Genomic DNA, 72,089 nt, shown 5'->3' with positions numbered 1-72,089 from the left:
TGTAGCCTTTGGATGTTTAACAATGTGGAATTATCTCATTTTTGGCATCTAGCATAGCACTGCTATATGAAATTATTTGCGTAGCTCAGAAACGTAGCATGATATTGCTAGGCTGACCTTGAATCCTGGGTTGCTGTTGCCTGCTTGAGAACAGTTTTTCTCTCTAGTATATACTAATGTTTGCTTTGTAAAATCATTTCATTTGAAGTTGTGGACACTCTTTCTGAACAATGTCACTTTCAGTGATATTGAAGTCAGAAGTGGGGGATTAGTTCTAGTCTTCCCCACCTACTGAGTGGCATAATTGTCCTCTTGTTTCATCATTGAAGAAGAAGTAACAGAATCCTTCCCGTTTCTACTTGGGGAATCTCTATTTTTGCAGATTCTTGTTGTTAGTAATGTTAGGAACTAGATATTTTTATATCTTTGTTAGAAATATTAGCTTATATTTGTGTAACACCATAGTTTATGTTTATTTTACTAACATGGAGAGAAAATCCCTGGTTCTTTCCAGTACCGCACTTTCTTTAGAGAAGTCTAAGTAGTCCTACAATCATAACAGGAACTAATGCCCACTAACTCTGAACTAACTTCAGGACTTATAGGATCCCTTGACTTATCTATCAAGGGCCCATTCTTCTTAATAAACTATACAGGATAGCCTTAGAGATTATTCTAGATAAGAGGAGGATATGACCCAATGCTGACTTTCTGACTTTGTAGAGACTCTTCCTCTAAATTACTGAAGATTGTAGTGTTGTCAACCATTTTCTGCAAGATGGGAGAGATGACTCATTCCCTCAAGTCAGAGGTCTTCAAACTTGGCAGCTTTAAGACTTGTGGACTTCGACTCCCAGAATTCTCCAGCCAGCATAGCTGTGCTAGCTGGAGAATTATGCGAGTCGAAGTCCACAAGTCTTAAAGCTGCCAGGTTTGAAGACCTCTGCCTCAAGTCCTTGGAGATGAGAAGCTTTTAATTGAAGAGCTTTACTCCTTTTCATATCAGTCATTACTAAAGACAGCCAGCCACAGCGAAGAGTAAATATTTGCATTCAAAGTTAGAAACAGGTTCCAGAGTGCTGCTAGTCCAAAAAACAATTCCTAAATTTTTCTGGGTTATGGGAGAAACGATCAGAAGGAATACCATTTTGCATGGACAAAAGAATTGAAAACATCTCTGTTCTCTGCATGATTTAGAGAATCTGAGGAGTGGAGCGGAGGTCGTGCTTGCAGGTGTCCCAAAGTAAATTTTCCTCATATTTTATTATAATGTCAAAATGTTTGGATTAAAGCTCTTCAATTAAAGCTGTATCTTCTTCACATGTTTATTATTCTAAAGGCCTTTGAACTATCAACATCATTTGTTAATTATAGCTGAAAGATATTAAGCTATATTTCTCAATTAAGTTCATAGGTCTGAATAGGATCTCAATAGGAAGAATACTATATCATGGTTGAGCAATACTAGAATCAGCTTGAAAGAATTGAAATCTCTCCTGACAATCACATGCATTTGATTTGTCTTATAGCACACAGACAATAGTCACTTCTGGTACAGACATTGGAAGAGAAGCTCAAATATATATTTCATTCAGTGATATGACAATAACATAAATGTGTATAGAGTAATTCTTTGCCTTAGCTACTTGCTTTTTTCTCTTTTTTAAAATAGTCTTTTGGATATCTATTCAATGCTATACCTTTAATTTCCATTAACAAATTAATCAAACTATATATTTTATTCTTACAGTTCATTATCTCTTTTGCCTTGGTAGACAATATAAATTTGGAGAGGAATGGGGAATAAAAATAGTTCTCCCTACCACTCCGAAACTGTCCCATCACTCTGCTAAACAAATAATTCCCTCAACACTGTCAAACTATTCACTAAGTCTGCATTACTATTACTATTAATCTTCTCATCATTCCCATCACCCATCTCCTCCCACTTATGACTGCATGACTGTAACCTTGTTGCTTGTATCCTTACGATTTATATTGATTGTTTCCTAGTATGATTTGATTGCTTATTTGTACCCTATGACTATCATTAAGTGTTGTACCTTATGATTCTTGATGAATGTATCTTGTCTTTTTATGTACACTGAGAGCATATGCACCAAAGACAAATTCCTTGTGTGTCCAATCACACTTGGCCAATAAAGAATTATTCTATTCTATTCTATTCTATTCTATTCTATTCTATTCTATTCTATTCTATTCTATTCTGAAAACTGTATGAATTTTATATGCCTAGATTCTATTTAGCCATGATCTTGAATGTATGAAAGAGGGGTGTGTGTGTCAGTTCCCTTAGTTCAAATTCCCCAAGCCTATCCTCAGTCAGCAAATACATGTGATGCTTTTCTCCTGCCCATAAAATTATGTGGAAATAATTATTTGCCTTTGTAGTCTGCACAAAGTATTTGAAGATAACTAGATGGTATCAAGGGCCGCTTTGAATAAACAAGTAGTTTAGGTAAATGATATTTCCTCCTTCCAAACCAAATTGAAATGCTCATGTTGTAAAAATCTTACCTTATAAGTACAAATAATGTACTAATCTTAAATACACAATGCTTTTAGCTCTATGTTAACATGGTAAATAATGAGGATCTAACATCTTCATTCTGAAGACTCTTATGAAAATTATCTCTTCTGTTGAAAGATTACATCTGCATTCAGAGATTATTTCTAGTGGGTTTCTCTTTTGTCATAGAATGCTGCTTCCGTTCATTTGTTAACTGCAATTAATATCAAAAGGGAGATCTAGCTTCATATAATTGGCACACCACATTAAAACACTTAACAGTATGGCTATATGTATCTCATTCACAGTTCCCTGTTGGCACTGAAATTGAAGGAATGAATATTCTGGGGCTTGTGCTTTTTGCTCTGGTTTTGGGAGTAGCTTTGAAAAAACTTGGACCCGAAGGAGAAGAACTCATTCGTTTCTTTAATTCTTTCAACGAGGCAACCATGGTCTTAGTATCTTGGATTATGTGGTGAGTATTCATAATAATATTGCAATCTGAAAAACTTCCCAGTGCTGGGACAGTTTAAAATACAATTTACTACACACACTATCTTCTCTTCAACTCTAAGGTCTATAGTAAAGGGTCTTCCTAGTCTGTAGCATCTAATTTGAGAGGGACAATTACCAGCTGATTGACTGTCTAGCAGAATCTAAGATAGAACAGAAGATGGTATATGCAATAAGTTAAGGAGAATATTCACCATGTTTATTATGTACCTCCCTTTATCAGGCATGGAGTATGAATTATTCAGTTTGGTAATATGGTACTTGAGAGTAGTAGTGTAGTAAAAACTACCGTATGTAATCAAATATCAGGTAGTGGGGGAAGTCTATAGTTCAGATATACTTCTCTAGCTCATCTGGAAATTAAATTCGTTGAAAAAAATGCTCAGAAATGCAGTAGAGATCCCTGCTGATTGCGTCATACGGGGCATAAATATTCAGTTATTAAAATCTCGGTTGGTATATTAAACAGTTGGATTTCATTTGCATCCCCATTGGTTGTGTGGCTATATTAATAACCTGTTTCCATATCTATTGGGTTTTAATTGTGCAAGTCTAAACATACTTATTCAACACTCTTACTGTATTCAGTAGCATTAATAACAAAGGCATTTAGAATTACCCATTTATTGCTTATGTAATATGTACAACAGTATTGTCATGGAATTTTACAGAATTACCAGTTGGGCATCAAAACTGTTGTTTCTAGGAAGGACATAGACCCTGTTCTGCTGAATTAGCTAATTCTAACTTCCTTCTGCCAGTGTGAGATGGAAAGTTGATATAGAAAAATGAGCAGCTAAAATCGATCATCTGCCCCCCCTTCCCTTGATATATATTGACTCAAGAGGGTTGTAGATAGGCTATTGACCGGTCAAGGCCTGAATTTCTCTCATGTCCCTTGTGCAACTGACCTGAATATTTAGCACTGAATATTTTCTTTTCTGATTCAATATTGGAATTGAAAAGGCCAGCTAATAGGCAGGACTTGCAGTTTGTCCTACGAAATCTCTATAGAATGAAAGAGTCATGGAAGCTGAAATTGTTCAAGAAGGTACCCTTGGGACTCTGGCAAATTTACTCCACTTCATACCGTACCACTGCCATTTTCAGAGTGACTTTCAGGTGTGGCTTTATAAAAAGAAGTTTTCTGCTTTCCTGAGTAGGATAGGAAAGTGGTAGCCTGACTCGATGAAATATTTTAGTTGGGTCTTCTATGTCTATTACCATATGGATGCCTATTTTTTCTTTAAAATTGGTTGGGCCTTTTGGAAATTTTTAAATTAGCCACCTTTTTTAATTTTTTTATTCTAACCACATTAGATTTGTGACATTGGCTTGACATTGGGAGCATTTGCACAATTCTTGAAATTGCTGAATGCTGATTAAAAGGTCTGCTTTAGTAAAAACTTAGGAAGACTTTGGAAAACTGCAAGCAATGGCTTTCAATGCAATCAGCCATAGTATCTTACTGGCTGGCCTACAAGAATTTATTTATTAATTAAAATTTGTCAAACAAAAATGAGACAAGAATAAAAGAATAAAAATACAATGACAGGGACAATAGGCACCTTAGTGCACTTATGCACACCCCCTCTACTGACCACTTGTATGATGTAAGGTCCACAGAAGTCAATTTGTGACTGACACTGTGAAAATTTGTAGCAGAAACAACTGAATCAGTTAGAGCATTCCAGACTTTGATAACTCTATTACAGAAATCATATTTTTTACAGTCAAGTTTAGAACGATTTGAGTTTAAAGCGGTTGTTCGGACGTGTATTATTGCGATTAAAACAAAAAAAGGAATTTACAGGTAAAACATTACTACGTATAATTTTGTATGCAATACCTAGGTCTGACCATAAGCAACGCAGTTCTAAGTTATCCAAACCGAGAATTTCGAGCCTCGTAGGATAGGGAATTTAGAAGAGTGCAAGACTTTTCTCGTGAAATAGTTTTGAACCCGCTCAATTGTACTGATGTCAGATATATGGTAGGGATTCCAAACAGTTGAACAATACTCTAAGATTGGTCTAGCATAAATTTTATAAGCTCTAATTAGAAATACAATGTTTCCAGAAAAAAAACCTCTGCAAAATTAAATTTACAACTCGTAATGCTTTTTTAGCAATGCTGTTAACAGTGAACTTTGGAGCATAGATCGTCAGAGATAAATATACCTAGGTCCTTGACAAAGTGAGAGTCATCAGCTAGTTCAATGCCACCTAGCTTATTGACATTCTGATTATTATTAGAATCTGAGACTGCAGGCTCTGTTTTGCAGTGGTTCTGCTCGTTCAGTCAATTGTGGGGTGTGCCAGATTGACCCAATGGCATGTCATATGTGGAGTGCCACAAAAGTAAATTTTTTGCCATTTGGAGTATGGTATAATCAATGTATTGATAATATACCAACTTTACATTGTCACTTCTGGGGCATAGGAAGATGGTCTTGATATCCTATCTGTAAATTTGGAGGTTGTAAGAATCTGGATGAGAGAGAACAGACTAAGCTGAACTCAAATGAGTTGCTGTTTGGACATTAGGGCTATCTGTCAGTACCAGTGTTGTATCTGAATGGCCAGGTTCATTATTTGTGGGTCCTTCTACACTCATAGCCACCATGGTTAGAACTCTGCTTTTCATTGCCACCTAATTGGTTTGTCATTCAAGCCATCACTTCACTGCACAAATTTCTCAGACCAAGAACTAGAAGTTAGGCAACTGGGAAATCTCCACAATAAAGGTGTTAAATTTCCATTTCTCGCATGCTTCTGTCCTTCCATATTCAAAAGCAAACTCAGTCCACTGAACAAAATCTAGTTTTGGACCAAATTAATCTACTGTTTCTTCAACTTACATATGTTCAACCCAAAAGCTGTAAAACTGACTCTTCTGATTTGATCACTTTTTATACCATTCACTTCTCTGCTCATCCTAAAATATTACTTAAACTATTATTTATGAAAATAGCCCTCATTCACACCATTATCCTTTGAATATGAAATACGTATTGCTGTGTTCACTGGAGATTCTTTAATTCATTCAGTTTAATTGGTTCTCTCAAGGGTAGTAGCAAATGTGCAGATGAATGTCCCACAACAGAAAAAAAGATAAAAGATTCAATTTACCAAGGGAAATTTTATATAACAATCCAATGCTTATTCTTTATTGAGGCCCATAGTGTGGGTTTCAGAAATCACCAATTTTTTCATTTTCATTCTATCAAAAATTAGAATGTTATTTAGCATTCAGTGTAACACTCAGTGCTTCCTTTTCAGGTATGTACCACTTGGCATTACATTTCTAGTTGGAAGCAAGATTGTGGAAATGGATAATATTATGCTGCTGGTGACAAGCCTTGGAAAATACATCTTTGCATCAATTCTTGGCCATATTATTCATGGAGGGATTATTTTACCACTTATTTATTTTGCAGTTACACGCAAAAACCCTTTCACTTTTCTGTTAGGACTTATAACTCCTTTTACCACAGCATTTGCTACTTGTTCCAGGTTGGTAGAGTTTTGCTTCTATTTCTGAAATGAGGATGACATTGTTTGAATTTAGAGTAATATTGTAAGGCGGCTTTTCTTGTAAAGCAAGGGACTCTACATTTATTGAAATGTAAGGCAGACTTTTAGAATGGAGTGTATATAGTCTGCGTTGCTATATGATAAAATATGGCTTGATGGCAAAGGTTTTAGTGGCTATATTATTGTATCTTACAGGGTGGGGAGATAGACAATTTGAGAATATTCAGATGGTTGACTGTAAAAATGTTTCTTTAAACCAGATATAATAGAACTTGAAATGGACATAATAATAAAAATGTCTAATAAAACTCCCATTTTATTTTTTCTCATAAGATTCAGGCATTTGCTTTGGAAATGAATAAAGCAGAATCTTTTGTCCTAATTTTCAGGAACAGCACGTATCTGGAATGTTACATTATCTATTTAGGCTGACAGACAAATGCTTATATTTTGGGCTGCAAGAACATTGCTGGACTTGACGTTCTTGTGCTTCTTCCTTGATCACATCTAGCTCTGCAACTCTTCCATCAATGATCAAGTGCATTGAAGATAACAACAAAGTAGACAAAAGGATTAGTAGATTTATTCTGCCTATTGGGGCTACTGTGAATATGGATGGAGCTGCTATCTTCCAGTGTATAGCTGCTGTCTTTATTGCTCAACTGAACAACGTCGACCTCAATATTGGACAGATCTTTACCATTCTGTAAGTGATAATGTCAGCTGCTCAGGTGCATCAGAAAAATCAGAGAAACAATTTGATTTTTTCTAGCCTGCCACATTGTACTTTGGTTGAAGCATCATTTACAAATTATGTCCTTCTGCTGAAAGAAGTCGCCCTTTTCTCCTTCTAAGAAGATTATAGTTTATTGTGATGTAGAGAATAAGAGCCTAAAGGGATACTTGGCTTGACAGTGCTGTGGGTGGCAATGCAAAAGGAAGCAGCAAGTAGATATGTCATTAAGTCACTTCTGAATCATTTTAGTAATTTCGATTAGTTGTACGCCCAAACTTAGTGCAACTACAATTAAGCTGATTTGCAGGATGTACAATGGCAAGTTGTACAGTCTATCACCAATGCGTGGCATCAGTGTATACCATGTTTTTCCGAAAATAAGACCCTGTCTTATATTTTTTGAACCCCGAAATAAGCATTTGGCCTTATTTTTGGGGGGATCTTATTGTTTTAGGGTGCGTGGAGCAAGATGGGGCTCCTCTTGCTGTCTTACCTGATTTCCAGCTCTGTCTCCCTAACCCTAACCAGAGGAAATGGTGGGGACTGGCTGCACATGCATTTAAATATTTTGGGGGACGGCTTATTTATTTTTATTTTTTTTGGGGTGGTGGTGGTTATTTTAGTGCTTGCGCTCAAAAGCCCAATTGGGATTATTATCAGGGGATGTTTTTTTGGGGGGGAAACACGGTAGAATGAAAGAAAGATTCCCGAGTACAGAAAATAAACTTTGCATATGATTCTGTGTTATTTTAATATGTAAATAAAATTTCAGCATAGCCAAAAATAATTTTATTGACAGGGTTACTGCCACTGCTTCCAGTGTGGGAGCTGCTGGAATTCCAGCTGGAGGAGTTCTAACCATAGCTATTATCTTGGAGGCTATTGGACTTCCCACAAATGACATCTCTCTTATATTGGCTGTGGACTGGATTGTGTAAGTATGTAAATGTGTACATGTTGGCTCTTCGGATATGATGGTTGTCAAAATATCAAGGATCTTAATAACCCCTCGTAGGGGCAACCTTTAAAAAGTACTTTCATCAAGAAGAAAGCAGTTACAAACCACACAGCAGAATTTGTTGATTGCTGCTGAAGGGAGTGAGAAACTCATTGCTCTAAATTTTATATTTGCATCTTTTTCCATTCCAATTATCACAAACGTTCTTCTAAGTTGAAAGGGGAATAAGCAGAGGACATTAGCTGTTAAAACCATGATCCCATGACATAAAAATTACTTCCTTCTTCTTGGGGGGAAAATATTTTGCAGTGGGGTTTTTGTTTTGTAGCATGAGGTGAAGGAGAGGCTGCATTTTGAGGCACAAGTATTTATATTTGGGCTCAGCCATAACTGCTGTAAAAGCTACATTCCAATTTAATGTAAGGAATGTTAATGTTCCTCATATGTAGGAAAAGGATGGACAGAATTATGGTAAACAAGAAACAGAGTTTTGCTCCAAGAAAACTTTTGAAATATCAAAACTTTCCAAGGAGGATGTAGTATTGTTTAGCTTTTTATTCCTCAGAAAGATGGTAAAAAAACCTCGGTGGGGTATGTTTAAAATTGGAGGTAGGGGCAAAAAAGGGTTGCCTTGGGTTCAGTCCCCAATTTTACAATCATGTACTCCAGCAAAAAAGGAAACACCCAACTGGCGGGGCAGGAAAAATGACTGACTGATGGATACAGGATGGTATTACAGTCTCCTTCAGCAAACTGTTCAGATTGAGCTTCTGATCTTAATTTTGCTTACAGAGAATAGGGCAGAGCTGTCTGCTTTTTAAAAAGCATCTTTGCTTGCTGTGCTTTTTGATGTCTTTAGTCTTGAACACAGATCCCTGTTCATATAGGGAATGATAAATGACACTTTTAAAGGTAGGCTGAGCCTCTGCAAATGATTACAGATGCGTTTCATTAACACCAGTGAAAACATTTCCATGTTTTCCCTATTGATCAGGGACCGGACCACAACAGTTGTCAACGTCGAAGGTGATGCCTTTGGAGCAGGTATTCTTGATTATCTGAATCCAAAAGAAACTAAGGAGAAAGACACAGAACTTAGTGATGTCCATGTGGAAGCCATTCCAAACATCAAGGCTGATGAGGAAACATCACCTCTGGTAACACACAAGGTTCAAGCCGTCACCCCTCCACCATCTAGCTCTCAAGATCCAACATCTAATGAATCAGTCCTATGAATATAAAAGAGTGGAGGGCACTTTGTGGGCACTGTAATTTAGAAAGTACTTGTTGAATAGAGTCTGTATGGCCCCTGAGTTTAAGCAGGTATGTCCTCTTCCAGTCTGATGGCACAGAACACAGTGGTAACAGCCACAGACTACAAAATATGTGCAAGCTTCTGTATGTGTGTTTGTGTGTGAGAGAAACAAGAATGAAAACTTTAGTTGGTACAAAAAATGCTGCTGCATACTTATGTGTATATGAGAAACATATGCAAGACAAATGTAGTGAGTGAATGATAGCCATCCTAGAAAATTTCTTTTTGCTATGAAATAAAATTTAAAGGCCACTTTATAAGATAGACTAAGAAATTTCAGAGATTTTGGGAATGTCTTGATAACTGAAGTTATACAGGAATGAAATGGAGTTTCTTGTAATTTTACTGCATCGAGCCTGCATGACTTTATTTGAAAGGTATTCTTAAGGGATCAGTTTATTTTGATTGATAGCCATAGTTTGTGGGACCTAACTGAACTATTGCTCTTTGTTCTAGTTCGATAAATCAGAGAAGTAGGAGAATAGAATTGAACTAATACGTTATCAGATATATACAGCTAATGGCCACCAGTCCAGATTAGCCTAAAAAGGACCATTGTAATTCATTGCTCTCTTCCTGAACCAAGCTAAGCACCTGGAGGTCAAACCTTACTGGACCAAAAAAGAAAGCAAGAAGTTGAACCATTGCCTTTCTGTTCAAAAGTTGGGTTGCAGTCTTCATAATTGTTTCTTACACAGGAAGCTGAAATTGCTTTCGAGACACTCTCAGCAATGTTTGATGTCAATGTTCAAATTAATGTTTGATTGTTGTACCTGAAAAGAAATACTAATGAGTGGCCAGGATGAATATGTACTAGCAGAAATTGATTTAGGTTTCTTAGTTTGATGTCATGTCTGCAGGTGGTGCTGCGAGAAATTATCTTTGTTCTGGATCAGCATATTGTATTGCTTTTAATGTTTTCTGCTTAGAACTGTCCCAAATTGGGACTCTCCATTAGCAATGGAAAGCTGGCTAGAATTTTCAGATTTATAGGCCCAATACACCTAGTGGACATTGTATCTATAATGATGCTTCTGAGCATCCATAACTGGAGCTAAAAACAAATTGTTTATCAAAAGAACAGGCTACATTTGATACAGTAGTATCCTGCTTATTTCCCCAAGACCAATAAGTATATGAAGTGTGTTTCTATCAATTCCTGAACAGATTAACTCCATGCTTATTTAGTGCCTGGTGTCATAATGACCAATAATTCTTTTCTTTATGCATAACAAATAAAATCATATTGCAAATATGGGTTGAAAACATATATGGAACATCCAGTTTTAAGCTTCAAAAAGTTTACATAAAAGTACATTTAACTGGGTGCTTAAATGTGACCTGGTAATAATCATGAAGCTTCATTTGTCACTTTTTCCCTCACTCCACCATTGTTTTCAAGAGGATATGTGTTGAAAAGTAATCACACAATTCTGGCCTTTAACTCTCCTTGCGTAAGAGATACTATTCAGACATTTTTCTGGCTGTCAGAAATTCAGTTCCATTATTTAAAATTGTTTGGAATATTACCTGTTGTCCAAGTATGAAACACTTTTTCAAAAGAATATAATATGTTATAATTTCCCCCCCTGCAAAATTAATCTTAAAGCCCTTGAGCAGGAAAAGACAACTCGCCTGGTGCCTCCCAGATGGGCCACAACTCCAGTTCCCAGAATTCTTAGCATGTTATGCCATTTGTCCTAATTTGCCATTTTCAATCTGGTGAACTCCAAATTCAGAATATACAGTAAAGTAAATGGAATTAATCCGAATCTAAAAAAAGAGGAGTCAGATTTTAATCACAAACACCCTTGGTTGAAAGGCAAGGTATTGTTTTGATAAATATTTACCTTTCCAGAAACAACTTTTGTCTTTATAAATTATAAAGCAACTTTATGTAACTATAAAGGAAGCCTTTAGAATGGGTTATATGTTTATCCCACTCTACCTATTCTTCTTTCAGTGTGGGCACCTAATAAATATGGTAGTATGTTTTCTCTTCCTGTATTAACCAAACACATTATGAAGTATTCTTACTAATTGATGTAGCAAATGCTGACACAGGAATCTCTATCCTTCAGGCAGGCCAGTCAGTTAAACCTGACCTGTTTGTATTGCTGCCAGTCAGAGTGCCAGGTCGTCTTGCAACAGTCATAATCTAGATAATCCTATTACTTTTCAGTTAGATAATCATTAAGTCATAAGATTGCATCAATCCTTTCTTTCAGTTGCTGAGCGTACATTTTCAGGAAAGAGGCATTCTTACAAAAGAGAAGCTTTGAGCCGGCTGACTAGATTGACTTTTAGTGGTAGAAAAGCACTTAGGTTCCTTTACAGCAGTGTTTTTCACATTTGGGAATGTTAAGATGTATGGACTCCAACTCCTAGAATTCCCCAGCCAGCTAGCTAGGGAATTCTGGGAATTGAAGTCCACACACCTTAACGTTCCCAAATGTGAAAAACACTGTTTTAGAGGATTTGCTCATAGAAAAAGAAAATATTTCTCTTTATTCTGGCTTCATTTTGCATCTTGCTTTGGAATTTGTGAATTATATTCTATCTTGCCCACTTGCATATGTGTGCAGGAAATAATTAATCAGCACATAGAATACCGATTTGCTTCCTGCAACTGATTTAGCACACTTTGAGCAGTAGTAACAATGTTTGCGCAGGATTTCAAAATCAGTAAAGTCAGCGGTGGATCTTGAACCTCCCAACTTTTACTTTCGCTGGATGAAAGTAAGTGAAATTTCTCCCTGTTCACTTATTCCACCGTGGAATAGCTTTGCAATGTTTTCATGCCTTTCCCCCTTAATCATTTTTTCCTAAGCTGTAAAACTTCAGACATAGTGATTTTCTTTCTGTATAGAGAAAGCAATTCTTGCTCAGCTTTTTCAGAGGCATGGCTATAAACTGAACATAATATTTTAGGTTTAGGCACTGGAAAGCAGAAATTGAGTAGGAAGTGCAAAAAGGAGTTGCAAGTGCAGATATGTAATTTGTCGTTCTCACTAAACATACCCAAAGAATGCCTCTTAAGATTCCAGTTGAGCACTTCTTTTTCTTTAAAAAAAAATCTACTATGTAAAAAATATGCCTTGGAGAGGACTAATCATATCTTCTCTAGCAGATTAGTAGTATTTTATTTAAGGGGTTTTTAATAATGTAATCCCAGTGGTTATTGAGTCAACCAGACCATTGTTCCAGCAAGAGTAGGGATATTGGAAAGAAAAATATCCATGAGCCTTGATTGATAGTACAACCTGCCTGCCTCTCAAAATACAACTTGCCATTAATGACCACAAAGATTAGGAAGCTCTAATCAAAGGTGCTCTTGGGTGCTACTACCAGAATTGTGACCTACGTAACACACATGGTATTAAGCATGAATATATTGTACACTACCAGTGTGAGGGGTTTAAGTAGCAAATTCTTCTACCAAGAATTGGTTGAGAGCTTTGATTAAAAAGCCAGATTGGTTGAGAGCTTTGATTACTGCTCATAGTATAAATGCCATTGGGGATCTCTTAGGTATAGTAAACTTATTTTTTTCATATTTTTATAGTGGCTGAACTGAAGACAGGTTTGACAGCAACTTATAGACAATAGTAGCCAGAAAAAGAAAAAAGAGAGAGAGAGAAAAAAAGAGAGAGAGAGAAAGCAAGAGTTTCTCAATAGCCTCCTCAGTTCAGATCTTGGGTCAGTACCACCACAATTAAAGAAAATGAACAAATGTTCTATACCTGCTTTGTTTTATAAAATAATATTGCCTTTTCTTTTATCAGATTCTTTACTAATGGTACAAAAAGGGTATTTTGGTTTTGGGTTTTTTTGGTCTGGAGGAAAATCAAGATGGCAAAGAGCAGGCAACTGAGTAGAACTGGTATTTTTCATTACTGATTATTTTTTCTTTAGCTTTTGGACAATCCCTGGACCAAATCCAAGGTTAGCATATCCTTCCTGTCCCTGTCCTTTTCCCATTGAGAAATATGTTCTTTTGTACTCTGCTAACGAGTAAACGTAACTGGGGTTTTTTGCATATGGATGATATGTCTATCTTCAGGTTGAAGTGTCATATTGCTTGAAACTCAGTAATACCTAAAAAATAATACCTATAAAGGAAAATAACATAGACTATGTAAGAGTCTATATTGTATAAGATACATTATTATTATTACTTTAAATTAAGAGACATCAGGAATTTACCCCTAGGACTTTGTGTGGGTAAAACATATGCTATACTATTGAGTTTTAATTCCCCCCTTATTGATTTCAGTGGCATAAAGGTTACTTCAAAGGATGCCAGCAATCTTGACTATTTATACTGTTTCTTCCTAATGTATTGTATCAGCACTTGCAGTGTACAAATTCTAGTTTTTCAGGTGTCCATTGCAGCATGTGATATTTCACATTTTTCTCATTTCAATCAGATGGGTTTAAATCACTAGAATGAAATGTTCATTAATTTATCTAGGTGGGGAATGTGGAAGGAAATCAAAATTTAAAAATAAAGCAGAGGATTGATTAAAATTTTAAAAAATCTGTTGTGCAGCATTTTAGGAACTCTGAAATTGGGCTGCTGAAAATTGTAGGAGAATCATGCTGATCATAAACAGGAATGAGAGGAAGATTGATAGGTTTATATTCTGCGTGATAACGTGTTTCAAGTTACTATGAACAGGTGGAACAAAGCTGGAAAATAATTATATATTTTTGAACTGGGTGATCAGCTTTTTTAAAAATCCTGACATTCTAGGTGCAGATACTGCACAGCAGATTTTGTTGTGGTAATGTTGAGGTCCTAATTTGAAAGTTTGCATCGTCTTCTCAAATTCCATCTTAACACTGTAATTAAAAATAGGCTATCAGCTTGTGTTTCTCCTCTTGCTATGCCATTTTTTTAGGTTGGCTAAAAAAGGATATTGCTCTAATTGGACTTTGTGTTGAATTGTGTTTATTCTCATGCAACCATTCCCAGAATTTACACTGAACCATCAGTGCTTTCCCTTGCTGATTATTGAGCATGCCCCCCCTCCAACAAAATCCGTCTAAAAAAACCCCAGCTGCTACTCCAATATCAGATTCCCACTGTCGTTTTTGCCTTTTCCTGTAGTTGCTTAAGAGCAAGGAGAGAGGAAAGCTTTGGGTGGTGGGCCTAAGCTACCTACCATCTGGGTTCCATGGTAATTAAGTTGGTGATTTGAGATTTTGGAGAGCTTAGTAAAATAACACTGGCTGAATTGTCGAAGAAAAATGTCACTGTGAAAACAAGGAGGACAGTATTGCTGTGGCAATGGTGCCAAAACTAGGTGCAGAAGTGCTCTGATTACTCGATATAATGCTAGGGGACATTACCTCACACAAGGAATCATCAAACAGGATTTTTTTTTTACAACGTTGAGAAGCTTTCTTATTTTTCTCACTGGCACAGCTGAATGTCAGCTTCTACTGAGACCTGAATAAAATTCTTATGACCGGATAGAACGGTTATCACATTAAATTGGCTAATATGCTTCTAGCTTACCTTAATATTCAACAACAGCCCTTCCCCCAATTAATGGAATCATTTAGACCAGGGGTCTCCACCCTTGGTCCCTTTAAGACTTGTGAACTTCAACTCCCAGAGTTCCTCAGCCAGCAAAGCTGGCTGAGGAACTCTGGGATTTGAAGTCCACAAGTCTTAAAGGGACCAAGGTTGGAGACCCCTGAACTAAGCTGTCTGTTAATGAGGAGAAATATGGTTCTGTATTTACACTTACAGTGAGCTCTTCTGATTAGCTTTCATTAATACGTATCTTTAAACTGTGTCTCTTACAATACTCTTCAATTCAAATACTAGCGATAGATTATATTACCCTACAGTGCCATTTGTGTCTTTCTGTACTGACGTTTCTAATCAAAGTCAAGCAGAATGTGGACGTGCTTTGCTGTAATGAAAATGAATGGCTTCATAATACAAAGGTGGAGACTGAACAATCTGGAATCTGTGTAGGATAAGGAAATCTACACTTTATGATTTTAGACATGAGCAATGATGACACCACCTGCCTTATTGTGTTGTACCTAAAGTGCTGCTTTACCTGTGTTTTATTCACAGTGCTGTTCATCTCATGTATTTCTTCTCAAGATTCTTAGTCAGATGCTTAGTTTAGCCTTGGGTCTGAATTCCTGAGAAAACACATTGTCTGTTCTATTTTACAGGAATATAAATGTTAGATATCAAATCTGAAATCAGATAAAGCATTGTAGAACAGTGCTTTATCAGGGTTGTAGAATAATGTATGTCAGCAACAGCTAACCACTCCATTTTCTAAGTATTGTTTTCTGTCTCTGTAATCTTCTCAACATGTATTTTGTTTGTGGGCATGCAGAATATTTCAAATTCAAATCATTTTGACTTTGGAGCATCCAACTTCAAATGTGAAAGATTCAAAATGTTTCAAATGCAAAATGAGATTGTTCAGTTGTTTTGGAAATATTCTATTTCCAATTTCCAAAAATTGTAAAATTTGTATTGAAAATAATAAAAACATCTCATTTCACTATTGAGACGGGAATTTTGACTGGAAGTAGTTCAGATTTGAAACATTTTGCATGCTCCTAACATTGATCATGCAGCTCTGTAACACTCTCCTCACAATCAAGGATCAAATGTGTATATGTATATAAAAAAAATGAAAATAAATGTGACTAGAGTTGATACTGTTTTTCCACTTTTGGGAATTCCCAACCGTTCCTAGCTGTTTTGGTGGAAAACAGTGCAGAGAATTACATTTAATTATTTTGTAACTCGAAATTCAATGAATCTTGTGTTAATTATTCACAGTTTTTCTGAATCTGAAATAAAAACCCTTTAGACTGAATGAACATTTGTCATTATTGGAAAAAGAACATGCATTCCATCGAATAATATTACAGGTAGTCCTTGCTTTAGGTCTGCTTTCACCACCGCACATCCACCCAGAAAGCAGACCCAAACCCACACTGATCATGAAGCACGACCAAGAACCAGAAGCCAGACCGCAGCTGCAACATTAGCCATTTCAAACCCCTCCAATCCATACATGCAGCAGACTGACACCCACTATGAAGATGTAGCACGACCACAAAGCCAAACAACAGCTATGCAGCTCACCAGCTCAAATCCCCCTGCAACACAGACTAAACTGAGCACAACCAAGCCCCACCCAAACAGGACACACCCCCATCCAATCAGAGCACAGCCAAGCTCCCACCCAATCAGTTCAAACCCCCACTAGCAGTTAAAAGGAAGAAACAGCTGCGATCACACATTGCTCCCAGAAGCACGAAGCTGAAGCCTGAAGATGACGAATGAGACTTCGTCGAAACGTTGCCAAGACATTTCCAATTTTACACGGGAGAAAACCCGAACAACCAAAGACCTACATATATATAAATGTATGTATAAAAAGTAAAAGAAAAAGTTAAGCAAATAGAAGTAGAATTTTGGAGAGACCAAGAGAAAATGTTTAAAAGGGAAGAACAGTGGAAAGGAGGAAGGGAAATAAGGTATATATTAGTAGATCTAAGGGAACTGTATTAATATTATTAATTGTGAATGTAAGAAGCGAATATAATGATGTATATTTTTTATTGTAAAACAGCAGATGAAATATGAAGTGGCAATTTGGTTCAATTATGAAAATAACTGAGATCAAGAGACAAAACTGAAATGATAAAAAGTACGATGGGGATTTTGAAAAAGCATGTTGTAAATGATGAAATAAAATAATTGATGCTATTGTAAGAAATCAGGAATTAAGGGTGGATAGTGATATTGCTTATTATATACTAAGAAGGTTAATTAAGTTAAAGGGTTTCAATGTATGAATTGAATATGATGAAGCACATTGTTTATAGACAAAAAGTGTGATGGGGATTCTGAGAAATATATTTTATAAATGGAGAAATAAGATAATTGATGTTATGCTAATAAACTAGGAACTGAAGGGCGGATGGTGATATTGTTTAAATATTAAGTATTAAGAAGAGATTAAGATAAGATAAAAAAGTAGGGAAAAAGAATATTATGGCTGAAACTGGAATATGTAAATTGTATTTGGAAAAAACAAAAAGGAAGATTGGAATAGACTATAAAAATCAATATATAACTATGTTACAAGATGTATAAGATGTGACCCGGTCAACACTCTGTTCATAAAATATGTATGTAAAAGAAAAATTTAATAAAACTTGTTTTTTTTAAAAAAAAATGTTTTGCTCCTGGGGGCGTTTTATTTGCCTTTGTTTGCATATTTTGTTTTATTTGCTTTTGTTTGCACACACTGACACCCCATTTTTCACCTCCCCCACCTCAAGCAACATTCTGCAGGCCAAAAACAGAATGTGCCCATTTTTTTGCCTCCTGGGGCGTCTCCCCCACCTCAAGCAGCATTCTGCAGGCCAAAAACAGGCAAAAACGGCCTGGGTTTTTTGGCCAAAAATGGGCCATTTTTGCCTCTTATTTTGCCTCCTGGGGCATTTGTGTACCCCATTTTTCACCTCCCCCACCTCCAGCAGCATTCTGCAGGCAAAAATTGTTGGCCTTATCTTTCAGTTCCAGCCTGCAGGGCTCGTGAAGGTAAATCCTGTGCTCGACTGAAGGGTGGGTGGGGCGATGTGGGCGGGATAGCCTCATGGTCTGTGTGAGCCGGATTAATGGCTTCAGCGGGCCGTAGTTTGAGGACCCATACTTTTAGAATCACAGTTAAACCCAAACTTTCCATTGATAGGCTCAGCAGTTATTAAGTGAGTTTTGCACCATTTTATGATCTTTTTTTTGCCACAGTTACTAAGTGAAACTAGATTCCCCATTAACTTTTCTTGTCAGAAGGTCGCAAAAGGTGATCATATGATCCCGGAGCACTGCAACCATCATAAATACATGCCAGTTTCCAAGCTCCCTAATTCCGATCACATGAGTATGGGGTTGCTGCAGTGGTCGTGTGAAAAACAGTCAGAAGTCACTTCAGTGCCGTTGTAACTTCAAACAGTCACTAAATGAATGGTTGCAAGTCAAGGATTGCCTGTATTCTTAGAACCCGATAGTATATATATTCTGACATTTTCATAATCAGAGCTATAGTAATAGATATTTATCTAGCCCTCTCTGGGTGTTGCTAAGAGCCACTGTGGGGCGCAATACAAATAACCCATCTCTTCACGGGGTATTTCAAAAGGGGCAGAGTCAGCATTATAAGGGCAAAGGTTACATTCTCTTCATGTCAAGGCTTTCATCACTATAGAACCTCAGATTTATCTTTTCTATAGAAGGTGACTTGTAAGGAATATAGCTGCCATAGTCAAGCCATCTATATGTAGGTATCGTATTTTTCGGACTATAATCTGCCTCTGCCTTCCAGCATCCATCCGGTATTCATCTGGCTAGCATCCTTGCAGCAAACAGCAAACAGCCTGGTCAGCTTCAGCATGTTATCACAGCCCCAGCACGTGGCTTATCAGGGTCTGCCCTGTTGCACTGACTACCAGTCAACTGAGCTGGGCTGCTGCCGCTGCCGAGGAACACTGGAGTTTTCGCTGCCAAGCAGCTGATTGGTGATTGGATTTGCCTCCCAGAATACCACCAATCAGCTGTTCTAGGTGGGGGGGATAACTGCCGCCTAACTTGCCACGGCCTGTTCACCGGTGCTGCCGGTTTGTCACTTGCTATGACCCGTTCACCGCCAATTGCCGGCTGATGGGTAGTGGTGGCAATTGCCGCCTAGAACAGCTGATCGGCGCCGCACTAACCCCCCTTCCCCAGCTGCAATATTCGCTCTATAGACATTTCCACCCACTTTTTTGCGGGGTGTGTGTGTGTGTCTTACACTCTGAAAAATATGATAAATAACAGAAGAGTCAGTAATCTGTCTTTGGGACTGTAAGAACAAGGAGCGTTCTTAATGATACCAAAAGTTACATTTCCTGACACTTGCAAGCCACGTGATAATCTGTTAATTGAAACTAGGAATTAAATGCAGCTAAATCTTACCCTGGAATGGTGGTCTAAATGCAGCATATGGAGGACTGGATATAATGAAATTCTTGTTCCTTCTCTGTCCACCAAACAAATTTGGCCAGCAGTGAGTTCTGTAATCACAAGAAGGTCTTTGCATGTATTCTACACTATCTCTGCAATATTCATACAACTGAATTGTGATTAATATTCATATAGCTCAGTTGTTGCAGAACCTGGCTGTGTGAATTCATCTGACATTGAGCAAAAACTTTTTGGATATGAGATTTTATCAATATTGGCAGGCACAAAAGGAACAAGAGCTGGAAATATACTTATATATTTTTCCTAGCATCATTGCAGGAAATACTGTTATATACCATAATAATGAAGACACAACCAAATATGAAGGGGAGCTTCCTTTTATTAAAAGACGGATAATGGAATCTTTCTTGCAATAGCAGATAAAAATATATTAAGTGGGTTTTTATTAGTAATTGCACACCACAATTTATTGATTGTTGTGTTAAAATGTTATTACTTATAAGAGTATCTCTGTTATTGCTATTGTAATAAACAGGAAAGAATCTTCAAAAAGCCCCTTAAGATATATAATAATATACTTTCTTCAGCTATGTTTCTTGTAAACGAGATAGAAAATAGCTTTCAGTATCAAAATGGGCAAATACTTTTGAGGAAATGGGAGTCTATGCCATGTATAAATGTCTAGCACTTTCAACACTGCATTGCTAGGCCTACTTATCTGGGAGGAAGTTCTGAAAAGCCCAGGAGAACTTAAAATTAACTAAAAATAAATAGGGTTATATATTGTGGCTATAGAAAAAAAGAGCTTGAATACAAAAAACAAAAAACAAAAGACCCCTCATATCAGCGTTACAGGCACTTGGGCTATTTAGTTGCTAGTGATTTATAACACAGTATAATCCAATCACTGCTATGCTGATGTAACAGTATGAAGCAAAGCTTTCTAGGGCCACACAATAAAAGGATGATTCTATAAACTAGGTGTGTCAAACTATTTCATTGAGGGCCACATCAGGGTTGTGTTTGACCTCGGGCCCAGGATGGCCATGGCCAGCTCAACATCACGCATGTCAGGGGTGCTCTGCCGAGAAAATGGGCTCCCAAGCTCTGTTTTCACTGCAGAGGAACTGCAGGCCAATCCTTTGCTGTTTTCAGGGTGGTCCTCTGGGCCAGATCTAAGTACCCCATGGGCCACATCTGGCCCCTGGGCCTTGAGTTTGACACCCCTGCTATAAACGATCATTCAAGGAAAGAACCAACCTAGAACTGAGGAGAAATTTCCTGATATTTACAACACTTAACCTGTAGAATGACATGACTCCAGAAGTTGTGGGTGCTCCAACAGTGGAAGTTTTAAGAAGAGATTGGACAACTATTTGTCTGAAATAGTATAGGGTTTTCTGCCTGAGTAGGGGGTTGGACTAGAAGACCTTCAAGGTCCTTTCCAACTCTGTTAAATCACTGATGAGGAAACAGCCAGTTTATTATTACTGAATAACTTGGAGTATGTGTTCCGCCTTGTGGCTGGACAGAGAAAGTACAATTCTACTACTGTCTTTCCTGAGGGCAAATACAGAATATGCAAACTGAGAGTCCATGAACACTGGCATCCATTTCCTAATCCTGCTCTATAGCAATTTTCCTCTTCCAATATTTTATTGTGGTCTAGAAACTGGATGGAGAAAAAAATGGCAGGATGGCTAGCAAAGACTGAAGCAAGATCTTGACAAATTAAATATTAAATACCCCTCTTAACATTAAACAAGAGAGACATGTTTGGGAATCCCTATCTGACAGGGTAATGTGTAGTCTTATAATTTAGAATCAAGTATTAATAGCAATAATCAGCAATCAGTGCATACTGCTGCTAATTTAACAGTTGTTTACAATCCTGGCTTAATCACCATTTTTCACTCCCCAGAATCTCTTAACCACTTCAGAATCTAAACTACTAATGCTTGACACATCAGAAAAACTGATCAGGACTCTTTCTGGCAGATCAAATGGACAGTACAACATTCAATATTAAACATCCACCTCAGTTCCTGTCCTACTTTCATCCTGCATTTTTCCATGGTGAATTTAAGAGAAACATGTTTCTGGGAAAGTGAACAGCAAAGCTACCCTCTGATTTTGGAAGGCCAGCATTAGCATAATGACTTAAAAGATACACAGAAGACAGACAAGAATTGGGTGACTAGGAGTTCCCACCAATGGGAAATAATCTGCTCTTAAGTGACAATTATTTTGCTTCAAATAGTGTTTGCAGGGATTCTTATTGTGCTGAAGGACCAGATGCTGCCACTCAGTGGCAATGGAAGCATTTAGATCATTATACAGCAAATCCACGAATTGCACAAGTGCTATGTGTGAAGGGATAATAAAATACATTTATAATGATATGAGAGAAAACTCCAGATATTTGGATTATATGGGCTGTACTTGATAAAGATATAAGTATTGGCTGCACCTAGGATGCAGAAACAGAGAAACAAACTGGTTGAGTCTTCAGTTTTAAAAATATAATATTTTAGTGCTATCTACGGTAGATCTATCTTTACCCTTAAGAGAAAAACACTGGTTCATTGGCAGGCAAAAAAAAGAAGAAGAAGAAATACAGTGAAAATAGACACTTTTTATATAAACACATCTAGATATTATGTTAAATAAGGTTTAAATTTAAAAAAATTAAAATGAACTGGTTTGGAGAGATTGTGTATTTTGTTTCACAACAGCTGACTACACTAAACATGACTAACTGTTCAGAAAAAGTGGGAATGTTTGAAAATGAATGCAGTAATGTACTTTCCCAACTATTGTGCAGAATTTCCAATTTCCTATTTCCTTCTGTAGTTTTCAGCACCTATTGAAATCTGCAGCCAAATGAGTTTCTGGGAGACTAACAAAAATCTAAAGTGCTATTTCCAGACAATTTTCAGCAATAAACAAAAAATAATACACAATAATGGTGTTCTGATATTTTACAAGTTTATTAAATATTTCCTTGATACTCTCCCGAGGACCACCAACAGAAGAATTGCACTTACTAAAACAAAACCGTACAGGAGAAAAACTCCACAAGATGAGTTAATGAGTTGAAAAGCCCTCCAAACAAAATGTGAAACATGCCAACTTGGATTTAAAAAATTATGACAAAAGGGCAGTAGAGATCTTTCCCTAGAAAGCCCATTGGAAAGATAGGGAGACTTGCGCAAAAGGCCATATTCTTTTGGTACCCACCGTTAGAGCCAAGATCGCTGGATTAAAGAATCGTGAGGGGTCTCTGGTGCTCTCAAAGAATCTCTGAAGACCACTCCCACCAACATTAGAATATAAAGCCACTAGATAAAATATAAACTGACAGCAAACCCTACTCCTTACGAGCACTGATGACTTTACCTAGTTTGGGTAATGAAACATCTGCAAGAAAACAAGCAAGCTCAAAGGCTGTGGGATTATCAGTCGTCCAGGTCATGGTTGCCTCAAAGGTGCTTTTTCAAGAGGCAACTGGACTTTCTGGTTTTTCTTTGAAGACATTTCACTTCTCATCCAAGAAGCTTCTTCAGCTCTGACTGGATGGTGGAGAATGGGAGGATTTATATTCCTTGCAGACAGCTGGTCATTTGCATCCTTTTAGAGAGTCACTGAGGTCACTTGAAGGTTTATCTGTGTTGTCAGGGTCACCTGAGTTGTGCAAATTGGTGTGGTGCCTTCTTGGAACTGTTGAAAGGACTGTGTTGTAGATTGATGATGTTGTATCCCTCTCCCTCTGTTAAGAGAGGGCTGTTCAATTTTGACATAGATGGCTTCTTTGACCCCTCTTTCAAACCAGTCCTTTCTGTCCAAAATGAAGCTTCTTGGATAAGAAGCGAAACATCTTCAAAAAAACCAGAAAGTCCAGTTGCCTCTTGAAAAAAAAGCACCTTTGGGACAAGCAAGCTCAGAGAGCAGCAAGGATCCCCTCATGTCAACCCTGAGCTACATATATTCTCTTTCATTAAAGGGTCGGTCAGGTACACCAGAGTGTGGGGGTTCCTTTATGTAACTTGGACCTCAAAGCTTTAAACTTTTGCCCCTTCTTGCTTCCTTCTCTCTTATCCTACACCTGAACAGTCCCCTACTGACCGATGGCCATCCGCCAGTTTGAGGATGCTTGGCTGTCGAGCCGGAGGGGCCGATGGATAGGGAGAGGGTGGCGTTCCCCAAGGTAGTGTTCTTGGACCAACGCTCTTCATACTATACATAAATGATCTCTGTGACCTTATCTCAAATTATTGTGTTCTCTTCGCTGACGACGTCAAACTATTCAATACCACTAACAATACTTCTACCCTTCAAGATGACCTTGACTTTGTTTCCGATTGGTCTAAAACTTGGCAGCTTCAAATATCAACCAGCAAATGCTCAGTCTTACATATTGGTAAAAAGAACCCTAACATCAAGTACAAGCTTGATGGACATTACCTTACTGATGACCCCCTCCCTGTCAAAGACCTTGGAGTTTTCATATCAAATGACCTAAATGCCAAAGCCCACTGCAATTACATAGCAAAAAAAGCTCTAAGAGTTGTAAACCTAATTTTACGTAGCTTCTTTTCCAAAAACTCTACACTACTAACCAGAGCATACAAAACATTTGCCAGACCTATTCTTGAATACAGCTCATCCGTCTGGAACCGATACCACATCTCTGACATTAATACTATCGAACGTGTCCAGAAATATTTTACTAGAAGAGTTCTTCGCTCCTCCGAAAAGAACAAAATGCCTTATACCACCAGACTTGAAATCGTGGGATTAGAAAATTTAGAATTCTGCCGACTCCGACATGATCTGTGTTTAACACACAAAATCATCTATTGTAATATCCTTCCTGTAAAAGACTACTTCAGCTTCAATCGCAACAATACAAGAGCAAACAATAGATTCAAACTTAATGTCAACCGCTTCAAACTTGATTGCAGAAAATATGACTTTTGTAACAGAGTTGTTAACGCTTGGAACTCACTACCTGACTCTATAGTCTCTACTCAAAACCCCAAAATCTTCAACCAAAAACTGTCTACTATTGACCTCACCCCATTCCTAAGAGGACTATAAGGGGCGTGCATAAGAGCACAAAGTTCCTACCGTTCCTGTCCTATTGTTCCCTTCATTATATCAAATTAACATAGTTGTTGCATGCTTTTATTTATATATAATTTTTTTTCTCTCATGATGGGTTATTGTTTATGTTGATGATTGTATATTCTGTTGTGACAAAATTAAATAATAAAAAAAAGGGTGCTTTGGAGCTAACTCAACATCCCCCGGCCAGTTCCGTCATTCATTCCCGGCTCCCCCCCGGTTCCAGCTGTCTCGGGCTTCACAAAGTTTTCACTGATCAGTCTCTGTGCCCTTTCCCTTCACTATGCAAAGGCGAAAAAGTGGAGGGGGAGGGATAACGCTTGGAGCATGCCTCTCCTCCCTCTCGCCGCGCCTAACAGTAAAGCAGTTGTGGAAGGGACCTTGGAGGTCATCTAGTCCAACCCCCTGCTCACGCAGGAGATCTGTACTACGGATTCGAACCTCCGATCTGCCGACTTTTCTGATCTTAGTCTTAGCCACTGAGCCATCCAGTCAGCCTCCTCCTTCTCTTTGTCCCGCGTCAGCTAACGGGGGGGGGGGCGGGTGTGTCACTCTTTCCCTTTCGTGGCGCCAAGGACCGCTTCCCTCAGAAACCGCCCAGAGCAAAATCTCCACCAAGCCAGACCCGAGGTTGGCTACCCGAGCTTACAACAACCCACCCCGTCTAAACCAAGGGAGCCGACTCCCCATTGGCCGAGGCTGCGGTTTTCCCGCCTGCTCTCCGCGTATCCAATTTCAGCGCCGAAGGAGCAGATTGGAAAAAGGAAACAGCTCCGTGGAGGACGGGAGTGCGCGTGCGCAGAGCCTTTTTGCCCGGGCGAAGCAGCATTTTATTGTTGCCACTGGAGGGGGAGGTTTGGCCGTCGGCGGAGGCTTTCCGAGGCGGAGGAGTGAAAGGAGCGATCTACGATTGCGGGCTCTTCATTGATCTCCCCGGTAAAAATATGGTGCTTTTTTCCTTCTTTCCAGCCTTTCGGGTCGGGGCCAAGCAGTTTTGCTGGGCCTGAAATTGCTGTTGTAGTGACTGCGTGAAACGGTGCCTCTATCTTGCAGGGACAGAATCGGGCCCAGCGCACCCGAGTTCTGGATCGTCTGTATGCTGGGGGTGGGGCGGGGGCGGCGAAGGCGGCGGGCTTTCCTTTTGCAGACGCCTCCGCTCTTTATTTCGGGCGGGAAATGGTATAGCAATTCTTGCAAGTTGATAGCAACTGGAGAGTACCTTTGTTTTGCAGCCCTGCCTTCCTGCTTCGGTTTGGGTATCTCAAAACTGTTTTGCAAGTGTAGCAGCAGGTTTCGCTGGGTGGACAAAACGTGGAAAAGGGAGCGGGGGAACTTCTGGTTTTCCTCCTGGCTTGACGGGATTTCGCTTTGGTAAAAATGTACGGCATGCCTGTGTGGCTCACACCCACGTATCCCGTTCTTCGTCGGCCGAGTCTGTTTTAGCTTTGTTAAGTGCCAGCGGTCTTTCGGATGGCAGTTCAGATTGTGCAGTTGACCACCTGTGGAGCTTAATATCTTCACCGAGAAACAGAATTCCTCCGACGGCAGTCAAAAGTCTCCAAAAATTCCGGGAACGCTACGAATCCAAGGGCTTAGTTGGGTGGGAATGATTGGCAGCTCGATTCTGTTAGCAGAAAAAAAAAACCCAACAAAAAACAAGATACATTGCAAAGCAAAAGCGTTTATTTTCCTCTCTCCCCCGCAATCTATCCCATGTTGAATAGTCTACGATTTGCACAGCCAGTCTTTAAATGAAAGAGAGAGAGGGAAAGAAAGATGCTGATCTGTTCATCATGCTAGAGAATTATAGAAAAATGAAATGCAATATTGTATTAAGCCAGTATTTTACGAAGACTGGAGAAAGAGTTACCAAATAATATGCAGGCGTAGAAGTTTGCAGGAACTGTTCATCATGGCTAAAAATGTGGAGTTAAACTGGCAAATGTGATTTGCTCATCCACAGAGTTAGACTATTCTTGATTGGAGTGTGGAAGAAGTCTATAGACATGCAAATTGTACTATAAAACCCCTTCTAAACCTGGCCGAGAAGAATTGACAAAGGAACAAAAGCTGATCTTAAGGCTTGTCAAGCCATGTAAAATGCAGCTGTTAATTTAATCTGTTTACATGTTAGTAAGTTTTTACATTAGTACGTTATGACATCTTTGGGTAGATGGAAAATTAATTAACAGCCCATTTCAGCTGCAGCACAGCCTAATTAGCACAAATTGATTGTCCCGGACTCTCAGCTGTTTCAGGCTGCAAGGATTGCCATTGTCTATTGTTGCAGGCTGCAAGGATTGCCATTGTCTATTGTTGCACAGGCCTCTGCTGCTTGCTGCAAGGAGGTAAATTGCTGGGAGAAGATTTTTTTTTTCTTGTGCTAATCAAACAATGTTGAAAACGAAAATGAAAGTAAAGCAGGCTGTTGTTTGCTGCAAGGAGGCAAAATTGCTGGGAGGCAGAGGCAGATTTATTTTTCTTGTTTTTCTCACCAAAAAAGATAGGTGAGTCTTATAGATGATGCTGTTAATATGGCTCTGCACTACACCCTACATCTTGAGTCTCCAAAGACCTATGCAAGGGTCCTTTTTGTAGACTTTAGTTCAGCATTCAATACCATCATTCCAGACATTCTCCTAACTAAGCTAAACCAGCTACAGGTACCGGAACAGGCTTGTAAGTGGATCACAAGCTTCCTAACAAACAGGAAGCAGCAGGTGAAGCTAAGCAAGATCACATCAAATACCTGTACAATTAGCACAGGGGCCCCCCAAGGCTGTGTGCTCTCCCCACTTCTCTCTGTATACCAATGACTGCATCTCCAATGATCCATCTGTTAAGCTACTGAAGTTCGCAGATGACACAACAGTGATTGGTCTCATTCGAGACAATGACGAATCCGCATATAGACGAGAGGTCAAACGACTAGCCTTGTGGTGCAACCAAAACAATCTGGAACTGAACACACTCAAAACCGTAGAAATGGTGGTAGACTTTAGGAAAAACCCTTCCATACTTCCACCTCTCACAATACTTGACAACACAGTATCAACAGTAGAAACCTTCAAATTTCTGGGTTCTATCATATCGCAAGATCTCAAATGGACAGCTAACATCAAAACATCATTAAAAAGGACAACAAAGAATGTTCTTTCTGCGCCAACTCAGTAAGCTCAAACTGCCCAAGGAGCTGCTGATCCAATTCTACAGAGGAATTATTGAGTCTGTCATTTGCACCTCTATAACTGTCTGGTTCGGTTCTGCAACCCAACAAGAAAAACACAGACTTCAGAGGATAATTAGAACTGCAGAAAAAATAATTGCTACCAACTTGCCTTCCATTGAGGACCTGTATACTGCACGAATCAAGAAGAGGGCCGTGAAAATATTTGCAGATCCCTCGCATCCTGGACATAAACTGTTTCAACTCCTACCCTCAAAACGACGCTATAGAGCACTGCACACCAGAACAACTAGACACAAGAACAGTTTTTCCCCGAAGGCCATCACTCTGCTAAACAAATAATTCCCTCAACACTGTCAGACTATTTACTGAATCTGCACTACTATTAATCGTTTCATAGTTCCCATCGCCAATCTCTTTCCACTTATGACTGTATGACTATAACTTGTTGCTTGCAATCCTTATGATTTATATTGATATATTGATCATCAATTGTGTTGTAAATGTTGTACCTTGATGAACGTATCTTTTCTTTTATGTACACTGAGAGCATATGCACCAAGACAAATTCCTTGTGTGTCCAATCACACTTGGCCAATAAAAAATTCAATTCTATTCTATTCTATTCTAGTCCGAAAAATACGGTATTTTTGTCTCCTTGTAAAATCACTAATGGAGGGTCAAAAATCATCTTGCCCTGTCATGTTTCGATTCTCAGTGCTGACTTGCTTCCAGTTATCTTAACTTGTTTACTGTCTTGAGTTACTTGACATGGAATGTACAGTCTCATTGTACATATGTTGTGCTCTGTCAATAAAGATTTGAATCCCTGCGGCTTTTGGGTCATATCTGTGGACTTGAGATGCAGTAGAACAAAAATAGAATGGAGGCCTTCATCAGATGCCTTTTCTGGTGGCTTTGGTGGCTTAATGATCACTACTGAAAAGATCCCACAAAAGCTTATCATATCATAATGTAGTATCTAGATTCTGTTTTTTTCATGTATAAAAAGAATCCTAAAATACTCTGTATGTTATAACTACCATTGTGAGCAGCCAAAGCTGATAATAAGAGGACTGACCTGTTGAGCCAAAGGATCTCACCTCATCCATCATACAGTAGTCCCCCATAGTGGTTAGGTAGAAGTCCTTAGAAGACCTACAAAGTGTACATATGCTGTCTTACATCTTCTATTCTGCAACTGCTACCATGATATATATTGCCTTTTATTGAAGGTTAAATAGACTCACAGAGGCTGGTTTTTTCGCCATGAATGTGTGAATCTCCTTTTAAAACCCTGTTTTAACTGTGCTAATGCAAAGCAAAAGCTGAGTTGAGCGCCTAGAGAACATTCCCTTCAATTCAGTGCTTTGCATTAGTAGGAGGAAGAAGTAGAGGGCAAAAAGTCTAGAATCTGGAAGGCTGTAATACAAGAGGGTCCTTCTTTTGAAACAAGGCAGCACTGGCTTTCCCCAGAGAGCTCATTTGCCAACTCTTTCCATGTGTGAATTGAACTTTTCACAGAATGCTAATCTCTGGTTAGCATTTGAGCTGTTTGTTGCCGTTGATCTTGCTCGCAGGAATGGGCAAATACATAAAGAGGAGGTTGTTGTTCAGAAAGACTCATTGTTACTGCTCATATCAGGGCAGACAAAACTGTACCTTGAGGTGCATAATAATTGTATGTGCTGAGAGGTTCTTTGATGAAATTCTGAGGGACTAAATGGAGTCCATGTGGCCTGCATCAACTTAACACAGATCTGAGCATTCTGATGCCTCCCAGTACGCAGCCTGGCTAATGGCAAAAGCTTGTGTGAGCTTTAGTTCAAATGTCTGCCTGGTCCAGAGGTCTGAAACCTTAAACACTCGTGCCATTTGGACCTGTTTCCCACAGAGAAGAAAACACCAGGAGCCACAAAACCCTTCCCGTGCCTGACTATTTCTTAAGTGGCCACAAAACTAGCATATGTAGTTGAATTAAACGTTCTGTTTTCTTCTGAAACTTTTTTTCTTGGATTTATCCATGGTTGGCCTACTGGGGTTGAAAAGCTCAATAAATCGTGTGCCGGTGGGTGTCTCACATTGGCAGTTGTGACGCATATTTTGAGTGACACGGAGCCGCAGCAGAAGGGTGAAAGAGCCACATGTGGCTCTAGAGCAGTGCTTCTCAATTATTTTCTGTCATGCCCCCCTAGGAAGAAGAAAACATTTTTTGCGCCCCCCCGCGCGACTGTAAATAGTATCATTATTAAAAACACGGGGCTTAGCTTGTTATGACAGTGTTTGCCAAGGTCAAACGCGCCCCCCTCTACGGAGCCTCGCACCCCCCCTGGGGGGCGCGCCCCACTATTTGAGAAGCACTGCTCTAGAGCCTCAGGTTGCTGACCCCTGGCCTAGTCCTACAGGAAGCAGAGGTATCTGAGAGTTAGGTAGCTTTATAAGCAAGGCTGGCATAAAAACTGTTTAGTTGCCAGCCAGCTTAGATGTGTTGTGTGGTAGTGAGGCAGATCATTGCTGGGGTAAGCAACAATAGTCATATATTTGAGGAGGAACTTGTTGGTCATTAATACTGCAGCTTTGATTGGTTTGACTGAGCTTTTGACTCAGGCAGGACATGAAGATAGCTTGGAACGAAACCAGGGTGGGTAAAAATTGATGATTTTTAAAAAAATTTTTAAAAAAATATGATTTTTAAAAATTTTTTTAAAAATTAGATTTTTAAAAATTTAAATTGGATTTTTTAAAATTTTTATCATTTATTTTAATTAAATGCTTTTGGGGTAAAAATCTAAAGATAGTTTTCTATTTAAGATACATTAATATAGTTTATTCAGCATGAAATGGAGCTTAGTTATGTAGCATGAGGCTGTATATTCTGCAATATTTACATTTTTGGTAAACTCATTCAATTAATCCAAGCTCTGCAAGTTGAGATAACATGCACTGCATTGATGCATTCACACAATTTCACAGTAACCATGAGATAAATCATAAAACAAAGTTCAAGAATATTCCTGTATCCTATTGTTTTGCAAATCTATGTACACTACAGACTATATGATTGTTTGAAGAGAAATGCATCTGTACAACCAAGCTCTTAAGTGTGAGGAGGAAAGGCAAGCAATAAAAATGAAAGTGAAATCTTCTAAGCAGCTTATAAATATAATATTAAAGAGCACCTGTCATTTCAGATCCATCAGGGCAGCGCCTGTTATGAGGCATCCACTCACCTGCTGCCTGTCATATCCCTCAGCTTGTTGTGTCACAGCTGCATCACCAGCCATCCCATTAAAGTGAATGGGACTGCCGGTGAGTCAACAGCAGGTCAGAGGGAGCTGCTGCAAGACAGAGATGGCAGTTGCTCTTTAAAAATTATGATTTAAATCCAGTTGATTTAAATCAAGCCTTTTTACTAGTGATTCAAATCGTGATTTAAATCGACTTGATTTAAATCGACTTGATTTAAATCAAATCTACCCTGAACAACCCGTAAATACTCATGCTAACAGAGGCTGTTTACACGAGGAATTATCCTGTATTTAACCTTCCTGATAGATTTGCTGTTTCAGAAGGCACACATAAAAAGATACATTGGAAGATGTTTACCTATGATGAAATCCAGATCTTTTGTTTCTAATCTTTGCCTTTGACCACACTGGTCCTAAGTGTACTCTTCTCTTATTAGTGGGGACCCCACAAAGTAGTTACCCTAGAAATAAGTCAATGACTGAGCAGTATCTTGTTCATCCTTAAGCTCCAGGCTAATAGTCCTGGTTGTTCACTTCTTAAGAAACAAAATTTGAATTTAAAACTACAGCTTTTGGAAGTGAAATATTTAATTTGAACCAGAAAATGTGATTGGCTTTTCTTTTCTTTTTTTGGCAAGTGTCAATTCCTTTGTTTCTTTGTGAATATCTCCAATTGTTGTCTCCCCTTCTCTGCATCCTTCCTTTTCCTTTGGTTGCTGGTTTTGACAGATCCCTGTTTGAAAGAACATGGAAACAAGTGTTTCCTGTCTGATGACAGTGTAGCAGGAGGTGGCAGATAAGGAGGGCAAAGTTGAGGATGTTCCTACAACTTGTAAGAGAAAGTGGGAAAAAGATTTTTGAAGGCTGCTGGTGTGGTTTTGGCACTGGTGTGGTGATGATATGGACATCAGCTCTGAGAAAACATTAGTCAGTTTGGAACTGGTGTTAGCATAATTTTTAAGGAATAACCTGTATTTAGACTATGTATTTAGAATAGCTACATCTATAGCCAACTATGATGTAACTTTCACATATGCTGGGTTCAGTGGATGCCTGATAAAAAATCCTTATGTGAATAGCACAAAGTTCATTTGATTTGGTCTCTGTTTCAAAGGGATTTATGTGCTAAGCCAGGCCTTTATAGCATTAGTTAAAAATTGGTGAAAGCAGCTCTAAAATAGCTTCCTTTTCCTCTCTCTCTCCTATCTCTCCAGATTGAGGTACTGAAATTGAACAAATCTGTTTTATTCATAACTTCAGAGATTAAAAAGTTTCCATTAGATGGTGTATGCGGGTCAGGTATGATAGTAGATAAAGTTCTGCAGGACTAGACTTGTGTTGTCTTGAGTTAACTAGGAAAAGTCATTAACTCTTTAGATGCAGAAGATGAAGAGCTGGCACTTAAAGTAAGCCCCAATTTACAACTGCAATTAAACCTAGAATAATGGTCATTAAGCAAGTCACCATGAGACCGTGACCAATTATACAAGCTTTTTTGCAGTGGCCCTTAACAAATGCTGTGGTCTTTAAATGAATCTATGTTATCCAATGAGCATTTTTTGCCGGAAACATGAAGTCAATGCCAAACATTGCAGTCAAGTGACAGTGGGATGCAGCAAACAGATGCTGTAAAATGTAAGCCAGTTGCCAAGAGCCCAAAGTGCAATCATATTCCATGGGGTGGGATCCTGTCAGAACTCCAGAACAGGTCACAGGTAACTTTTTTTGGATGGGAGGAGGAAAAGTCTGTCGGAACTTTGTTAAGCAAGGACTACTGTAAAAGAATGGAGTACAAAAACTCTATAGCTATAGAGGAAACTGCACTATTTCTAGTGTAAATGTTTTTGATGCTTTTTAATAGATTGTACAAAAGAAAACCAAAGCACTTAAGGAAGAAAGCTACTAATTGACAAACTCCTTAATGGCAGTGACATGCGGCATTTTAGCAGAAGTGATTTGTACTCTGAAAAGCAGCAGGTAAGAGTATTTTTCTCTCTCTTAATTATGCTAATCATCTTACTGCAAAAGAATGTATGGATTTTTTTTTAAAAAAAATTAAATGTCATTGCTAGTGGTAAAAGGTTTATAAAAGGGGTTTGTACCCTTTAGATACTTAGCAGGATCAGTATTTCTTTGACACACTTTGGGTGTTTTACATAAACAATGTATTTTTAGCATAAGGTTTCAATGATCCCTGACTTGTACACATCTGTAAGTAAAGATGTAGAAATAAATTTGTTTCCTCTTCTAAGGTATCTTTCTTACATTTCACTCTGCACCTAGATGAACAATGATGCCAATGGATTGTATTTCTCATTTTGCATTTTCACTATTATTTGATGTTACAGGACTGATGTTATGAATATTTAAGATGACTGTTGGTTTCTACTATAGATACAACTGTTTGAGACTTCGATCAATAATGTTCTGTTAACTCATGTAGTCTCTAGTGGCAAAAAGGAAAATGCTGGAAAAATAAAGTCATGAGAAATTTGGCAAACCCTCATAAAATACCTGGAGTAAATAGTTGGAGCAATAATTATGCCCATGTTTATTTTATATCTCCTCCCTGTGAAAAATTGAAACTTTGGTTATATGATACTATGTATGATGATAGCTTAATTAATATAAAGCAGGTTGCTTATGCCTTCTGCCATCCAGGTAGATTCTTCAGTGTTTTTTTTTCTTCCTTTGGTTTCCTGTTTTCTGTTTCATGCAGAAATATAAGAAAAATCTCTTTAATTTATGGGTGTTTTTATTCCAATACATATTTAAATGGAAGAAGTACAGTTTTCTGTTTTAATAAAAGATATTAGCCTTCTCCAGAGTTCTTGATTACAAAACTATTGCGGGTCTGTTCTTCCCAAAGAAAGTGTGAATCATTGTTCACAGCTATGGCTCCGTCTGTACATCACGCTACGGTCCAAGACACCTTGGAGAGAGTTATGCTGTTCCAGAATGCACTGAATGAGACAGAATGGCTGACAAGCTTTGATTAGCCAAGCTTAGCATGATGTTGCTTAACATAGTGTAAGCCGCCCTGAGTCTTCGGAGAAGGGCGGGCTATAAATGCAAATTAAAAAAAAATATGAAAGTGTCAGATCTAGACTTCATTTTCCTGAAAGTACTAGAGAAGGAAACCATTAGCTAAGTAAAGCACATTATGCTTTGTCTTTTAGAATAGTTTGTCCCTTGTTGCATGACTCCTGCAGCCGGTTTGTCAAACGGGGATTTGAGTGGGTATATTTGCATTTTCTTAGCTTTCTGTCATACATGATATGCAGATTGCTGCTATGTTTAAATCTTAAGGAAGGATAAATCAATTTTATATGAAACCTGATGTACGTTACGCATCTCTGGAGTTTGGATGTCATATACATTTAATAAAATAAAATAAAAATCCATCTACTGATGGATAAAGAAGTCATCGCTTGCTGCTTAAATCCATGTAAACATTGACTTAATTCTTCTGAGTTAAGTTAAAGTCAATTAGCTATTCTTCCAGGAATTAAATGTCCTGGAATATGACATTTCTTTTTTGTTTTCTCCTCTATGAAACAAACCGTTCAGAGGGATATGGTGAAGTGCTCTGGTGGAACTAAGTCATTTCACGGTATGCTGGAATTTCCAAGAGTTCTCCCAACAAAAGCTCCAGGTGCTACATTTCTTAGTCCTGATACCAGATCTGTTAGCAATCTTGATACTGACTGTAGGAGACAAGCACTAGTTATCCCTTATTCATCCACTCCAAGGCATTTATCAGATAAAAGAAGCCCACATTTCAGTGCCAAAATGTCTGTATTGCCTAGAAGTTTCAGTTCCTTACAACCTCCTGAGGACCCTGGGTTTGAACCACAGGAACTGAAAAAATCAAGAAGTTTTTCAGCTACTGGGGCCTGTCCATTATATGAAATGCCTGTTCCTTGGTATCAAAACAGTCGGACTGACTATGAAGAAAGTCCCAAACTGGGCATGCAGAAACCAATACTCGCAAGAAACTGTTCTGTAGCGGGTCATATGAGAAGGATATCCACCTTCCAGGCTGATTACTGGGCATGTGCAATACCCGATTCTCTACCACCATCGCCAGATCGTCAGTCCCCCCTTTGGAATCCTAATAAAGAATATGAGGACTTGCTTGATTATACTTACCCTTTACGACCAAAATACAAGCGTCCAAAAAATCTCAAAGATTCCACTGTCCATGATTCTGGAATTGATCTCGATAGCCTCTCAATTTCCCCCGAGAGTACCTTGAAGTCTGCGAGTATGTGGGACCAAGAACACCAAACCAGGGAGAGTCCTACTGCACAGAGACTTTCAAGTCCTTTCTTGAAAAAGCTTGAATGCTCAGTTCCAGCTTCTCACTACAGAATATCACCCGTTGGGAAAACGTCCCTGGTGGATGATGGAATTGGCATTTCTGGAGGAATGTCACCTAGTTTATCTCCTGGGTGCCCTCAGCCATCCAATTCCACTTTTATAATTGAGGAGGAATGCCACAAAAAGAGACATGGGTGTCTTTTGAGGAGAAAAGCTGCTTGTGGAAACTTCTTGCGCTCCACAAGTATCCTGCCCTTACAGCAAGAATATGCCAGTGATGATGAATATCTCTCCTTACCACCAAGACTCAAGGAGTTAGAGACATTGGCACAGCAACTAACTGAACTTACATTGGCTATAAAGAAACCTGAATTTGGCCAGGTTCAAGATGACTTCCCCGGCAACAGTGTGAATGGGGAGCAGCTTCTGCCAGAGGTTCAAGGAGATAGCGATGGCAATGAGAGCCAGTGGGAATTGTATTCCGACTCTTTCCATACATGTAATTTCCAAGAATCTGATGAGATGGACATTCTAAGGGATTGGAACAGCAAGGAGCAGGAAAGCGAGCCAAGAGAAACTGGTAGCACTGATTTTCTTGAAATGAGATGTCCAGAATTCCTTTCCTCCAAGGAAAAGAAGGACCATTACTCTCTTGCACAGTGTATTAAGGTAATTTTTTTTAAAAAAAATTAAATCTTATTTTGTTAAAATTGAACATGCTACGTATACTTTAAAGTTTTCATTGGGGTTCATGGTCTTTGTGGAAGCTCAGATCATACTGTCAATCACCAAATTGCATGAATATAGATAGTTCAGAAGAATTAATAAGCTTTTCACACTACTAAAAATTAGCATCTCACCTTGTCTGCTGGGCAACCTATCTTTTCCTCCTTTGACCTTCATGTATCCTTTTGTACAGGAATTAAGACCCTTAGTTTAAATGGGAACATTTTACAATTCAGTGTGGTATCTTCTGAGTTCCCAGGGATATAAATACATAGATTCTAGCAAGAAAGCCTTTGTCACTGACCATTTTCACTTTCTACCCTTTGATCCTATCAGCATGCCTCATTTTTGAACTTTGAATATATGAAGGGCAGCCAATTTCAATGCTTTCATCTGAAATTAGGAATCCACTGATGTTTCCCCATAATTTCCCCTATGGTTTTTCAGTAAGAAAAGTTCTTGACTGAAATCTAAAAAAGTCCCGTTCTGTGTTTTTCTTTTTAATTTCAAAAATGTTTGGATTTCACAGTTTTGAAATATCTAAATAAGTATTCTGTAGAATTAAGCTAGCACTCTTTGGAATCTTGCAAACTTTGTGATATCCTTGGTAAATATTCCTGTTTCCTTGCATTTGATGCATACAATAATCTGTGGCAATCATGCAGTTTAAGCCAATCAAATCTGTACATAGTTCCAAATGTGTACATAGCTGAATGAATATTTTTTTTCTGAATTATTTATATAGGTGTTTTGCTGTCAGTTGGAAGAACTCATTCGTTGGCTGCATAAAGTGGCAGAAATTATAGATCAATGGATTCCTCCCAAGCCAGATGTTGAAAGTGTTAAAGCATCATTTCAAAACTACCTGGTAACTAACTCCATTCTCTCCTTGAATTTCAATAGTGGAGTTCGTTTTTTTATTACACTTGTAATACATATATATTTATGCAGTCTGGGTAATACGCAATGCCTACAATTGCTAAACCTTTCTTGCAGCCCTTTGTAGAAGACATTGGAAAGATATGCTAAGTCATCTCATATATTTCTTTGCATTGGCAGAATTGATGAAAGTGGCAGTTAGAGAGATAGCTGTAAAATGGTGTGAACTCTATCAGAAGTATAAAATGTCAGTTAAGTTCTTAATCCAGATAGATAAACACTGATCTCCTTTAATGACCTGTATGGAATTTGTAAGAGCCTGTTTGATGCAGTGGTTTAGGTACTAGGCTAGAAACCAAGAGACTGTGAGTTCTAGTTCTGCCTTAGGCCCAAAATAGCTGGATGAAGGAGGCAAGAACTAACCAATTCTGAAAAGCTTGTCAGGAAAATTGTAAAGATCAGTCCAAGCAAGTCACCAGGACTCCACTGACACAAGAGGCACACACACAGCCTTTGAATGATTAGGATGTATTTATCTCTGATTTGTATGGGGGAAGTTAGGATTTGAGAAGGGGAGGATTATAATTTGTGTTAGGGGAAATTTAGCGTATGATTGTTTTTTCTTTTGAACTAGCCTTGTGTTTGTTCTGGGAAGTCGGGGGGGGTAGGTGGGTGGGTGGGAGGAGGGTGGTTTTGGAGGGAGGGGGGAGGGGATGGAGGGGGGAAAAGGGGGTGAAAATTTTTGTAAAAACTTTTTCAATAAAAAAAAGAGGCACACACAAATAAAAATAAATAAAAAATGGAATTCATTTGCAGAATCTTACTTTATTGCCAGTAGTGATAATTCTTTATTGATCTGTTACATACTTTATTCTGGATGCTGATTCTAATTCTAGACGTGCTGTCTACCTAGAGAACAATAGTTGTTGAGCAGATTAAAATATAAACAAAATTTGCAAAAGTACTTCATTTTATCACATGAAACCATTTAGCTTTTAGCCAGTAACTGGACAAAACTACTGCTCTCTGGCTATAATGTTGAAGGCGTTTTCTTTCATTATATATTACACATATTCCTATACTAACGCAGTCAAAAAAACTCTTGGTGACTTGCATAGGAAAAAAATTTGAATAAATGAACTCCCTTATCAAACTTTCTCTACTTAAGCAACAAGATTGTTATACAGTATTAGGATTCGGGGTGGAGGGAATATTAAACTTGTGCAGTGCAATATTAAGCAGATTAATTGAGAGGGTTCATTCATTAAAAGAGAGTATGCTTGCAAGCAAAAGTAGAATTTTATTGGGGCCCAATCTCAGTAATAAATTAAAGTATCAAAAATTAATGTTTAGCACATTTTTATTAAGCCTGTGTTATAACTTACAAATATATTTGGCTAACATGCACTATTTTATAAAATACTTAAGAAATCTATGCAGTGACCTTTCCTCTTTTCTTTGCTCTGTCCAGATGTCATTCACCAAATCTGCTTTAGTGCATTTTCTGTCTCCAGAGAAGATTGTGAGGGTTGTATGTCAAAATTAATCTATTGTGTTTAAAGCTCTCAGTGGATTTAACTCACTTTTTTTGAACTTAAGTGTCCTCTACTGGTAGTTTGAATAATAGATAATTTGTTAGATTCTTTAAAAAAAGATCCATTATCACATAAATTCTGTTAAACAAGTCAGTTAATTCTTGTGAATGGGACCTGATCTAGGCAAGCAACCATATTACTATGATTTTTCCTGCTTTGTGCATTACATTTCACAACATTTCTTGACAGGAATTCAAAAAAGATTTAGCTGAGCACCAAGCATTGACTGAAAACGTGTTGCATGATGGTGAGAATCTTCTTAAATGCATGTCAACAAATTCACCTGGTAAGGAAGCAATTACCTATAGGATTTGAAAGTAGTCCTCACTTAACAACTGTAAGTGGGGCTGGAATTTCTGTCGCTAAGCAAGTAGTTGTGAAGTGTGATGTCATGTGAACATGCTATCTGGTAACAGAAATCCCAGCAGTTCCAATTGCCATTTTTAAGTGAATAACCATAGGTTTACTAAGTGAGGATTACATGTAGTGGCCATTTGTAATTTCCTGCTGGCTTTCCCATTGAGTTTGCCAGAAAACTGGCAAAGAAGATCGCAAATAGTGATCGCATGACTGTTGGATGCTATAAGCTGCATCTATGCCAAGCACCTAGATCACAATTATGTGACTAGGGATGCTACGATAGCCAGAACTTCAAAGATTGGTAGCATAACTTATTCAAATGCCATCATAAATTCAAACATGAATGCTGAATGAGTTAAGCTATAAAAGGGGCCCAGCCTCATTTAAGGAAAATTGTGTTGTTTTTTTTAAACACTAGGATTTTTTAACTCTCTTGTTTTAGAAATAGTGAGCCTGAAAAGTGGCAAGTTGGATTTAAGTCTTAGGGTGTTTGTCAGTAGGACTTACTTCTAGTAATTGGATACAGGATTTTGTCTTAAGTTACACAAATTCCTATAAACAGATTTGTGATATGATGTAAAGCACTACAAGGAAGCAAATCAAATTAACCCTTGTAATTGGGAATGTAGGAAATAGGATTATAGCTTCAGGACATGATGAAATAATTGAAACGTACTTTTTCTCTGAAAGCCGAACCAATTCAAGTTTGGGTGCTTTGGACAAATTAAGTGTTCTCAAAATTTAATTCATTACTGGTAAAGGATTGAATTGCAGAACATTAAAGTATGTACATTGTAGCACACATTTATTAAGTTATTTTGATATTCCATTTTTTCCCCAAGCAGCTTAAGTTTCTTTCCCCCCTTCCCAGTAATGTTACCTTACAATAATCTTTTAGGGAGAGTAAACTGGGTATCTTCACACATCAGATGAAGTTGAGAGAAAACACATTATGACTTAATGTTCAGACCAGGCTTGTCCTGTTGTAAAGGTATAGGAAAGAGGCAGAATATTTGCTGCTTCTCATCAGTACATGGTTAAACAAAGGAGCCAGATTCTGTAGCGCTTACTCTTGTAACCCTAGCATAGGCATTTAGAAAAGCTTGCTTATATCCTGCTACTCAGCTGTTGCATGGTATAATTTGTATCCTACTCTTTGCTTAATAGTTTTACAGAAAACTCTTGGCTTGATTGCAAAACATTCGGATATGCTTAAAAGCCATGCTGAACGATTGTATGAATCTATTTTAGCAGCCATATATACTCTTGATGACGGCTTGAGGAAGCATTGCGATGTTCAAGAAACGGCAGTCCGCAAAGATACATCTGAGTAAGCAAGAAGGAAAGGATGCTGGGAAGGGTGGATATTAAATAATACATTTTTTGGTTGAAGTATATCTTCCTGGATCTCATGCTAAGGCCATGTAGAATTTTCTATCTTGTGAACTAGCAAAACATCATTTCTGTCCTCAACTCCTTTAACCAAGTGAATCAGATAAAAGATTTAGAGTTGCCTTCCTGAATCTTGTTCGTCCAGAAATGGTGAAACAAAAGAAAAACCTAAGGCAAACAGAAAGACTAGACACACATCCTCTCCAGCAGCCAACATCCGGATAGGCAGGGATTAACACTAGGCAATTAAACAGAAAATTGTACTCTAATCAAGGATACACTAAGGGGAAAAAAACCCACACTCCCACTGACGCTGAGAAAGAAAGAGAAAACTACTGTATATAAACAGGGAGCAAACCCCACACTCACTAGCACTTAGGATGTTACCTTGTCAGGAATTGAAATTCTGCAAACAAACAAACAAGCCCAGAGAGCACCAAGGGCTCCACAGTAAAACCATTCTCCAAAATGCACAGCCTGTGTGGCTTTGGTCAAAGTGGTTAAGAAAGCCAGTTGTCTGGTGAGAGTGAACTAGGCAACTACATCTGTTTCTGGCAAGTTTCAGCATTAGAAAGAATACTCAAAATTTCACAGAAAAAGAAGAATAAAGTGATTTAAGAATAATGAATGACTGGCTTTCTCTGTAATTCCTTTATTTTTTTATTCTTTTATCTTGCCTTGGTCTTTGGATGTTTTTTTCCCCTTATTTTCTGGATTTATATAATACAACGTAGGATAAGCAGGTTTTTTCATAAGTAATGTAAGATTATATATTTATATATATATAGTGCAGGTTGTCCTCAACCTATGACCACAACTGGTTAGAATGCAGTATTGCAGGTTAATTCTGCTGACTGCCAACGGTTCGAACCTCACTGGCTCAAGGTTGATGCAGCCTTCCATCCTTCCAAGGTGGGTAAAATGAGGACCCAGATTGTTGTGACTCTGTAAACCCTTAAGAGAGGGCTGTAAAGCACTGTGAAGCGATATATTATGTGCTATTACTAAGTTAGTAACATGGTTAAATGAATCTGACTTCCTCATTGACTTTTGTTGTCAGAAGTTCACAAATGGTTATCACATGACCCCAGTATTTATGCAGTTTCATAAATACATGCCAGTTTGTTTGTTTGTATTCTGCCTTTATTATTTTTAGACATAACTCAAGGTAGCAAATACAACCAACACATAGTCATCCTCCTATTTTCTCCACAACAATAATCCTGTGAGATGAGTTGGATTGAGAGACTGACCAAGTCACCCAGCTGGCTTTCATGGCTAAGGCAGGATTTGAACTTACAGTCTCCTGCTTTCTAGCCTATGCCTTAACTACTAGGCCAAATTGGTTCTCCTAGTTGCCAGGCATTCAAATTTTGAACGTGACTATGGGGATTTTGCAACCGTTGTGCGAGAAATGGTCATTTCGCTTTTTTCAGTGCCATTGTAACTTCAGTCACTAAACAAATGGTTGTAAATCCAAGACTATCCATATTACTTTAATGATGCTGCATTAGCATTTTAAGTTTTTTTTAAAAATTAGTGTGTGCTTTTATTTATGTGGGATATAAGCCTAATTTGAATAATATGCTCCATTTCAGATAATATAGTTATGTGATGCTCAGTAATTCCTATTCAAGATGTGAAAACAGAAATAGAATGGCTGTTTATGATTTTATTTCAGATAAAACTTCTATTGATGTGGAAGAATGAATTAACTACATCCATAAATAGTATGATGGAGGCTCCCTAATCAAGAAACAAGAACTTTTTCTTCAAAATTTTGATGTGCTGCATTGACATCAAGCTTGGTTTCCAAGTTCAGAAGGTACAACAGTGAGCTTTATATCTGACAACAAAATGTTAAAGAACAGTGTGGAAGGGAAACTTCTGATGTTGGAGTGACAGGAGGTTTAATGATGGATTTCTAATATGGGTATCTATTTTCCAGAGCTCTGCGTGCTTCAGAAATTATTCAGAAGTGTTTATGTGAGCCTCAAAAAAAAGATGCAGTTGGTTTGAAAGTCAGATCATGAATGGACTTCTTAAAGCAGCAACCCTTCATTTTCAGGTTTGTGTTGCTGCCTGAAACAAAATAGGCTGTTGTATAAAACAGCCAAAATACTTTTTTATGGAAGATCCAAAGTGCTTCCAAATAATAATTGAAAAATGTATAGCCCTATTATTTGTTTTGTATTTTTTTTTCAGTGCATAATTGTAAGTCTTCAGTTTATCTCATGTGACAAATTATATGGAAGCTACATTTGAAATAAATCAATTTTATTATTTTAAAACATGCACTGGAGGTAAGTGATTTCAGTAACAGTTAAATAATCATCCGTTGAAGCTGCAGTTACATGACTAGTATTTGTGCAAGATCCATGCTAAAGAAATTACAAAATTTTTGAAAGCTTCAGGCACTGTTCACCTTTACTTGCCAACCATTAGATTGTAATAGAACTTTTCGGTGCAATTGATAAATACTTTAGTTGTAAGTTCCTGGATGAAGGTTGGTTCTGTGTTTTCATTATAGAATACAAGAGACTTAGCTTGTAACAGAAAACCTTAGTTTAATATTGTAGCATGTGTAGATTTGCATATACCTTCTGTGGCTGCCTCCATAAACTTTGTAGTTAAGGATGCTAGCTCCTAATTGCCCATAATCCTGAATCCATATTAGAGCTTAAAAAATAATTTTGTGCACTCAGAGATAAAACTCTTCCTATTCTTTACGATTGGCTAATAAGAATGCTTACCATATTCACAATCAAAACCCAACTTTTGAAACTGCAATTTCCAAGCCGTATCAAGAGCAATTGATAGGCAAAATAGGATAACATCTCCTTCCTAAGATGTTCACTTTCCTTTCCACTGGAAACAAGAAGAAATTAATTTTTTAAAGGGGTAGGTGAAAAAATTATTTATTACATTTGTTTGCCACCCATCTCACCACAAAATGACTACATAGTATCAGATCTCTTAGCCTTGTTCATACAGGTAAACCTGAGTGAAGGTTTACCAAATTAATCTAGTAGCCTGAGTTTGCATACATACTGATCTCACAGTTTAGCCTAGCATGATGCGCAAGTAGCCTGTAAGATACCTTTGCATGCTCTTCTCAGATAAGAGCTGCACTGTCAGCGTTGCTATGGCATATCTACATGACATAGAATACTGTAGCATAAATTGGCTTTCCCACAAAATTTACTTTGAATTAATGCATTTTTGGAAACTGCTACTGACTGATACGAACTAAGGCACTAAGATACTGTTCTAATTTGCAACAGTGGCATTTCAACATGTACCACTGTTCAAAAGCAGAGATTGATTTCATATATCATTTAGATCAAATTTTTACAATTTCATGATAGCGGTAGCCAAGAGAAGTGGGACAGAAAAACATAGGGTTATGAAAACACATCTCACATGTGAGTAAGACTGGATTTTAGACATTTTAAAAATATACTTGTTTGCCTGTTTTTGGATTTATATTTGTTTCCTACTTCTAAATGGCGGTGTTTAGCTGTAATAGTTGGAAGGAGACTCTAGAAGACCAAAACAATGGAATTTGGGTGTGCCCTCAAGTATTGGAAACATAATTTGCTCACATTAGGGCCAAGTGGTCTTGGAAACTTACTCCACAATACATGAAAACCTAGAACTCAAATATTTTCAGACATTTACAAATCGGATTTACTGTTTCCCAAATCTGTTGCCTTTTGTAGGCAGCTTCCCAGATTTAAAAACACAACTAGAACTGACACACAAATGGGGGGGAAAAGTATAGCCACTTTGTTCAGAATGTTAAGCTATTGTTTTAAAAGAAGCACAGATATAGTTTAGCAAACAAAAGTATTGAAATATGTATTCATTAGTATTCTAAGCATCTTCTGAAGGTCAGAACAGTACACTTTATTTTTTTTTAAAAAGTGTGCTCAGTTAATAACATTGAGTTTATTGCCAAGAGCTTCAGCACTTTTAGAATGACCCCAAATCATCATTTAAATATTGTAGCCGATTTTCTTCTATGTAACATTTCTTTATGAATTGATACAATACTAAAAGCATATTATGAATCAACTGATTAAACATTTCTCATTCTGAAGTACACTTTATTGTTGAAGTTAAAGAGCAAATTCAGAAATTCAATAATTTCAATCTTCTAACAACAGTACTATGAAGAATTAAGGTATTGTGTGTTCCAGTTGGAGATCACTAATGTCTATCCCATAGTGGGGATGAAATTTTCTCGGATATTTGCTAATACATTTGCCTCTCAACCACATCTGAGTGTTTGCTTACAAAAAGTCAGTGACTCTTTCAAATTATTTTGTAAATAAGATATTCTTTTATCAAGTTGGTAACTTTAAAACCCAGATATCAGGCACTAATGGATTAGTTTCTTTATACAAAAGTTATACATATGCTCACTGAAGCAATAACCAAGCCACATTTTTGCTCAAATTCACATATGTATTTAAATGTTTCCTCCCTGCACAAATGTATTATTTGTCTTTTGGTCAGCTGCCTTATTACTATGCTTTTTCTTCACTGTAGCTTTCTTGTGCCTTAGTGCATAACCAAGCCGACCAATAAATTGCACAAAATTTTATTAAAGTCAACAGTATTGATTGTGAGAGAATGGAAGTAACATTATTTAGAAAAGACATAACATATCATTAGAGTTAACATCACCTTGTTAGCTTGAAGTCATTCATACTTTAGGAAAAATACTGTTTCCTTTTCTATGACAGAGCAAGAGAGACAAATAATTTCTAAATGGAACCATTCAGAAATAGATTCAAACACAATTAGGATGCAAAGGGAAAGAGATGGTACATCTAGTGATTATGGTTCTATAAACAATGGTATAAGTTGTGTTCCAAGTATAGCACACATGCCAGAAACACACATTTTATGTCATGTAGGCCATATTTGCTAGTCCTTTGTTGGGCTGGGCAGGTATAGTCTATAAGGAAGTGATTTTAAAGTGCCAATACCGCACAGAAAAAGTTCACTGGGGGCACAATGCAAGCCTTTCCCCTTATTCATAAGAATTAAGACAATACTTATCACCATACAGTTTGATATTACTTCCAATAAGTACAATATTTATTAAACATTTCTTCAGTTTGTTACATTTTGTGCAACAAATTACAAGAGTCTGCAGCCACAAATTATATGCAGAGTATAAAGAAAAATCAGCATCTGCGATCCAAAGAACTATTACGGGATTGCAGCTTCCTTTTGAATGGCAATCCCCCTCCCCTTAATGAAATGCCCTGCTATTTCAAAAGGGGGTTGCCAAGGGAGGTGCTGCTCAAGAGTCCAAACCTGCTTTGGCTGTGCAGTTATTTAGTGCTGATCCCAGGTAGTGTGTTTTCTTTCCATTTCCTTAGAGCTCTACATGGAACTAGTAAATTAGATTTTATACAGAATGCCTTATGAACTTTGTGCATGGAAAAGTGACAGCCACAATTGTGCTGTGAAATACAAAAACAAAGACTAAACTTCATCTTCAGAAGCCTAAACCCAACATTTAAATGTGCCAATATGATCAGAACAAAATGTTCAAAATTTAGCCAACCACAGGAAACAATCCGGTATAAGAAAAAGTAACGAAGATTACACGCATTTATAAACCAGCACACAAGAGGTTTAACACATTTCTGAAAATGAAGTTAGCTTTATTGAGATTGGGGAATAAAAAAGTCAGCATTGACCATTTACAATCTCTGACCTTTGTGGAGACGATAAGATTCTGTTGTAGTGCAGCTACATACAGTACAATTCAGGCATTTTTCAGTTGGGTTCAGATTTCAAATTCGTTGTTGAGAAAGAGCTGGGAAGGAAAGTTTTAACAGCAACCTCCGCTGGACTGCTTGACTGGAGTGCTCTGAATTTTAACATTGGATTTCTCTGCGCCACCTGCTGTCGCTCCGGGACCCATTCGTTTTTTGATCTCAGCAGCCATGGTCATGAAAGATTGTTCTACATTGGTTGCATTTTTTGCACTGGTTTCCAAAAATGGAATCCCAAGAGAATCTGCAAATTCCTGTAGAATAAAGACATCACTATTAGTTCTATTACCCAGATTTGGAAAAGAATATATTGCTCTCTATTTGGTTAATTATGAAGAGGAAACATCAAAAGCACTTATACAACCTCACTTAGATTTAACTATTATTAGTTTGCTTTTCATACAGCCTTTCCGTCTGAAATTCAGGGTGGGATATTCAGTCCTCATCTTCCAAGTTTATGTTGACAACCTTGTCAAGAAGCTAAGAAATAGTGACTACCCCAAATTCAACCAGTGAAGCTCCACTAGTACAGGGGTCAGCAATCTTAAACACTCAAAGAGCCACAAAGGTCCTAACCAAAGCCTCCAATTCAATTCTGGAGCCAACCGGAAGTCCAGTTCCCTCAACAGTTCTCCTTGCGTGGCATTGTTTTTCCTCTGCTGACCGGAAGTCCGGTTCCCCCACCATAAAGTCTCCTCCTAGCGAGGCATCCTTTTTCCTCTACCTGTCTTAACCGAAAGCCCTATCAATTGTGGAGCCAACTGGCGACAGAGCCGCAGCAGAGGGATGAAAGAGCCACATGCGGCTCCAGAGCAGTGGGTTGCTGACCCCTGTACTAGTAAATACAGACTTGAATGTGAGCTTCCCATGCTTAATTAAATGACTTAACCACTATACCACACTCATTCTCAGCATTATACACTACCCAGTTTATAAATATTGCAATGGATTCAACAATATTTTTCTGTTTTTGAAGATTAAAGTTGTTTAAAAGATAGGCATACCTTCGCTGTTGTATAATCTACGACTTTCTTTGTAGTCAGATCACACTTGTTTCCTACCAACAACTTGTTAACATTTTCACTGGCATAACGATCTATTTCTTGAAGCCACTGTTTTACATTATTGAACGATTCCTAAAAAATAAAATAATATATTAAATCTAAGCTCAGCCATTTAATATAGCGCATTTGGATTCTAAGACAAATCCCACTGCATTTTAAATATAATCCCAAAAGTGCCCATCTCTCCTTTGGAATCCTTTGGAATCTCTGGCTTGAATTATGGAAGATTTCTCTGTGCCTCAAGACTCTTCTTTTATGCAAAGACACACCATAAAGTTAAAAATAATTTGTGGAAGCATCAGAGATGGGGTGGCGAGATGATTTAAAACGCAACATCTTACAAGGAGAACAGGATGTAGAGTCACCACTGAATTCAATCATCTCTTCACCTAATTGCTGCTATATACAAAGTTATATTTCCTATGACATGTTCATTCAATTCCTTCAAATGCCCAACTAACACTTACCTGATCTGTAACATCATACACAACTATGATGCCATGAGCTCCTCTGTAGTAACTAGAAGTAATTGTTCGAAATCTCTCTTGTCCTGCTGTATCCCACTAAAAAAAAAAGTTGAATAGTGCTTAAAACACTGCACCCGTTCTGATCTGATAGCAATAAGACTTATATACTTCCTCACAGTGTTTTACAGCCTCTCTACGCAGTCTACAGAGTCAGCATATTGCCCTCAATAATCTGGGTCATTTTACCGATCTCAGAAGGGTGGAAGGCTGAGTCGACCTTGAGCTGGTGAGACTCAAACTGTCAAACTGCTGGTGGTTGGCAGTCAACAGAATTAGCCTGCAATACTGCATTCTAACCACTGCACCATCAGGGCTCTTAATTGGACAGATTAAAAAACTTTGGTAATACTACTAGTCAACTAATTATTCTGAAATACCTACCAAAGATCAGATGAATACCCGAAACAACGAAACAGAATCCATTTCACTGAAATCAACTATAAAATGCTGTTGGGGATTTAATGTTAAGGTCATGGCATTACCAGGAGGCACCAATAAAAGGTCATTTCTTGCCACCCTTGTTAAACTTTTAAATAGAAATCTAATTCTGATGTTTCAGGGTAAGCATTCCACACAATTCTCATTTCTGAAAAGGCAGCTTGTTTAGCCACCTGCATTTTGAATTCTGCATTACTACCTCCAAGAAGGAGGCTCTGTTGGATCCAGGTTTCATTTATCAACAAATGGAATTTTTTTGTTCTGGCATATCCTGGATATACCCTGTCAATAGGAGTGTTTTGGTAAGTTTGCTACAAAGTACCTTCAAGCTACAAAATATACAGCAACACTTGTTATACACTTAACATATAAATCAATTCACGCTTGCTGCTGCTTGACAAGAGTTTGGAACTTGCCACAGTGCAGATTTTCTAATGGCATAATTGCCCTATGAAGCTTACATTGCCCTAGATAGCGCATCTTCTGAGATTTAGCAGAAATGGATAATACTTACTATCTGAAGCTTGATAGTTTTGCCATCTAACTCTATAGTTCTGATTTTGAAGTCCACCCCAATTGTGCTGATATAGCTTTCTGTGTATGTGTCATCCTAGGAAGAGGAAACATTTTTAGAATCATTAGTAATACTGTATTCCAAAGCATCACCACCACAGGAAAAGGAAAAACCTGTCTCAGAATAAACAAATACTTGATTAAACTGAAACCATGATGGATGAATTTGCTGGATGTTTAGCAACAAAATGGATAACTTCTAGTTGAGACTGCTCAGATGATGATAGGAAGGTTCAGTGAACATTATCAAACTGACTGCCATTAATTGATCATACATGTAGTCCTCGAATTATGACCACAATTGGGACTGAGATTTCTGTCGTTGTGATTGTAAATTGAATCGGGCCTGATTTTATGATAACTTGTACTGTGGTTGTTATGCAAATCATGCAGTTGCTAAGCAAATCCAGCTTCCCCAATGGGGAAACCATTAAACCATGATCACATGACCACAGGTTGCTACAACCGATCCGTGGATGCAAGCTGGTTGCCAGGTACCTGAATTGCAATCACATGATCACAGGGGTGATGCAATGGCTCTAAGTGTGAGTATGCTTTTCTGTAAGTCACTTTTTCAAAGGCTCATAATTTCGAACAGCGTAGGCTAAAGACTACCTGTATTTTAGAAGTCAATTTTGGAGCCAGAGAAAGAACAAATTAAAGCTGTTTTCTCTTGCTTCTTGAGAGTAGCTTACTTTAAGCTAATGATTAATACAATCAAGCCATTTATATGTTTAGTTTACCACACAAACATTACCAATTACAGGATTAGAGTTTTGCTCCATTTTACGGCCTTTCTTCCACAGCTTTAAGTGAATCACTGAAATTGTTAAGTTTATCTGGCTTTCCCATTGGTTTGTCAAAAGGTTGCAAAAGGTGATCACATTGCAACTGTCATAAATATGAACCCGTTGCCAAGTGCCTGAATTTTGATCACATGCTGCAACAGTTGTAAATGTGAAAAACGGTCATAAGTCACTTTTTCCAGTGTCATTGTAACTTTGAACGATTACTGAACAAATGGCTGTAAGTCGAGGACTACCTGTAGATAGACGTGGAAAGACATGTAATGATTCAATAATTCACACTAGTGAAGGGCAGAGCATGAAATGCAGAATTTATTTCTTAATTGCTGTTAGTTTGGCTGAGCATACAACCTGGCCTCATCCAATTACATGACCAGCAAAATTCAATACCCCCAAATTTAGCCGTATTTCCAACTTACTAACTCTAGACTTTTTAATATGCTTAAGGGCTTTTAGTTTTGTAAAGGATTAACTCCATGTCTTATGAATGCACCCACAAGATTAGCATTTCTTCTAACTTTTCTTGCTAACTGAAATTTTATTTTACAAATATTTAGCAAGTATAAACATCATGCAGGCTAAAACACCTTGATATTAATACCATGTTATTGTTAATCCAAAGATGAGAACTCAAGACAACTTACTGCAAACCTAAGTAGCAGGCACGATTTTCCCACACCAGAATCTCCAATAAGGAGTAGCTTGAATAAATAATCACTGCAAAGAGAAAAACCACAATTATACATACAATATTATGATAGATTAAAGCTATTTATTTATATTACATATTATTTTGTTTTATCTTTATTGAAATTATCAATTTTCTTCCTGTCAAGATATGCTAGGAATTATATAAATGGATTTTATACTGAAACCCAAATTTAAATCTAAATTCTGTGGCTATCTGGAAACTGAATTGTGATGAAAATTAGAAAATGATAAAACTGTTACAGATCTTCAGTTTTGTCATCTTTCTAGTTCAATTAGTCAATATAGTAATTGGTACTTTCTGATAGAGAATTCTGGTGTTAAGAAATAACTGCTCCTTCAGTCTTTGCTGGACTCTTGCAATCTGTCTTGAATAAGGGATCGGGAAAGAAACAACCTTTAATAAAATCCACTCCACAGAAGATGGAACTACTTTTGATAATCAGCTCATGTGTGGGATTCTTTAAACAATACACTTAGCAGTGAAGAGGCAAACAAATCAGCCTAGGGTTATTCTAAATCTATTCTTATCCCTTGTTTCCTTCTCTCTTAAAATTGGTATTAGCAGTATTACCACTGTCATAAACAGTTTGGCAACAGAATGCAGTATACATAGCACTTCTTTGGAACCAGTTTAGAACTTAAGTTGGTCTAAAATAAAGCTCCCAGATTGTTGACTGAGACCAGACAGAACATCCTGCCTGTATTGCATAACTTCCACTGGCTTCCATTTGTTTCCAAATAGAATTCTTAAGTAACGGTCTTTTGTGGTAAATCAAGCATACAATTAGCCTAACATTATTATCCTCCAAGACCCTTCTCCAGATGCCCTGGCATCTGAATAGAGAAGTCACCAAGAGTGGAAGGACTTTAAATTGAACTGCCTTATCTTTGCATTTCACTACAAGTAAAGTTTTGACATAAAATGTAATGATATAATTTTCAGAAGCAGTTTTGTTTTTTGTATCTTTATTCAAATTTAAGCAATTTTAATACTAATGATTCTAAGATTTCAAACTTATAGAACAACATTAAATTTATCTCAGTCATAACTGTATGCTCTCACAGGAAATTAATTTTAGAGTACTTGAAACAAGTTAATGAAATTCTTTTGTACGATTTTCTCAATCCAAATAGAACGTTGAAATATTCAAATTACAAATCATCAATATTTACTACTGAGACTTTCCCCAATCCCTTTGGGACTATTCAGCTGGTTCAGTATTCTGTTTTTACTCATATGTTCCCATCTATCACTATCTATCACCGTAGATAGACCAAAGGTATCATACAAAGTATACAAATGTTCATGGGTTTTGGGGTAACAGTCACAGTAAGGAGCTATAGCGAGACATCTAAACATTATGGAAAGAATAGTATCACCTATACTAAGACTTTCATGTTTCTATAACTGCCTGAAAAGCTCTGAAAACAAATCATGTTACAACTTTACGGAAAACCCTTTCTAATACATGGTTTAACGTTATCAGTGGGATTGGTTTTGGATTGAAGTTCATGAAGTTCCTGACTCCATAGTCTCCACTCAAAATCCCAAAATCTTCAACCAAAAACTGTCTACTATTGACCTCACCCCATTCCTAAGAGGACTATAAGGGGCGTGCATAAGAGCACAAAAGTGCCTACCGTTCCTATGACAATGTTTATGTATACTGTTATGACAAAATTAAATAAAAAAAAAAAGATAAGAGAACAGCAAAAAGATTCACATAGTAGTCTGTACTGTACTCTCTCCTTCGATTATGCTGGAAGTAATTTAAGGCCAGTGCATTATATTAAAAGAAATCTTCAAGTCACTTATGATCATCGATACTAATTTGTATAGTTCCCTTTGTCAGCAACTGATTCTGGACTGCAAATAATCTTTTAAAAAATCCTATCATAAATACAAAAATTAAAATATATAGCAGTTGACAAATATTAGCAATCCATTTTTGAAATAAAACCATTTTTCATTTTCCCAATGCTAAAAAAAGGGTATGTTATTTAAAATGTTGAAGTTGAAAAATTTATAAAAAATTGGACATCTAATATAACACCAAGACTTCCTTAGAACAATTAAGTTGTCTAGCCCTTTATCTTGCAGCCTGGCTCACTTTACAAATTTAGTATTTTGACAGCCTGCATATCAATTTCTAATAGAATAACTTGATTCAGAAAAAAGTTAACTCTTCAAATGCACAAGGCATTTATCAGACTAATTTTCTAAATAAGATGTACAATCTAAGACAAAGTTGAAAAATGTTTTTCATATACAAATTAAAATGCAATAGCTCCCTATCTATACTTACTTATTTATAAAATTGATAGCCATCCATTTTACTGCAAGGTAACTTTTACAGAAAAAACATTTACAGGAGTGGAGTGAATAAAAAACTCACATTTGTTTTCTGATAGACATTTCTGACAGAGGAGCCTGTGGTTTTATTGGTGAATAAATGCCTTAGTTGTTTCGTGCCTATATTACTACAATAATTTTCTGCCAAGAACTGTATCTCAGTCCAAGGCAATGTTTTTCAAGATGTTCTGAACCTTTCATGCTATTCTAATTCTGTTTATATACTAGAGCAGGGGTGTCAAACTCAATTTTATTGAGGGCCGCATCAGGGTTGTGTTTGACCTCAGGGGGCCAAGCCAGCTCGATGTCAGTCATTGAGGCTCCTTTTTGGGCCGTGATTGCCTCCTGTGACCCTCTGCCAGCGAAAAGGGAGCTCAGTAGGGCTACTGGCAGAGGCACTGCAGGCTGGTCCTTTGCTGTTTGTAGGGCGGGCCAGATCTAAGCACCCCATGGGCTGGATCCGGCCCCTGGGCCTTGAGTTTGACAACCTTGTACTAGATAGAAATCACAGCCAAGTTAAATTACAAGTAGTACTCAACTTACAACTTTTATTTAGTGACTATTCAAAATTACTGAAAAAGTGACTTAAGGTTGTTTTTCACACGACTGGTGCAGCATCCCTATGGTCACATAATCAAATTTTAGATGCTTGGCAACTATAATCCTAGTACTGTAACCTACAGTAGATCTGAGTTTCATCTGAATTCTATTACTAATTAAAGAGATTCTCATTATACAAACTTTAAAAACAGTGCATTTTGTCATTTTTTTCATTGTATATATTGAACTAACAATCACTTTTTTGTTAGAGAAATAATAACCTTAATTTTGGCATCTCCTTTTAGCAGCAAATACCTCATTCAAAGGTCTTTTGTATGTATTGATCAATCCTACTTGAAGTCTATTCTTTTTGCAAACTGCTTCAACTCAGATATTTTGGAGCCACCTTACATGCTGGTCACAATACTTCAACAGATTTAAATTCAGGCCTTAGAGTTGGCCATTCAAAAATGTCAACTTTTTCTACTTCAGTGACTCTGCTGTAGATGTATATCTAGGACCATTAATGTACTGCATCATTCACATTCAACTCATGGCTGGCTAAACTGATGTTCTCTAGAACATCAAGAATCCATTGCTTCCTGAGCATTTGCAAGCCATCTGGTTCCTGACGCTTCAAAATGATTTGAAACAATGCTACTTTTATTGCTATGTTTCACTGATGGGATTAAGATTCTTTTGTTGGAATACAGAATTCTGATTTCTCATCAACAGTACAAAGTTCCATTATTGTCTTGCCTACCCATCCAACATTGTTCCAGTCTGCAATATGTGGTCTTTGGCAAACTTGAAACAGGTGGCAATGTGCTTTCGGGAAAGCAGGGACTTTTTTGTTTTCTATCCTCTTTTTTAATATTACCTTGGGAGGACACATCAGTCAATGCAACATGACATGTTAATCCTTGCAACCTCACAGAGTATTGTATACTTTATTCTTGGAATTCTTGGGGATTTTCTTGACAACTACATTTGGGAAGAGGGTAACAATGTTATTATATTTCTCCATTTGGATACTATGTATTTGACCATGGCATGATGGAGAGCAAACTGCTCACAAAAGATTTCATAGTTCATTACAGTTTCCTGAGCACTGATAATCCTTTTCAGAGTTCAGAGAGATCTCATCTGATTAGGGCAAGATTCAATTCTATTAATTGTGTCCTGAAAAGCAGACTCAATCTAGCAATCAACTTGTCTGTGTTAAGAGAAGGATTCCCCCCTCCAAACTTACATGTGATTATCATCCTTTGGCTCATCTAACTCAATGTAACCCATTAAGAGAATGGTGGCTCAGTGTTCAATAAAGACATGACACAGTATATTAGTTTGTTTTTTGTTTAGCCAGAAGCTCTCTATCTATTAATAGGTGAGATGAAACTCCAGTTACATTGTAAATCAAGTAGTTTAGGATTATTAATAATTCTAAAGGGTTTACAAACTTCCACTACTATATTTGTTTTAGCAGTAATACAGCAGTAATTTGCCACTGCCTTCCAGGATGTTTTTTCAACTTTTCAATCTCGCCTATATTCTTTGTAAATTGCCAAGCCAGGTTCTAATCAGATGAACCAATTCTGCATAGTTTCCAAAACCAGGCTATGTCAAACAAATACCTTGGCTAAAATGCATCCTTATTAACAGAATTCTTTATTTGAATTAGTTACTTTTCAACACTTTACCTATCCAAAACAGATACATATTTTAGATTTTACTTCACTACTGCAAAATAAAATAATCAATATTTTAATTAATACAACTTAGTGCTACTTCATAAAGGAAATCAATGAAAAGTTGCCACATATGTAAACTACAGGTTGATTTTAATAATTACAACTGCATTCTAGTACTTTTCTCTGCTGTAAATAAACGAAGCATTAAATCAAACACTGTTCTGCTCTTTTACTAAACTGAAGCATTAAATTTAAAAGTATTAACTTTAAAAGTTTTTGCAGGCTTATTAGTAAAATTTGAAAATACTTAATTATGGAACCTTGGTTTGGTTGCTTGCTGTGCACTGAATCCAGGATCATCAAACGTAATATTTCAGAAGGAATGCAATCCAATCCAGAAATGGTTGCACATCTCCCACAAATCAGCTTCTCCTACGTACAGTATCTACGCACTATTTTATTTTAATTTAATTTCAATATCAACTCAATCTCTCATGTTCATGATTTTAAAGCAATATTCTAGTCCAAACCTGTAAAAGATATTTCCCAAAAGTTTCATATAGATATTCAAAGTGCTGAGGGCAAGATGGACTCCTAAAAAGCCAGTGGGACAACACAAGTGCCACCAGCATCACCACTTGGTCTATCCTTCAGAAATATCAGTCATACCAACGTCTGATTCCAATCCGATAGATAAGAAAATGCCCCCTATATTTATCATGGATTAAGGTCCTATTAAAAGGTCAACCTTTGATGTTACTCAATTATTTCATTTGGGAATTTTCAGAAAATTATTAGATTTTTAGAGATTAAAATGTACAGAATCCTATATAACTAAGAAAGCTGTACTTTTAATTTGTTAAGCTACAACACAGATACAATAGCAAATCTCCAAGGTCCCTTCCAACTCTGTTACTGTCATTATATCATTTGTTTTGGATGCTAAAAACAAACACACACTTAATCTTCAGGCCCTAGTTCTCACCACATGCAACTTTAACTCATGATAAAATTAGACTTGCTATTCCAAAGTGCCACTGCTAATGTTGCCTGGAAACAGTAGAACAAGATTTGATTATGCCCAGCCTTTAAGCTGTAGGGTGGATGATGAGAAAAGTTATTGAGCAATCAAAAGTCCTTAATAAGAAAAAAATCATCATTAAATCATTTGGTGTTGCTTCCACATTTCTTCTTTTCATTTCTTAGAAGTGTTTCACTGCAATGCAGCAACATTGCAAAATCAACCTAAGCCCAGAAAGCATTCTAAGAATCATGTGGCAAACACATGACCATCAGCTAAAATGAACATCCACAATAATCAGTCAATAGCAACTGGTCAGAAAGTGTGAATCAGCTACAAAGAAATCAAATGGCAAAGGTTTCTTTATCCATTGTAATGTAACATACTGAATGTTCACACCACAGAATTAAATGAGAATACCACGTACTTTACAATGGGGGTGGGGGGAGACTTCTTTGCAACCTAGTACATAAGCAATCAGTTCTCAGTACAAAAGAACCAAATTTTAACTTTTTATAACATCTCATAAAATCTTCTCACCTCCATTCTGTGATAAATACTACTGTATTGTCACAAAAATGTCCCTACAGACAACATTAAAACTTTTTTTCAGCTTCTCAGTAAGCTTTGAACAAAAACTCTACAAATAGTAGCTGTTCAGAACAAATTACAGTATAGGCTTTTAGACAAATCATTCCTGGTTTAAATTTTTGATTTTTCTTACATTAGGAGGCCATTTCCTCAAAGTCATTCTTTTTACACTTCACAAATAGTACTCATTTACACTTCTATTAAGAAGGCCTCAAAACTGTAGCTGCCTTAACTCTGGTTGCCATACACCAAGTCCACCAACAATCAGAATACTATATCCCTATTTTTATTACTGTTGCACTACGGAAAATTAATTAAAGGTAAATTCAAATGAGTTCGTTTCCAAACATTTGCAGCCAAATTATCCTTCAATATAAATTATTCAAAGAGCAGTACTTTGGAGTACCAATGCTGCCAAGCTGAAAATAACAAGTAAAGATAAAGCAGGGATAGAGAGAAACAAGCTACATACATATGAAGAGGAAAAGAAGTCCAGAGTTAGGCTGTATTTTAAGTTTAAGAAATGAACTAGAACAGGAATGGCTAGAGTTAAGAGTAAATATGTTTATAAAGCAAAGATAAAGGTGAGGATAAAGGTGAGATAAAGGTAAAGACAAAATGTAATATACAGGGGCAGGCAACTGTCAACATTAAAATTCCTCTTTGTAAATTCTTGTCACAATCATCATTTAGTAAATGACCTTGGATCATCTTCCAGTACATCCCTCCTCATAGTTGGGAGGATTAAATGAAGAAAAAAAAACTACCTTGTGTACATTTCCCTAAATTCCTTGGTTGAAACCACACTTTCCCCCTTCACTTAACCACTTAACCTCAGATACTTCTATTAACAAAAGTTATCTCAGATTTTTTTTATTATTATTATTGGCACACCATTTCCCCACCAGTATAAGCTTTAACAACAGGAATCCTGTGATCTTGATCCCGGATTGCTTCCCTAAATCGTGGTTAGAAAAGTAGATGGGACCCTACCATCCGCTCTCCGAGAGCAGCTAAGACACAGAATTAAGACCTACAAGATTCCCACTTGTTCCCAGCTACAGAATACACCAAATAATGAACCGACTCGCTTAGCTATCGGAAGGGCTGGGACTCCCGCCCCCTCCGCACCCCCAATGCTAAGACGATTATTTTACACCTTACAAAAAGGATTCACAGGAAAGTTTCGGGCCAAATCCTATCTTTCAAAGGAGGTGGGTGTGGGGTGGAAATCTTGGAATGCATCCTTGAAAACATCCTAAAGCCAAAGCCACCGATTCTGTTTCCTTGCTGCGGGCACAAAAGCAACCATCCTAGAATCCATCCAGAGCCGCGGCGGTCTCCTCTGTTCTCCCGAGGACTGTTGGCCCCGGAGCCGCCTCTGCCTCCCCGTTTTCCTTCGGCAAGGAGCAATTGCTGCATCCCGTCACCGCTTATGTCATCCCGGTCTCCCGCTCCCTCTACCACCTTGTCGCTCCCTTCTGTCCCCACGCGCACCAGAAAGCCGCTACACAGTACTCACTATTCGGGATTCATACTGGACATGTCAGCGGGGGCCCCCACGGCCTGTAGAGAATGAGCTCTCTCCGCGGAGCAGGCGGCGGTCAGACCCACCACCGGCGGCTCCTGGAACGGTCGGACTGCCTAGCCAACCAAACACCCAAAGGTGACAGACAACGCGGGCAACAGCGGCGTCTCTTTCCAACAGGGACCACCCCTCCCCACACAAGCGGCGACTGCAGCCGTCTCCGCTCTGGCACCTAAAACTCAAAATGGCTGCCACCTCCGAACCAGGAAACGGAGAAGCCTCTGCCGGAGGGCTGGGTCTTACATGATGGTGAGAAGGCGGCGGGGAATCCTTTGGCAAGGAATGCTGGGGAATTGAGTTCCCAAGTCCCGCGACAGCTTTCGGGTTGCTTTGGAGCGGAGCCCGCAAAAAAACTCGCTTTCCCAGAAAACCTACAGGCGGGTCGACGCGTGCGTAATCAAAGCTCTTTCTTTCGTGTTTCCCGGTTGAGTCAACTTTGATATTTTGGTAACCGATTGGCTGACAGGTTCAGCCGGCCGGGCAACGTCAGCAGGGAAACAGATGGATCATTGGAGATGCAGTCATTGGTATACAGAGAGAAGAGAAGTGGGAGAGCACACAGCCTTGGGGGCCCCCTGTGCTAATTGTACAGGTATTTGATGTGATCTTGCTTAGCTTCACCTGCTGCTTCCTGTTTGTTAGGAAGCTTGTGATCCACTTACAAGTCTGTTCCGGTACCTGTAGCTGGTTTAGCTTAGTTAGAAGAATGTCTGGAATGATGGTATTGAATGCTGAACTAAAGTCTACAAAAAGGACCCTTGCATAGGTCTTTGGAGACTCAAGATGTTGTAGGATGTAGTGCAGAGCCATATTAACAGCATCATCTGTTGATCTATTTGCTCGGTATGCAAATTGCAAGGGGTCTAACAGCGGATCCGTGATGGTTTTCAGGTAGGAAAGCACTAGCCTTTCAAAGGTTTTCATGACTACAGATGTTAAAGCAACTGGTCTGTAGTCATTCAGTTCCTTGATGGTGGGCTTCTTCGGCACTGGGATGATGGTAGAGCGTTTGAAGCAAGAAGGAACATAACACATCTCTAGTGATTTATTGAAAATATGGGTGAAGATGGGGGCCAATTGGTCAGCACAGACTTTTAAGCAAGAAGGAGTTATCTTGTCTGGGCCTGGAGCTTTTCCTGGCTTTTGTCTGTGAAATAGGTCCTGCACTTCCTTTTCTGTGATCACTAGGGGTTGTGAACCCAATGAAATGGGGTCAGTTGTAGGAGGCTTGGCTGTTGTTGGTGTGTCTGAGATGGGGGTTGTGGAGATAGGTGGCTGTAGTTTCCTTTCAAACCTGCAGTAAAACTCATTCAGGTCATCTGCCAGTTGTTGATTACCTTCAGCCTGGGAAGGAGGTTTGCCATAGCCGGTGATATTTTTAAGAGTTTTCCACATGTTTGCTGGTTCATTTGCTGAAAACTGATTCTTTAGCTTTTCAGAGTAGCTTCTTTTTGCTGCTCTTATCTACCTTGTTAGTGCATTTCTGGCCTGATTGTACAGCATTTTATCACCTTTTCTGTAGGCTTCCTCTTTGGAATGTCGTAGCTGCTTAAGTTTAGGTGTAAACCAAGGTTTGTTGTTACTGTGTATTCGCAAGTTCCTTGTAGGTACACATAGGTCTTCACAGAAGCTGACATATGATGTTACAGTATCTGTGAGTTCATCCAGGTCTGCAGAGGTATCTTTAAAAGATCTCTATTTATAAGATCTCTACTCACAAGCATTTCCTAAGCCCTTGGTGAAATACCATTAGCTTGCTTACTCTGCACCTTGTATATTATTAATAGATGATTACAAAGTTATTTAAAATATGTAGTCTTCTATAATTCCTTTTTGCCAAGACATTTTCAAGTACCGTGGTTGAAACAAATGTGCTTTTGATAATATACAAATGATGCATCTTCATATTTAAAAGTGAGTGGCACTGAATTGTGCTGGTTTTCCCCCGTTCTGCCAGGATTGAATTTTAGTTGGTATAAACAAGGTGCCCCAAGCCTCAGTTCTCTCTCTCTTCAAATTCCAGTCAACATGAGGGCTCTGGGTGAAGTGATCCAGTGGTTTGGGATGAGACATCATCTGTATGCTGATGATATAAAGCTTTTCATCTCCACTCTGATGCCTGATTGATGCTGTGGGTGTCTGTTCCAATGCCTGGAAGCTATGTGTGTCTGGAGGAAGTACAATAGGTTCGACTCAATCCAAGTAAGACTGAATGGCATTGAGTATTTGCCATCTTCTAGTGACAAGGTTTTTCCACAGATGGTCCTGGAGGCGTGGCTCTGCCCTGGGGTGAAATCCAGCAAGTTCTGACAGGTTCTGGAGAACCGGTAGCAGAAATTTTGAGCAGTTCGGAAAACAGGTAGCAGAAATTTCGAGTACTTCAGAAAACCGGCAAATACCACCTCTGGCTGGCCCCAGAGTGGGGGAGGAATGGAAATTTTGCAATATCCTTCACCCAGGAGTGGGGAGGGAATGCAGTTTGGTACAGCAGGTTGGGCATGCTATGAGTCCCATCAGCCAAGGAAGGTTGGCTGGCAGGGACTAGGAGATGTACCTTCTCTGGTAAAGCTCCTACCTTCTGGAACATTCTCCCTTCAAAGATTAGGATGACCCTAACTCTTCTGAAGACATGGTTATGTGCTGAATATGTTAAGGACTCCATTTCTTGGTTATATTAACATCTATGGCAATAATTTTACTCAGCGGCCATGTATATTTAGTTTGTACTGTATTGTTGTTTTAGGTTTTTATGATGTACACTGGAGCTATAGAAATCAAATCAAATCAAATCAATCAATATGAATTGGATTTTTTAAAAATCACAACAATACACCATTATTTCCCTGTATCTAATGCATTAGTTCCTGTTTTTTAAAAGGTTGAATTTAAATGTAAATTATAGGTTGTCCTCAAGTTATGACCACAATTGAGCCCAAAATTTATGTTCCTATGTGAAACATTTATGTAAGTTTTGCTCCATTTTATGTCTTTTCTTGCTAGAGTTGTTAAGTGAATCACTGCATTTGTTAAATTAGTAACTTGGTTGTTAAGTGAATCTGGATTCCCCATTGTCTTGGCTTGTCAGAAGGTCGCAAAAACTGATCACATGACCCCAGGATACAACAACTGTCATAAATATGAACTAGTTGCCAAGCATCTGAAATTTGATCATGTGACCATGGGGATATTGCAGTGGTCCTGTGAAAAACATCATACACATAAGTCACTTTTTTCAGTGCTTTTGTAACTTTGAATGGTCACTAAATGAACTGTTGTAAATTGAGGACTACCTGTATTACATGTGTGCATATGGGTGTGCACATGTGTGTGAGTTAGGAGTTGGGAGACATGGATATTAGCTGAGCAACTTACAGTCAGTCATTCTCTCCCAGCTCTAAAAAAGTCTACCTATCCATTAGCCTGCCTTTGATCAATATTGTTGATTACAGTCCATAAATTGTGAAGACACCTTCATCCTGAAATGGAGTGATTTGGACAGATAGATACTGTAGACAGATAGAATGATAGAAACCCAAAATAGTTTAAAATGCAAGCATTAAAGATCATATTCTTGAAAGTATATTAATGAGACTAGTTTCACTCAGTTCATCAAGACAATCTGAGAGGTTATACACAGTCATAATTTGCAAGTCCTATAGAATACCCAAAATAGTTAAGAATGCAACAGTCATTTAATGTTGATATAGTAGCAGAGAACTTGTTAGTCACCAATAGGACAGCACTTTTTTTAAGCTATTATTAATTGGCATTCCTAGCAGTAATATTATGGAGCTCAAATTCCAAATTTTACACTCACTGATTTTCAACATATGGGTCTCATGAACAAATAGACCTAATAAAAGCAGAAGCAACTGTAGTTTTTGCTCCTGAAAAACATCAGAATAAACAAATGCAAATGAATAAATGCCATTATAAATGTAATTATAATGTGCAGGCACATCTCAAGCTAATTTTTGAAAGTATTTTAAAAGTGATTGAAGAAATAGCTGTTGACCCAAAAATAATAGCATCATTACATAGCTTTACAGAACAAAAGCAGCATCCAAGTAACAACAGCCATGCATAATTTTCAACAATCCAAATTTCCCTAGAGTGCCAAGCTGTAATTATATCTTAAAATGTTAGGGTATTCTTATCTCATCCTCTTCAGAGGCAGAATTTTGTTGTTTTCTAAATGTAGTTTCTGTAGGCAACCTTTCACTTATTTTTATTCTAGAAGATGCAACGAGTAGGTAAAATCTTATACCCAACACCAGAAGATAGCCTTCACTAAACTACATGTCTTCCTGTGGAATGACATACCCAATGATTATGGATGGCTAAAGTTGTTTTCTTACATGGTGCTGTCCTTTCAGCACCAAACAAAAATATTCCCTTTTTGCTCCAACATTAATTGCTTTAAATTCATCACAATTTAACAGGGAAACGATCTACATTAATAATCAGATAATTATCAAAAGCTATCTTGTAAGTTCCTTGATTCCAGAAAGATTTCTCAATGTGGGGAAAAAAAGCAAGCAAATAGCAATAAAATAGTGAGATACAAAATGGAGGACTCTTACATACTTCACTCACTTCTCCTAGATTAGATACACATAACTCTTAATCTCTTATTATGTATCTTAAAAGTGTTTTGACTCTGAACATCTGGTATAAATCAATCTTGTCACGAAATGACAAGAAAACACTAAAACTACTACATAACATAAAACACTACACTACTAACCAGAGCAAAACACTACACCACTAACCAGAGCATATAAAACATTTGCTAGACCAATTCTTGAATACAGCTTGACGTCTGGAACTCATACCACATTTCTGACATCAATACAATTGAATGTGTCCAGAAATATTTTACAAGAAGAGTTCTCCACTCCTCTGAATACAACAAAATACCTTATGCCACCAGACTTGAAATCCTGGGCTTAGAAAATTTAGAACTACGCCGCCTTCAACATAACCTGAGTTTAACTCATAGAATCATCTATTACAATGTCCTTCCTGTTGAAGACTACTTCAGCTTCAATTGCAACAATACATGAGCACACAATAGATTTAAGCTTAATGTTAACTGCTCCAATCTTGATTGCAGAAAATATGACTTCAGTAACAGAGTTGTTAATGCTTGGAATAAACTACCTGACTCTGTGGTCTCTTCCCAAAATCCCCAAAGCTTCAACCAAAAACTGTGTACTATCGACCTCACCCCATTTCTAAGTGGTCTGTAAGGGGCATGCATAAGAGCACTAGCATGCCTACCGTTCCTGTCCTATTGTTTCCTTTCATTATATCCAATTAATATAGTTATTACATACTCATACTTATATATATGCTTATATATTGTATAGTTATTACTATATGCTTATGCTTATATATACTGTGTGACAAAAATAAATAAATAAATATAAATATATATATATATATAAAATAAATAAATAAAGTGCAATATAGAACACAATTTGAGAAGGGGTCTAAGTGTTCTTGGGTAGTTCTTGATCATGCAAGATTATGTCCTGATGATCCACCAATCATATTTTGATCTTTTCTGGGTTTTCAGCACATCATCTAGTCCACTCCAGCATACTCTTGCATTTCCATGTACCTGTATATTCAGACACTGCTCTGCACTGTCACCCCTTCTGTTTATATTGGTTATGGATACCATCACACATGACTTGCAGCAGAACGCACCCTGGACTATGCTCTATGCTGATGTTACGCTCACTTCCACCACCAGAGGCGAACTACAGCAGCAAGTCCAAACATGGAATGATCGCCTAAACCACTGCGGACTCCGTCTCAACATCAAGAAAACTGAGTACTTAGAGACTGTTATCACCCCTGGAACGCTTCAAATCAATTGAGAAAACCAAAAGAAGGTGGATATTTTTTGGTATCTGGGATCCCATCACCAAGGCAATGGCGACATCAATGGTGAGGTGCGAGCAAGTGTGAATGCAGCCTGGATGCATTGGGGAGAACTCACAGGTGTGTTATGTGACAGATGAATGCCAACTCGTCTTAAATCTAAGATTTACAAGACAACCATCTGTCCTATTGCACTATATGGCACTGAATCCTGGGCAGCAACAACAGGGACCGAAAGCGATCTCCATTCTATGGAAAGGCGAATTCTCCATTGGAGAGTGAGCATCTCTCTTCTTGACTACATCACAAATGTGACATTTTGGTGTGGCACCAATTACAGACAAGACAAGAAAGGGCCGGCTCTATTGGTATCGACATGTCCAGAGAGCAGCACCTTCCATTGTTACTAAGACAGCCTACCAACTAGAAGTCAATAGTCAGTGACCTCTCAGGCATCCAAAAGAGAGATGGTGAGACACCATCAACAAAGACATGCAAGCTGTGGGCCCATGACCTAGAGACACAGTTGACTGCAAAGTGGCATACAATGATCCGAAAAGCAGACCGTTCATCTGTGGGAATACACTAGGAAGAAGATGATAATGATCATTTGAATGGTTTAAAAAACAGGATAGTTTCATGTAAGAGGAAGGAAGGAACATAAAAATGGCTTATTTGAGCAGAGTTAAAATTACATGTGTTTTGGGGAGATTCTCCCTGGACTTGCTGGCATCTATACTGGAAAAAATGTTGTCTATTCAATTGCAGATATCTTGACATTCCTGAAACAAGTGTTTCTACACAATGCTGACTTGCATCTATAAACATACAATTTGCATCTATAAACATACAATAAATAAAATAATCAAAGTAAAAAATTTAAACAAACCCCCACTCTATTCTTATTTGGGAATAAGTGCTACTAGAGTCACAAAGGGTTTAAAACACAATTGTTTAAAATTATTTTTCAGTGGGGTATTAACTATAGGTTGTAATAGATTAGGTTAGGTTATTCATACTTGGAGTAGAGCAACTAAAATCAATATGGCAAAAATTTAGTCATGAATAGCCCAAGCTCAATAAATGTCAACTGATGTAAAACAGAATGATTTAAGTTTGAATTCAAATCAGAGTCTTCTTGACGACACAATTCTTTGCCCACTTATTTAAGAATAAAACACACTGACTTGAACAATATGCTGTGTATTATAAGATCACACCAGAAATCAGTTCACCTTATTTACTAATATCTTTTAAGTAAATATACAATAAAATCATGCTCCATGTGAATTTTACATTTTCAAAGCGGACAATTTATATAAATAGATACAATTCCAGATAGTGTTTCAACCAATCATATTAAATATAGCTAGACTAGAAATAATCGTTAGTTTAAGATATTCCTTCATGGCCCAAATAAATTGTTTTATGAATATTTAGCACCTGAAAGATAAAGAGTCAATGTAATACAGGAAATCCTCAAGTTATAACCACAGTTTGATCACTTGGCTATAGGGATCATTTGGATATAGTCACTTTTTTCAGTGCCATTGTAACTTTGATTGGTCATTAAATAAATGGTTATTAGTCAAGGACTATCTCTGCTTCATAAAGTTGGCATACTAAATAAAATAGAATAGAACAGAATTTTTTTTTTTTAAATATACTTTATTGAACTTTTTTACATTAAAAGCATAAAAAAAGGAAAAAGAAAAGCTTATATCATTTAACAGCTATTTGTGGTGTTTTTCATCTGACAATAATCCGTGCAATAATGACAAACATTAAATTCTACATATTTGTGTTCTTATTTTATCTATTGATTATGCTTAGTAACTAAATATTCCTATCTCCTTTCCATCCATCCATACCACCGTTCCCATATACCATAAAATACTGATGTCTCTTTACCCTTCAGACTCAGAGTTAGTTTGTCCATTTCTGCGCAATTCATAATCTTTTGTATAATAAGTCTCTCTGAGGGCACACATGGCTGTTTCCAACATTGAGCAAAGGCCATCCTAGCAGCAGTTAATATATATAGTATTAAATATTTTATACTCTTCAAGTATTTTTTTTAAAAAATCCCCAATAAAAAAAGTTCGGGTTCTAGATCCAATTGTTCATTTGTAATTTCTTGTAGCCACTTTTTAATTTTTAACCAATATTTACGTGATTCGGGGCAGGACCACCACATATGGTGGTGGATATTTATGGGACCGCCTACTGCCACCATTAACCTCTCACTGACCAGTGCGCTCTCACAGAGAGGGCCTCCTCCGGATACCGTCAGCTAAACAATGTCGGCTGGCGACCTCTAGGGGGAGGGCCTTCTCTGTGGGGGCCCTTACCCTCTGGAACGAGCTCCCTCTGGGGCTTTATCAACTCCCCGATATCAGGTCCTTCCACCGCGAGCTGAAGACGTTGCTGTTTCGAAGAGCAGGACTAGCTTGAACCTAGTTTTTAAATTGGGATTTTTAAAAAAGGGGTTTAATTGAGGTTTTAAATTTGTATTTAAAAGTTTTAGGGCATCAATTGAATTTAACTGTCTATTCTTTTAGCTGTTTATATGTATTATATGTTTTCTGTTGTTTTTTGGCTGTGAGCTGCCCTGAGTCTTTCGGGAGATGGGCGGTATACAAATATAATAAATAAATAAATAAATATGGTAATATGTTCCATCTTTATTTTTACATTTCTAGCATATGGGAGACATTTTGGGATACATTTTCGCTAGTCTCGAAGGGGGCAGGTGCCACCTGTAGAACATTTTATATGCATTTTCTTTGTATGCTGCTGATTTTGTTAATTTATAATTTCTGTTCCATATTTTCTCCCAATCTGATAAATTTATATTATGTCCAATATTTTGACCCCATGCAATCATACATCCTTTCACTACTACTTCTTCCAATTCTACTTCTAGCAAGTATTTATAAATTTGGGTAATATTTTTTTTGTTTGGCCCTAGTAAAATTTTATCTAATTGCTGTGGTTTAAGATATATTCCATATTCTTTTATATCTTGTTTGTATTGATTTTGTAACTGAAGATAGGCCCACCAGTCAACCCGTAGTCCTTGTTCTTGGAGGTCCTGTAGTGTTTTTAATTTTCCATGAATATCTAATAGATCTTTATATTTTAGCATTTTATTCAAATCTAAATTATTTGGGTGAATCATCGCTTCCATTGTGGATAGCCAAATTGGGATTTTTATATAGTGTTTCTTTTTAACTTTAATCCAATTGTTTATTAGAGAATCTCTGATCAAATGTCTGTGGAAATACTTTTGTTTCATATGGCCTGTTTCCCACAGGAAGGCATGCCATCCTCTCTGTAGGTCATGGCCTTCTATAACTAGTATTCTTTTATTCTTTAAATTAATCCAGTCTTTTAACCAAACTAGTGTTGCTGCACTATAATATAATTCCCAATTTGGTAATCCAAATCCTCCTCTGCTCTTCATATCAGAATTTTTATTGGCCATGTGTGATTGGACACACAAGGAATTTGTCTTGGTGCATATGCTCTCAGCGTACATAAAAGAAAAGATACCTTCATCAAGAATCATAAGGTACACTTAATGATAGTCATAGGGTACAAATAAGCAATCAGGAAACAATATCAATATAAATCATAAGGATACAAGCAACAAAGTTACAGTCATACAGTCATAAGTGGAAGGAGATGGGTGGTGGGAACGATGAGAAGATTAATAGTAGTGCAGACTTAGTAACTAGTTTGACAGTGTTGAGGGAATTATTTGTTTAGCAGAGTGATGGCATTCGGGAAAAAACTGTTCTTGTGTCTAGTTGTTCTGGTGTACAGTGCTCTTTAGCGTCATTTTGAGGGTAGGATTTGAAACAGTTTATGTCCAGGATGTGAGGGGTCTGTAAATATTTTCACAGCTCTCTTTTTGACTCGTGCAGTATAAATATCCTCAATTTCATGATGATTTATTTTTTTAAACAAGGCCAATACAAGCAGATTAAATATTATACAGTAAAGAGATCTGATTTGTAAATAGAAATCAGATAGACTTGGTCAATTCAACTAGTATGCATATTCTAGATTAGCCAATTGCTCCCACTCAGATACTTACAAAATGGTCCCTATCTTTGTAAAGATAACATTGGGATTCTCTGGATATCTCTATCTAAGTAATAACCAGGCACAGACTTGCTTAGCATCTCAGGTCAGGCAAAACCAATTAGGTATTGTCATCTGTTGAGACACATCTGTATTCTGCAAAAACTCTTAAATAAAAATAATAAAATGATATTAGTCAAAATATCTTCATTTTTAGAGTTGGTGTAAAATGGGTCTCCTGGTCAATTAAGAGCTCATATGCACACCATGTGGCAGTTAGATAAAAATAATAACCCATATGTTTGAAGCTTATAACAATGAAAACATTAACAAAATTTAATAATTACATGATCCTTTTTCAAAAAGGTTTGAAGACAAGATACTAATCCATTTAGAAAACAGCAAAAAATGAAAAGCAGGAATACTCTATAATTGATATATAGCTAGAACTATATTAGAACTATTTACAGAAAATATTTTATAATTCACATAAGAGTTACATGAATTCATGAGGACAGTCTTAAACACTTAAACCATAACTTAACTTGCAAATGCTAAAACAATTAAATAAATGAGTGATTTTTCTATTTTTACTCAGGGTATAGCCAAATAGAAACTGTATAGTACCGGCCTTTTTAAAAATAGATGTCTTGTTCAACAAAAAAAAAATGCAATGGTGTAGAATTTTTTGGATCATATTGATATTACTGATAATGAGACGTGGAAAAATGGCGGAAACCCTGGTGCCAGTATTCATGGAGCACCAAGAAGGTGAAGACCTAAAACATGCAGAGATTTTATTTTGTTCATAATATGAGAATCTCTTTTCAGGCACTTTGATTTGTCATTTAGAAAAGAAGTGGCTAGAGTTTACATGTCAAGATGCAAAAGGCCTAACGGAAGAATTTAAACTGAGCCCTATATAGAAGGACTGGTTTCCTTATCAACAGATGACTCAAACAATGAAAATCCAGTGTTACTTTACTTTTTGAAATTTGCAGAATTAGTTGAACAGATAAAATTAATTTACTATCTTATTCTTACAAACATGTCACAATGTTACTCTTGGAAAAAAGTCAAATTAAGCTGTTCTTTCAGTAAATATCATAGGATTGCTTATGAAAAATGTTTCCGCAGTTTCTATCACAACTAAGAAAAAATGGTGAAATAAATAAGATAGCAGTCATTATGAAGAGTAAAAGACCGCAGTCTTTCATCATACAGGATTATGTTCTAATAAGTGGGATTTGAATTTTAATATATATAAAAATTTTGGGCTGCAAATCTCCATTTCTCCCTTTTCTGCAGTTAGTTATTATTCTTGGGCTTTTGCAACAAAAAGAAAAAACTCTCCAGCTGTTTTAATTTAAACTCAACTGTGGTCATAAGTTGAGGACTACCTGTATGTCTTGCAAATATCTTCTAAGAAACAATTAATGTATGATATTCATGTATGATATTGATATATATAAAATTATTTAATAAACTATAGTACATTTGGTTCAAACTATTATCTCAAACATTTCTTGACATCAAACTTGATTCCTTGTATGAGTTTACAGCTGCGATCCCTGATTTTCTGAAAAAAATAGTCTTCTTTTAAACTGGCCTGAAAAATAAGATTTGAAACCATTCTAAAAAACTAGTTTTCAAATTACAGAGGCTAAGTACCGTTTCATGACTAGCTAATTGTTCGATTGAGATGGGAATTAATATTGAAAGAAAAATCCCAAAATGATGAAAACAAAGGCAGGCAAGGAACTCAAGAACATAGTTTACTATATACTTAAACTGTATGTTGTATTTATAGCTATAAATCCAAGTCATGTTTTTCTTTCTTTTTTCTTTTTTTTCTTTCTTTCTTCCTTTTCTCCTTTCCTTTCCATCTACCTACCTACCTACCTACCTACCTACCTGGCAATAGAAGGGCGACTACATCTTAGCTCCAAAAATCAATTTTCCATCTTTCTTTCTGCTATCTAATGATTGTTTGAACTTTTGAAACCAAGATAGGGCAGTCCTTGCAATTACATAGGAAACAATTCCTCTCCTAAAAATTATTGTTTTATATTTATTTTAACATTCCAGTTGTTATTTTTCTTTTATCTATCTTCTTTTAAAAACTCCATATATTTTTTCCTGTTTATCTTTTATTCTTGTAAAAATCTTTAACAAATAAAGATCACAGGAAGGAATTTAATGAATAATTTCAGAGAACTGTTAAAAAAAACAAAAAGCAATATTACAGTGACATTGATAAAGATACTGAAGATACAAACAAAAAGAAAAAAAATCTGCACTTTTAATGTACCAATCAAAGTTTAAACCTTGATTGGTACCTTAAAAGATGCCAATGAAAAAGTATAGCAGATTCCAAAAAGATCAAATGAAGACAGTCCTGTAATATGAAGTTAATTCAGAATTCCAGTCTTGAAGGCTATAGAACAGTGATGGCTAATCTTTTTTTCCTAGGGTGCCAAAAGCACCCGCACGCGTGCCCACACCCATAATGTAACGCCCGCCATGCATGCCCCTTTGCACACGCAATCCCCCTGCGCTGTCCTGCCCCCCTGTGCAGGTGTGTGCGACCCTCTTGCGCTCCCCCATCCCCTGTTTTGGGCCTAGCAGGCCTCCCTGAAGCCTCCGGAGACCAGAAACAGCCTTTTTCTGGACTTCTGGTAGACTTGTTTTTTGCCCTCTGGAGGCTTTCCTGGAACCTCCAGGAGGGTGAAAATGGCCTCCCCTGGCCATCCAGAAGCCGGAAATGGCCTGTTTCTGGACTTCCAGTAGGCCCATTTTTTGCCCTCCTAGAACCTCCATGCGAGCCATGTACTTACCTGGCATCCAAAACGGCTCATGTGGAGACTCCTGGGAGGCGTGGGGCAGCATGGGCATGTGCACGCGTCTCCCACATGCGTGGCAGCGACCGAAAAATCGGCTGGCCGGCGGGAGGCACACATGCATGCGCAGTGGAGCTGACCTAGGGCGACGGCTCGCATGCCCGCAGAAATGACTCCACATGCCACCTGTGGCATGCGTACCATTGGTTCGCCATCACGGCTACAGAAACTAAATATTTATAGAAATATGGGAAACAGAAGAAGAATTTGTAAAGATTCCGATGGCAAATTGTGCCAGCAAATCTCAAGGATCGCACAGTGGCCAACAGATTGAAAGAAGTCAGTTTTCATACTAATATAAAAGAAAGTATTTTGGCTGTACACCGCTGAGTCTTCGGAGAAGGGCGGTATAAAAATATAAATAATAAAAATATAAATAATAATAATAATAAAAAGGAGATTTATTACAATAGGCGAACTACTACATTTATTTATTTATATTTCCATCCTGCGTTATTTTTATAAATAACTCAAAGCAGTGAACATATCTAATACTCCTTCCTGCTCCTGTTTTTCCCAAAAGAACTCTGAGAGGTGGGTTGGGATAAGAGACAGTGTGCTGGCAAAATAATACTTAGGTGTATTGAACACAGATTAGAGCTTTGTATGGAAAGGGAGATAAAAATATTACTGCTAATGCATATTGGATAAGAGTATTTATTATACACTTTGATGATTGCCCATTTAGTTTATTGCAGCCACTCCACAAGGGACTGCCCTTGAAGATCACTCAGCTACAGCTAGTGCAGGATGCAGCAATGGAGGTACCGTAATTATAGGTACAATTTGACATGCACATGTAACACCATTTCTGCCTCAGTAGCTTCTCAGGTAAAATTTAAGACATGGATTTTTCACTTACAAAGCCTTTCAAAGCACAGGGTCAAGCCATTTGAAAGACCAGCTATCTCCAATTGTCTCTACTTGTCCAACGAGATTAGAGTTAGTAAGCTCTGGTGCCACCTATTAAATAGTGCCATCTGGCAGTATGCTTTTTCAGTAACTCTGCCTGCTCTATAGAATAACATTTTCTTGGAGATCAGGATTATTCTGAATTTACT

At 37.6% G+C, this 72,089-nt stretch overlaps 3 protein-coding genes across 11 annotated transcripts in view; 2 read left to right on the top strand and 1 right to left on the bottom strand.

Annotated features, from left to right (window-relative positions):
• SLC1A4 (solute carrier family 1 member 4) overlaps positions 1-15,181 on the top strand; it is a 30,602-nt gene extending 15,421 nt beyond the window's left edge. For both annotated transcript variants that reach the window (XM_058182390.1, XM_058182398.1), the window contains 5 exons: positions 2,839-3,005; positions 6,325-6,558; positions 7,091-7,285; positions 8,115-8,249; positions 9,268-15,181. In XM_058182390.1, coding sequence (XP_058038373.1) covers positions 2,839-3,005; positions 6,325-6,558; positions 7,091-7,285; positions 8,115-8,249; positions 9,268-9,508 — 972 coding nt within the window. In that variant the 3' untranslated portion in view covers positions 9,509-15,181. The remainder of the gene's footprint in view (positions 1-2,838; positions 3,006-6,324; positions 6,559-7,090; positions 7,286-8,114; positions 8,250-9,267) is intronic.
• Positions 15,182-25,484: 10,303 nt separating this feature from the next.
• Positions 25,485-44,517, top strand: CEP68 (centrosomal protein 68). 8 transcript variants are annotated; one of them, XR_009155036.1, is made up of 9 exons: positions 25,487-25,672; positions 33,033-33,148; positions 34,742-36,163; positions 36,966-37,088; positions 38,884-38,980; positions 40,222-40,384; positions 42,128-42,271; positions 42,395-42,514; positions 42,652-44,517. XR_009155036.1 is itself a non-coding variant. In XM_058182360.1 (7 exons), the coding sequence occupies exons 2-7, from the start codon at positions 33,104-33,106 to the stop codon at positions 42,129-42,131; spliced, it is 1,815 nt and encodes a 604-aa protein (XP_058038343.1). In that variant the 5' UTR covers positions 25,485-25,672; positions 33,033-33,103; the 3' UTR covers positions 42,132-44,517. The 8 variants fall into 8 exon arrangements, 5 of the variants coding, with proteins under 5 accessions (XP_058038343.1, XP_058038353.1, XP_058038346.1 ...); XR_009155034.1 differs by having other exon boundaries at positions 42,395-44,517; XR_009155035.1 differs by having other exon boundaries at positions 42,128-42,514.
• Positions 44,518-44,534: 17 nt separating this feature from the next.
• On the bottom strand, positions 44,535-58,355 carry RAB1A (RAB1A, member RAS oncogene family). The gene is made up of 6 exons (XM_058182378.1): positions 58,082-58,355; positions 50,297-50,369; positions 48,788-48,883; positions 47,776-47,871; positions 47,249-47,380; positions 44,535-46,498 (listed from the first exon to the last, which is right to left on the bottom strand). The coding sequence occupies exons 1-6, from the start codon at positions 58,102-58,104 to the stop codon at positions 46,301-46,303; spliced, it is 618 nt and encodes a 205-aa protein (XP_058038361.1). The 5' UTR covers positions 58,105-58,355; the 3' UTR covers positions 44,535-46,300.
• Positions 58,356-72,089: the final 13,734 nt, after the last annotated feature.

The sequence above is a fragment of the Ahaetulla prasina genome, chromosome 1 (genome assembly GCF_028640845.1).
Source record: "Ahaetulla prasina isolate Xishuangbanna chromosome 1, ASM2864084v1, whole genome shotgun sequence".
Lineage (NCBI taxonomy): Eukaryota > Metazoa > Chordata > Lepidosauria > Squamata > Colubridae > Ahaetulla > Ahaetulla prasina.
Note: the sequence above shows the minus strand (reverse complement) of the source record. Positions and strands in the feature narration are given on the sequence as shown.

Excerpts from the sequence above, each read along its gene's own strand:
- CEP68 (XM_058182357.1), top strand. The coding sequence starts at position 33,104 with ATGCGGCATTTTAGCAGAAGTGATTTGTACTCTGAAAAGCAGCAG. Across the intron at positions 36,164-36,965 it reads CTCTTGCACAGTGTATTAAG|GTGTTTTGCTGTCAGTTGGA; the intron begins GTAATTTTTTTT and ends TTATTTATATAG. Across the intron at positions 38,981-40,221 it reads CATGTCAACAAATTCACCTG|TTTTACAGAAAACTCTTGGC; the intron begins GTAAGGAAGCAA and ends TTTGCTTAATAG.
- RAB1A (XM_058182378.1), bottom strand. The coding sequence starts at position 58,104 with ATGTCCAGTATGAATCCCGAATA. Across the intron at positions 47,381-47,775 it reads TGTATGATGTTACAGATCAG|GAATCGTTCAATAATGTAAA; the intron begins GTAAGTGTTAGT and ends TTTATTTTTTAG. Across the intron at positions 46,499-47,248 it reads TAGATTATACAACAGCGAAG|GAATTTGCAGATTCTCTTGG; the intron begins GTATGCCTATCT and ends TTTATTCTACAG.